Below are 72,089 nucleotides of genomic sequence, written 5' to 3' on the forward strand. Positions count from 1 at the left end.
GGAAATGTATAGGGCAGCCAGCCTTTTCCTTGTGTTCTGAGGTTTGGATACAAGGGAAGATGGAGCAAAAGGAAAGTGAACATTTTCCTTTTTCTGTTACAAAAGCCGAAGATGCTACTTTTATATTTGTTAAATAAGTGCATAGCAGGTTGAGGAATATGAAGTTGATGCAGATGAGGGAGGCAGAGGGGGACTGAGGGGCTTCAGGGTCTACTACTAGTAGAAATAGCTTCAGACTCAGGGTTCAGAAGAACAGGAACTATTTGTTCATGCAGATGGGTAGGACAGGGAAAGAATAAGACAATCTTGGTTCTGCTCACACTCTCTACAGCTCAGGAAGCTTAATTCTGCCTTTCATAAAGAAAGAGCTATCCTGCAAACTCTTGCACGTGATAGCTGTAGTAATTCACCCTTAGCTTTAGTTGTTATATTACTTCAAAAGTGAAGGAAACTACAGACTTTTCAGGAGTGTAAATGCAATACTCCCAATTCAAATAGTCACAAATACACAGGACTATTTAAAAACATACATGATATATACTTGTGGATAGTGAATGTCAACATTTACATGTATCTGAATTTGTAGTCTTCCAGGTATGCTTCAGTTGCACTTTCAAATTAATGGCACAATAATAATGATAACATTTGCTTTAATAAAATCTTAAAACCTAGCACCTTCTTGTGGGACTAAAGGCTGAGGTTTTGGGAAACATGAAACACCCCCCTCCCCCTCAGAACAACTATTGTAGGATTCCTAAGAAACACGAGATATCTGGTAACTCCCAGTTCAGAAGGACTAGGTCTGTGTTTTCATTTGTACCTTGCACAGACAAGAGCCCTATATCAAAGTCAAAACAAAGTCTGTAGTAATGTTGATGGACAATAACTAAATCTATCAGTTTAAAAACCCTTTAAAGACTGTATGCAGCAGCCAGGGCTGTATGCCAGTGCACCAGTGCTTCTCAGAAACAAGAACTGAACAATGTTAGCTTGGCCTTACTCATCACTTACCCACTTACAGAGGGTAACAGGATTGTTTCAGAAACAGTCAGGACTGTGAACTGTAACAAATCCACCTGCATATTCAGAAACTCTCCTTTGAATGCAGGGAACAAGAACACTCCTCTTTCAGAGGAAAATACACCTTTTTATGTAGAGAGGTGTTATATCTTTTTGTATATCTCATTTGTTTCTCTGAAAGGAGTAATTATATTTGAATCAAAATGCTTGCAATTTGAATGAATGTTCCAAAATACGAGGCTTCATTGGTTTGTTAAATCTAAATAATACAAAGTGACACTAAACAGTCAAAGTAATTTGTCTGACTGCTGTCACCAAGCATTGCTACTGAAGATAGATGATAAAACTCACTGAGTTTTTCTGTTTCCTAGGTAAACAGCTGAAGGAAATAAGTCTGTATTTCTCTATTCTTGCCCTAGGGCATTTTGATTAATATTGACATCATCAAGCCCTGTGCCAGTGGACCAAAAGAAGAATAACATATTCTGGTGACTAATCCAATACTGACAGCAGCAGGCAGCCTGAATTCAACATAGAAAAATATTTTTAGTGGATTTCTCCTGAGCCTAGGATTGAAGCCAGCACTTGGCAAGAGTCATCAGTCACCAGACAATCAGCTGTAACACTGAAAGCTTTTGAAGATATGAAACAATATATTCTTACTCTTTAACATCTCACTTTGCAAACCAGTTTTAAAGATAGCTCAGTTTTTTAATTCAACTTCTTTGGACAAACCAATTAGAAATATCTGCCAGTCTGCAGTGTTGAGCACATGAAGTCGTATGAACAAACCCAAGCAGCACCTGCTGTGGTACACTTACAGAATCAAAAGTGTATGACTTTCACTAGAATTTAGCATGTACCATTTCCTTCCCTTTCCCTTCCCCTTCCTCTTTTTTGCCACTTCTCGTCTTTCTAGTTAGGCTGGAGGTGTTGTTTCACAACAGCAGATACTGATGGGCAAGGCAGATAGTCACCCTTGCAACTGAAAATTATGTTAGTGGGAAACAACAAGTTTCCAGTCTGTGCTGGTGGGACTCTGCTTTTGCATGGAATAGAGGAGTTGGGTGTAGCCAGTTGCTTTAAGGACAGGACGTGGTCTGGCTTACACAGTGGAGGAAGATAGACCAGCATCCCACACTATCTTCTACAACTGCTGCATGTCAGGCCTGCAGTCATTCTGATGAAAGTGGGAGTTTCATGTCATGTTCTTCGTCTTCGTGCATGTAGGCAGGTAGAGAAGATAGGAAAAGGGCTAAGCTTTGGCTTTTTCAAAGTATCATTTCAAATGGAAATGACCTGGATTGAGGAGAGAATAACTTGTTATGAGGAGAGTTGTCACATGTGCTTTCCTTCCTGAAGCAAAAAGAAAAGCCATGAGGACAGTGAAATGTCAGAGATTACACTTCCCCAGGCTGATCCTGGATCTTGTAAGTTCTGCCCCTGGGGAGAGGAGTGAGGCTCACTCCACTCACCTTAAATATCAGCCATAAAGGGTGGAGGAAAGGAGCTGGCTGAACGCTGTAGAAGGCTTTTGGGTGACATGCCTGAAAGGGAATAATACTATAGTTCCCTTCAGTACAATCCCACAGCTTGCTGTAGTAGGGGTCTCTAGATGAAAAAAAAATAGAAGATTATACTCATTGGTAAACAGGAATGAATCTAGATATGAGCTTCCTAGCCACATGTACTATTCCTGAGGTAGGAGAAAAAAATAAACTGTTTAAAAGAATTTAATTTCATAACATGCTTACACAGTCATTCATACAGCATGCACTTTTAAAACATTACTTACAGATTTTTCAATTAGATTTCTGAAACCTATGCTTGATATCATTTTACTTGAGTATGCAGCCTGCATTTGTCTGCATAATATGACTTAAATATCCAAATTCAATTAGAATTCAATGTAAATATTTAAATCAAATTATTACTAGCAGGCAAGCACACGGATAAATATTACCAGACAACAATGTCAGTCAAAATTACATATAATTCACTGCACTTGGAAGACAATCAGAGTTTATATGAGCTTGTGAGTTCTTTATGCAATAAAATGGATACCACAATTACCTTGTTTTACTGCACTGTAGGCAGGTTATCACAATCAGCTAGCTAAGAACCTATGTGGCACCTTCGATGGGTAGCATCAGCCAGCTCTTCTCTCATTTGAAAGAATTAGAAACCAGGCTCTACTGCTATTCAGATAAATGGTTCTGTCTGCCTGACTGACATTTGTTTTTCTGCTAGAGATATTTATGTAAAGTCACTCTAAAATCAGGCCAAGGGAATTAATGGGAGTGAGCTGAAACATTGTGTAGTTTGACAATACATTTTGTTTTATTTTTCTTATCTGTCCTGGGTTTCTTCCTTCTGTCTCACCCAACGGCTGCTTCTCTGAAATCCTGAATGGTGATTGAATTTATGGTTATGCTGATTTCATTAAAGAGTGTGCCATAGCTAGAGCATGTGAACCAGTTTTTGCTGCCAATGAAAATGTGAGACAAATACGATCCCTGGTGTAATTGCAGCGGATTATCATTTTGAATACATAAGTGATTTCATGGAGCTTGGGAAGAAGAGGAGGGAATATTTTTTCTGGTGCTTTCCACTGTGTTATGCTTGTGTGATGGGTTCAGTTCCCAACCTTTAACCATAGAGGATTGATTTTATCAGGTTTAGGAATAAAGAACTGCCCAGAAGTTTAGGAATAAAGAACAGACATGCATTTCTTAGAACATCTACATCCACCTTTTAGCCAGCAGCCACAACTCCAAACCAAGGTTTTGCTACAACTTTCTCCTATGAAACTCTTCTTCTGATTGTAAGCACAGAAAAATCTAAGCTGCCAATTCCCTGTGCTAGTGAGCTGTGTGGAGGTGATGCTCTCCAGCCAGGTGCTTCCCATGCCCATCTCACCAGTTAGAAGGTCTAAAATTATTTGTCTAAATCTCAGAACATTTAAGTCAGAAGCACAATCCACAAAGGAAAATCAGTGAGGAATTTTTTGATTCTGGATACCGTCCAGGTTTGGGGGGTTGTCTGCTGTGCTGGTCGGGGCTCTGGCCTTAAGGACCTGGACAAGGGTACTTTCCTGTTTGTCTGTAATTTGTTAATGATGAGGAAGGTGGTGGATGACTATCTAAGATGGTTAGCCAGCTCCTTTCATACTGACGTTGTATCAGAGGGATTTTAGTAGGATGTTTCCTTAACAGAAACTATTTCATGATTTTTAATTCAGGGATGTCCAAAACTCATAGTTACAACTTGTTTTTAACAAGCTGCTTTTAACAAACATATCCTAAAGAACAAGGCTAAAGGGCAGAGAAGCTTATTAGGCAGGTTTCTTTGTGGACTTAATGGACACAGAGCTCAGAAATTAACAGCTCAAGTGTCAAGAATCCCCAAATGTAAATTCTAAGTTAAATAAAATCTGAGTTTAAGTGAGCCATACTTCAGTTTTACTGGTTTAATCTATATTTAAGTAAAAAAACATTATAATATTTTAATATTTTTAGGTTGTTTTTTTTTTACTATTACAAAATGAATATTCAATTAGTTAAACACAATCAGCTTTGCATAAAACATGTCTACCCAATCCCACTATTGCAAAGACTACAAATAATTTGGTTTTTGATATTTAGTATGTAAAGTCTCAGATCTTGAATTGATTCTTGAATCTCAGTGAGTGCTTCATAACAGCCAAACTTACAGAAAGTCTTCTTCAGTCACTCTGAAGAAAATTTTGATCCTCAAAGGCTCTATGCTTGAAACTCTGTTACAGTTGGGAAGACAACAAACTTGTCAGTCTCACTTATCCTTTGGAGCAAAGCAATTTTCTTCACCACTTTCCTCGAGAATCAGCATTAGAGCATAAAGAATTTATTTTGAAAAGCTACGAAAAAAATTAAAATGGGAAACTGTGGCTGGTCATCTTAACTGGAAATGCACTACTCCACGGGATGTATGACACTGACACAAAGAGAACTGCTGTTTTCTGAAAAGGTGGAATGTGAAGCCTGAGGACACAAAGGATATATGCTGGAGAAGGCAAAAAAGCACCTGAGTGGGAGGGAGTATACTCACCGCTTCAGCAGAAGAGGTTAGGCTGTGATTACTGCATTTTGAAATTCCAAAGGGGAGAGTAATAGAGCAATCTAAGCATGGTGAGCATGTTAAGCAAAATCAGTGCATGGGCAGATCAGAGCACTTGCACTGCTCCCAAAATACCACCTTCAGAATGTGATAAGTGATAAAGATGTCTGTCTTTATACTGCTGTAGACTCAAAGCTTTTTAAATAATCTGTTTTGTATGACTATAACCAGCATTGTTATCAACTGACCTGTGTACAAGCAGCACAGAGAATGGAGTTCATGTAGGACCTTTTGTTCCAAAAACACATGTGTCTGTCATTTGAGTTAAACAGCAGATTCTGTTATCTACAACAGTAGCAGCAGGAGGGCTTTTATTCAACTTTCAGAATGACATAGTAGGCAATATTGTGAGAAAATAATATTTTTGTTTCCTTATCTGAATGAATGTGTTTCAGCAGGATAAGATGGCACTATATATATATCTATATCTATCTATACATTTCAAAATTTGCTTTCTGCCTCCATATGCATAACAAATTTTCCTTTGGGGCACTCTCATATATTCCACACAAGGAGAAATCTGTCTAGAGGAATGGTAGTTTTGTGGCCTGGAGATCTGGATTCAGTTCTAATCCCTGATTTTCTCTGCATCACTTTAACGTTCTGGTAATAGTGTGCATTGGCTAAGCAGAGTGCTCTTCTCTGTGTGTAAGAGTATTTAATAATTTGTAAGATTATATCACGTTTATTTTTCACTGGGCTAAAGGGTAGAACAGTGTGATGTTTTACAGGAGCCATTCTTCTCTCCTGAAGTCAATAGGATATAACTGGAAAAGGACGCAACAGCCACCACAAGTTTCCCCAAACCATAAGGTCGCCTGAAAATACACGGAGTCTGGAAACAACATATCATGGCGCATCAGGAACCCTTTCACTTGCAGGAGCAGGTGCAGGAGAGAGGTAGGGTCAATGCCTCCCACCGTGCAGCATGACCTGAGCCCTGCACTGGGGCCAAGCTGGGGACATGGCACTACAGAAGGGGGAGACATCCATATCACCATCATGACTACTCTTCCTATGCAGCCTGTGTTGGGCAGCTGAGAAGCCACCACATTGCCCTGGAGAATGCCCATTTCTTGCTTTTCGATTGGATCAGAACTAACAGAAAAGTTAAATCTCTCAGAGCTTTGTTTGCCCTCCTTTCTTCTCCCTGACAAATCTATTCCTTGTTTCCCTTCTGGTTCTTGCACCATTTTAAGCTGCACATTCTCTGGCTCCTTTGTGGGCTAGTAAATTTGATTATTGTAAGGAATGCAGAATCATTCAGGAATGATTGAAGTAGAAGAATTAGGACTTTAAGAGGAAAGCATATTGCACAGACTGCAATGAAATCTTAGAGAAGGTGGTATTGCTTCTATGTAAATTAGTTACTTTTCCAAAATGAACTACACTACTCATAATCACCAGGAGCCATCACTCTAACGAAAATAAGTATTTTATATATTTAAGAGGAAATATTAAGATTAGAAATAATAGCAAACTGGAATGACATTACCCTTGCTAGATAAAGACAAGCAGTTTTTCAAAGAAAATTGAATCTTTCAATCACAGATGCAAACCAAGTCCATGAATTGAAGCAGAGAACAGAATTGCATTTAATATCTTAGCAGAAATTTGACTTAGGATAGATTAATGTTTAGCCAGCAGAGATCAGAAACAGGATTGGAATCTCAATACTACATATCTAATTTCACTTCAGGAGAATTACAAAAGCCTGCCAAGGGGCAACTGTTTGTATGTTGAATTGGATACTATTTTTCTCCAGACAATATTCTCCGGTGCTGCAGATACTACAGTGGTGTTTTTTCCCAGTTTTTATCAGATGGAACTAAGCAGCTGGTAGAATGAAAAAAGATCACATCCAGATAAAACTGAACACTTGCAGCTTAGGTTTCCTCTTTAAACATCACTGTCACACTAAGTGCCTTCAAAGTACCTGACATGCTTGAGCCTGTCTACCCAGGATTATCATTGTTTCATAATGTGCTGTCATTAGCACCAATTCAACTTAAACATAAATTAAGTCCTGTCCTGGTTTTTGTTTGTTTGTTTGTTTGTTTTTTTAAGGTAGTAAAGTTCTTGTCTATTCGATCTGAATGATTAGGCAACCAGGAACAAGGAAGTTGGAAATGAGGCTTATGTCTCTTAAGTGAAATACTTCAATAATCTTAAATACTTTAATAATTTTAAATTGGATAATTAACCCATTATTTAAAATACGGTCTAATGACTTTGAAGATTATAGTAAACAATATCATAGCAGGAAATGGCAGATAATGTGAAAAGCATTACACAAAGTACTAGTTAATAATGGAGCTGCTTGATTAAATAGTTTTCCTTCAAAGATATTCTGTTTTCAACCCTGCAAAGCTAGTGGCAAAAAGGTCCTACACCTCTTCATGGTGTAGAATTTTAAAGTTACAGATTCATGAGAAGAAAACATTTTGTAATGATACTTGAATACAGGCTTAGCGCTTAACCTGGGGCCAAAAAGGTAAAGCAGGCTGCTCTTCCCACTCATGGAAATGAAAACGCACTGAGTTTTCCGCTTCAGAATTGATCTTAAAGCATCAAGTCAATGGAAATGTGCTGCAGGTGCACAAAGAATTCTGGCATGGAAAAGGCAGAGAATGAATAGGAAAAGATGATCTCTGCAATTATAACCCATTGATGTCTATTTACTTTTGAAGAGTTTGCTTTTGGAAGAAAGACAAAAAAAAAAAAAAGATTAATTTTAATCACTTTATTTCTTGTTCAAAATACATATGAAACAATTAGAATAAAATTATTTCAAATGAGTTATTTTCTTTTTCTTGTCTTTTTAAATATAAAATTATCACAAACTGTACACTTCATAACATCTTTTGAGGTTTCATTGTTACATTTTTTTTCAGAACTGACAAAGAGATTCACAATTTCTAGAGAATACATTGTAAAAATACTGAAATGTGTTACAGCTCTCAAAGGCTAGTGCAAAAAACCCATTTACTATCAGTAGTACAATTTTATGCTGTCAAGTTTCACAAATGGCCATTTAGCGCATACAAAAAGCCAGTAACACAAGTTCAAAAAGTTCTGTTTTCTTGCCTCTATAACGCAGAAGCCAAGGATATTGACTTGAACAATGGCTAGGTATCAAATCACAGACTTAATTTAAAAAGTCACATCATGAACACTGAATAAAGGGTACTAAAACAGTCAAGTATTTAATATTAGATCTTGGTCAGCCAACACCACATAGCAAGAAGAGACAAAATCTTAGAACTCTGCAGTTCTTTGTAAGCTACATAGACTTGGCAACATTTCTGATCTAATCATAAAGATTATTTTAAAGGTAGGGAGTTCTGTTAGAGTTTGGGCCAGTTAGGGCCTAATCCAGAACCCCACATTGCCACAGCAAAGATGCTTATTCTCACAGGCATTGTATTGGGTGCTTTATTTTAATACTTCAAAATACTAAGTATTTAAATTTTGAGTGGGGTTTTTTCAGTTGTCAATGTTTCCTGTGGCCAGGAACTCCAATTTAACTTCCTACCTTTTGAAGCATACACTCTGGAGAATGTCTTCCCCAGAAACAAGCATATACTAGAAAAATGTAATGTTCTGTGCTGAAGATGTGGCTAATTTCTGTTTTCTACTTCCCTCGCTTCAGTTCTCAAGGGGAGCGCACTGAAGCCAGTCGGCTTGAATGCAGTGCAGACTACAAGCTCATGAGAAGAAAGGAGAAGCTTTCTGGGATCCCCCTTGCAGTGGCTAGAGGAACATCTGGCTGGCACGCAGAAGAGCCAGTGCTGCAGTCCTGATGCCTAAGGTGATGAGGACCGGGCAGAGCAGGACACTGAATAAATGCAATTTGGCTTTGCTCGCTTTCATCCTAACTAGCACATCTATGCTAGTGTGGAGGGTGCTGAGATGTGTTTTTAGCATAGACAAGCTGTGAGACTCCCCACATCACTCCTCTCCTAGCCAGCAAAGCACCTGAACAGCTGCTCTGCTCACAGTGCGTGCCCAAGCCATTGTAACTTCAGAGGGACTCAATTAGCAGGTAATATTTAAAAAATATTTCACAACTTCTGCTGAACAAAGGCCTTTGTGATCTCCACCAGAAAGGAGAGAAGCACAAGTCAGAAGTGCGTCTCCAAATCAGGACGCCAACAGTGCCTTGTAGGCAACTGTAGGTTGTAACTTGTAGGGTAGAGAACTAGCCATATCCCGTCCTTAGACATGTGCATTTAAGTCCAGTGTATCCTACTGAGACTACTCACCTAAATAAAGAAGAATAGAAAGAATTTAGACTCACACTTGGAAGAAAAAGAAACAAGAAACAACACAAAATATATATCTATAATTCTTCATTTTCTTGAGAAATAGTTTTCTATTTATTTAACAAAAGTAAATTTTGTCCAATATTTTTCTGTAGAAATATAGAGTGAAAAGAAATGCTTTGTATCTGATGTGCAACAGGACTATCTAAACGTTACATATTAAAGGTTTAGTCTCTACAGACACCTTCTGAGCTTCAATAGCAAGATGGCACCATGTGGAAAACTGTAGGCCACTATTAAAAAGGAAAAATCCAGTAAAAATACATCTGACCTCCAGGCCTGACTACAGAGACCAGATATTTTTATTTACCAAATCAGGCAGCTGAGGCTCATATTTCTTACCAGTATTAGTAAAATCAACATTTGCAATAATAGTTCACACCCTAGAGATGCACTGAAGACTTTTAATAGAGTCTGAATTGTCAGCAAGCCACAAACATCCATGGTGGATATAAGAGAATTCATTCTGCTTGCCTTGAGACTACTTACTGGGTTCATTACATAAGATGCTACAATACATCATCACATGGAACCTGATGCAAAGCCAACTGAAATCAACAGCAGTGCTCCTGCTTGATTTCAGTGGTGGGCTGGTCAAGTACGTAATGCTTTATTTATTATTAAATGACATATTAAAAAGACCTACAGAATAATTTTGCTGGATATATTTAATGGTCTATTGCCATGATATTAACAAAAAATCATTTTAATTAACACAAGAACTATTGCCATATAAAGTAGCAGATGATAGACCTAAAAGAAAGCTCCTTTCGAAATCATGTTATAATTCTTGTATATTGGAAATAAAGTAATGAATAGGTTTTGGTAAGCTTTTCCAGCAACACAAAATATATAAATGTGATTTGTTAAAATTACACCTTAAAAGGCTGAATTGATTCATTTTTTTCTGCCATATTATGTCAATAAATATTAAAGCTACATTAGATACATTTACCATTTTGTGTTTTTTTCTTGAGATAGCCCCAAAAAGGCAGGAGAAATATTCTATTAAAAAAAAAAAAAAAGGAAAAACAAATCAGAGGAAAAGGAAAATGTCTTTTTGTCAGCATCTTTATATTTTACTGACACAGATATTTTTGCTAAAAGGTTTTTTAATTTTTTTTTTGCATCAATATTAATTTCAGTGCATGAGTACATTGGTACTTTAGTACCATTTTTGCCCTGCTAGAGATTAAATTATAAAGTTTTGTCTTTAGAAAAAGTTTATTTTTGATAACAGTACAGAAAGCAAGGCAAAAAATTCTAAAAGATGCCTTGGAATAATTTGAATTAAATCTCTTTTCTCAGCACAGATTGCTCATTATCAAGCCCTCTTTAGGTAGGACTGCTCTTTGACTTCATAGGTTGCCCTTTCCTGGAGGGCATGCAGAATCAGACCCAAGATTTTAGAGGTTAATCCTCAGAGTTTCTCTGAAACCTGGCTATGACCTACAATTGTCTGTCTGCTACCGGCAAGTAGCTAAAGTGCAGTAGTGCCAGGCTCACTTTCAGAATGATACAGAAAAGGTCTAGCTGTGCAGATTCAGTTGCTGGCTAAGATAAAGCTTTTTCATTAGTGATTTTGATTCTCTGGCCCAAAGTTACCTTGGTGGCCTAAGAACTGAAAAGGTTGTAGGTTTAAATAAATGAATCAAGTTCTTGTGCTATGAGGATAATTAAGATCATTAAACACTTTTACTACATAAAGCTTGAAAGGAACAAATATAAGAGTGTAAAGTGCTCTTTGGAGAGTCTATGAAACCTCCTTTTTCTTTTTCTGTGCTAGCCAAATCTCCATTTACATAAAGAAGAAAGACACACCTATCCACACATACCCATTTGCCAAAAATAATTACAGCTGGCAATTCTGTCTTGTTCAGCTATTTAGTCATTTCCCTCATAACTATTATTACACAATTAGGCCTCAGAAAACTGTGGTGAGGGAAGTAATGGTCCTCTATTGATCACTCTGGTTTTCAGTAAGAGGCAGCCACTCCCAGGCTGAAACAACCAAGGTACACCCAGTACTGTGTGACAATCTAGGACAAAAGAATAAGAATTCATTATTCAGCTGAACCTCCATGAATAGGAAGAACAGGAGGAGAGTTCCGGGACCTATTCATACACAAAGACCTGTGGGATATTAAGTGAGAAACACACTATAATTATGACTTCAGTTTTGTGAGTCATCGGAGAATTAGCACCTGCAACAGCCCAATGACTCGTCCACCATTGTGTGACATTAGTTCAAGCTTGACTTGAAAACAAACCCAGTACCTTGTGTATCACAGCAGCATTTTCGGAGGTGTTTCGTATTGGTAATTCAAGTACTGATTGTCAGAAGCTTTGAAAATGTGAAGAGGTGACATTATATAAAAAAGGTTTTCCACCTGTTGGAGATTGTCCAGCCTATGCCAGGTGTGAATAAATAGGAGGCCATTACAGCATCTAGAGAGGAATGTGTTGGAGTACATGCTGGCAATGTGCCTTTTTTGCCTCAATTGTGCTGCAAGACTGGAGGGTGAGGATGTGCCATGAGCACTATCAATGCTCTTCACACTGTGAATTCTCTGCGATCAGGATCTGTGGGGTGAAGGGCTGTTTTTATTTTAAGAGCAGACCCAAGTTCTACAACATGGCTCCCACTAACCTTGTGAGTTTTCAAACGTCTGTACAAGACATGAGGTAGGGGAGTTACTTCAAGAATGTCTTTTTTTTTGGAAGTGTTTGCTACACATACATTTTTGACTACTGAAAATACTCTCAATTTACTCCCTTTTCATATTTTCCATTTTTCTTTTTAACAGTTTTTTCTAGAGAGCTCTTTACATGCTCAATAGGCTTTTTCTCTCTTCTCTCATGTTCATGGCTTAGATGCCACAGAAGATTTAAAATATCTTGCTGTTCAGCCCTCTTAACTTCTGTTGCAATTATCAATCTCAACTCATAGTATATTGGAAAAAATCCAACTACAATCTTTATCCCTCTCCTCTTGCAGACTGTATTTATAGAAACGTTTCTACTTCACAGAAACCGCTAACAGGCCACAACCTCTCCTCTTTCTCCTAAATTAACCTAGAAGCCATCCCAAAAAACAGACTCTTTTCTGGTGATGTAATCTTAAGTGTCTAAAATGCCTGTCTGTTATGATGACAAGCATTTGTTAGAACATCTCCGATATTGGGACTCCCACTAGGCAAGTAGGAATTCTGTACCTGCAGAAAAATATGGTTTTATAATAGGAAGTTTCTTTTCCTTTTAACCCGAAGAGGTCTCAAGATATGAGGTCTTAAGTCTACACCATTATTCTACACAGGAAAACACCTTTAGGCGTGTTCTAGACCTTTATTAATTTTTACTGAAAGTTTTGATTTCCCTCCTTTTTTTTTTTTTTTTCCTCCCTCATAGGTAGATGCACAGATAGATTTGCTTTACTTCAAGGGTTTGGATTTCTAAGCTATGAAAAGATCCCAAACTATTTAAAAAACCAATCTCTCCAAAACATTTCTATGCTTGCATTTTGAGGGAGAGGAAAACTTTATACAGTATAGGTTGCTGTCATGAGAACATGTTGCTGGCACTGTTTCTATGCCCTGTATAATAAATGAGTGGCAAAGCTCTCTGTGAGCTCTGAAGTTGTCACAAAATACCTGTACCATCATCCTTTCCTCAGTTTGTCTTCAATTCTCTTTTCATGTCAGGCTTCCTGACTTCACCTATCCAGGGGGGAGGCAGCATTTCACAATTCTCCTATGATTATGCTGGGCTCCAGGACACTGTCTGTGCCTGTAGTAACTGTGCTAACTCAGACAGCCTGAATGGATTTGAAACTTTTCTTTCAGGGAGTCTGGGTATACGTCATTAAAAACAGAATACTATTTAAACATGTAAATGTAAATATTTCAAATAAATGGATTTGAAAATAATAGTGTATATGCCTATCTGTCCTGCCTCAAGTTTTCCCAATCCATTAATGGGAGAGTAACCCAGACTAATTTCTCTGTAACAGCTTACATCCCATCCTGCTCAGACATAAATCCTGTCTGTTCTGAAACAGATCCCTTGATCTTTCCTATGCTTTTTTTCCTATGCCTGCTTGGGTTTTCAGCATTTTAGATGGGATGTATTTTTCAGATTGGCTGTAGTATTGGTAAAATCTCCCAGGCCACCAGGATGGACATCTCACTTTCTTCTAAGAGGCACTCCTTTGTCAAACATTTTCTGCTTGTTGTTCTTTTTCTGCTAAAGCCTACTTATTGAACTCACCTAATTCAAGACCAATAGCCAAGTCAACATATTATAGCCATAAATTATTACAGAGCAGCTCCACTTTCATCACAGCAGCTGTATGACTTCCTGCAGATCCAACTTTGAGCACACTATCTTGAATTATGTATCAGAGAATGTCTTTCCCACTGGAGAGAGCTTTGGTACTCTGATAACCTCTATAACCTGTATTTATATTTATTAGTTATATTTTGACAATGTTGACACTGAGGATTTTCAATAGTGCTAACATGGCTCACCAACATGGGCTTAGCAATATAGAGTACCGTACAAAATGTCCTCCCTTGGATCAGTAAGGCACTAACATTTGTCCTTAGTATCAACAAAGTCCTCATGATGGTACAGTGCAAAGCCTTAATTGATTTTTCCTGTTCTGCAAATTTAACATGACTTGTGCCCTTCCAGAGGATTGAGTCCCATGTAACATAAGAGTCATGGTCTATACATGGGTAGAAAAATTGTAAATAGCAATACCAGAGGCATTCTTCTCTCCAAGCCAGTAAAGAAAAGGTTTCCCAGCAACAGCAACGTTGTAGAGGTACTATCACATAAAACATAAAATCACAGCCCTGAGCACTTGCGATCATCAAGCATCCCCTAGCACTCAGCACAAGATTGAAGGTGTTGTTAGTTCCATTTTCCTTGCCAGATTCCCCAGTGATATTTAAATCCCACCTGCAGCTTCATTTTCTCTTAGAGTTCCAGCTCTTGGTTTCAAGTGCGCTGCTAAAAAACTGCCAGTTTCCAGCTGGGGCTAAGGAAAAGGGGAAATGTGCAGGAGATATTTCTTCATTTGGATGAGTAAACAAAAGACACTCTTTGAAATTAAGGTATTATTTGCCTTGGAAATGGAAAATGGCTGTGATCAGGACCTCAGTTAACTCCTATGCCTAATGCTGACTCTTCTTCAGGGACGTCCCTCTTTCTTTCTGCCTTACAGCATAGAAAGAAAGGACAAGTGATATGAATATTGTGATAATCAGTTTTGAGAGAGGCTTTCCATTTCAGAGTGTTTGCAGTTGCACTGAATAGCTGTGCATCTATTGCCACATTTTCCTGTGTCTTTCTTAGATCTGCGGTCTGCTCTGTGCCATGATTTAGCTATTTTCTGACACCAGAGAACTCAGTTTAGATTGGCAAGCCTCAGAAGCTAAGTGAAAGTGAATCTTGAGCAAAGGGTTAAACTGAGTCTCAGCTGTGATGTGAATGAGAGAAAATTTTCCATCAAAACATTCATTAATGCTCCTGTCATATTTGCTATATTTTATCCATATTTCGGATGGTCTAACAGATATTACATGACCTTTGTCCAAAAATCACTTCACTATCTAATTAACATATAAGTCATAGTTTAAGACGTACAGAATTTTCAAGCATACTCATTTGTAGAAATAAAATCATTTGAACTTCTCAGGTCAAGGAACTGTTACTCAGTAAAGATTTGTCCAGTATTTATCACAAACTGAAACATATTTCTGATTAGGCATGGGTGTTCTGTTGTAATAGAAGTACTAAACAATAACAATTATACATTTTGCAAGTGCAAATACTTGTATGTGCAAATCTAGGTTTCTGCATGCTCTAATAAGGTGGTTTCAAATTTTGCAGGCACATTTACGGGTCTCAAAAATTTGACATTTCAGGAGAACAACTCTATTACTGAGTTCTAAAACAGTTACTCACCCTTCTTTTAAATGCTTACACAGTTTAAAAATATAGTCAAATGATTTCAGATGTATACAGCTTGTTAAATTAATGCAGTGTAATAAAAAGTTGGTACATATAAAAGTTTACAAGATACAAGCAGTTAATTGATTAAAAAGATATAGCAAAATAATCTTGGAACTAGACTATCAAGTATTTGTTGTGCATCATCATGTTAAAACCTTTCAAAAGGATTACATTGAAGCCAATTTAAAAAACTGAGAAATAGGAGAAACGGATGGATCAAATAAGTCTTTCTTGGAAACTTTTTTAAAGTTTTTAAAATATTGCTCCAAAAATGCATCCATAGAAAGAAATTAGGAAGTAATAGCTTTTTCCCTTGGAAAAAAATCAACCCAATGAAAACATTTCATGTTTGCTCAAAATTTTCTTCAAAAATATTGAATGCGGTTGTGATTCTTTAAGATAAATGTACAGCTTTGATATTCAAATATAAGAAGTCAAAACAATTCCATATATTGAAGAAGAAATTTTTCAGGGGAATTTCTGTCCTGATACTCTAAGTTTTGTTTTGTGTTATTTGTTCTGGTCACTTTCTCTGTCCCTGACCAATATACATATCCCTAAGATATGTATATTGCTCTTTTAGTGCTTGCTAGAAGTAAAAAAACCCAGACAGGATAAATGATTTCTGAATGCCTGATGATCATAAAGGACTAAAGAGAAAGGAAGTTACTTCCTTGACAGTTCTTTGTAGAACGAAAATGAGCAATGTAGCTATCCTACACCTTAGGGGTCAAGACCTCACAGGTTCCATATTACTACTTTTTTAAGGCCAGGAGTCAGCTTTCAGCACTGCAGACAAAAGGAAGGGTCATGTCTCTACCGTTCGAACACAAGCCAAATATAGACAAAAGATGGTGGGGAAAGAGATGGTTACTTGCTGGGGGAGTGAGGGGAAAGGCTATATCGGCAGAAGCATACAATACAGTGATCTGAACTTGAGATCATGGAGTACAACACATGACTTACATTAATGAGCATATGCTCACCTATGCTACTGTCTGTAGCGCCACTAGAATCCTAAGTTTAGCTGTGGTTTAGGGTCCTACTTAACATTTTGCATAGACCTAATAACAATTTTATGGTTACTTAGAGCAAATCTAATCATCCCTGAAAACTTATTTAATGTGGGGAAGGGAAACAATTGCTTGAAAACAATATTTGCCCAAAAGACTAGAATGGCTCATTAGACACATTTGTATGTGGGCTTTTTCACTTTACAGTGCATTATTGAAAATAAATACAAAAATTTAACAGCTCCCCTGGAACCACTTAATCCATCATGTACTTTCTCTGTACAGTTCCATGGTTTACTGTTGCGAAAGCACAAAAAGGCTCTGCAGTGCAAAATACAATTCTTATTAAGTACTGTTACTGTTTCCATAAAAATTTCATAAAAATAACTTAAGCTTTTAGGAATGTTTTTCAAACTGTTGTAAAATTACTACAATATATTTTACACCAAACATTTGCCACATTTGATTCTGCTCAAATTAGGCTAATATTTGTGATACAGCAGAAATGTACATAGGCCACAAAAAATGGGAGTACGGAGTTTACAACTTCTCCAAATTAAAGTATTTTACATTTCTTAATAGAGATACAAAAAGCGACATATTCATTGACTAAAACTGTGCTAAGCTTTTGCTCGGTCCTTCTGTGAGTACACTCGGAGAGTAACTTGTGAACCATGCTCTAAAGCCAATGGGTTGGTTATACTATATACCCTGAATGTGAGACAGCTAAGAAATCAGTGGAAAAAAAAAATCTTTTGCATTAATTCTATTCTTCACTGATAAGGGACTAGAAATAGTTAATTAGGGGATTATTTTTCAAGTTACATGCCTGATAATTTGGCAGCCTCATTTTTCCTAGATGCAAAGCACCCATAAAGCAAGTTTAGACACAGAAGTCATTCACTGTTGTTATTAACAATACCAAAAATAACACAACAAGAGGGCACAAACTGAGTTATTATTCCTTTGGTGTTTGACCACAATTTAAATTTAAGAAAATGAATCTTGAAATACCTTACTACTTATGAAGAAACATACAGGATACTCATAGAGAACAATGAAATAGTTAAAAAGAAGTTGCTCATTGCTGAACACCTATGCTACATTTGATCATGAAATTGTTAACTTTTTGGATATCAGGTGCAAAAAAGTGCAAAGAATATTTAGTTAACTGTTACAGTACCACATTACAAAAAGTATTTTCTAGGCCACAAAGGCCACTGCTGATATAATTTATATTAAGATAAATGTATACACAAAATAGTTTTTCAGTCTCCACATATATATATATATATCTCCATTTCTGTATCAACCTTGCAAATCATGATGAAAATTACCTAGGCCACAGAATCTCAAGATGATAACAATGATAGGCAGATAAAAACCCCTCAGACGAGAGCTTGTTCTCCTATTCAAAAAATTACTCACCCAGAGCAAATGGAGGAATGAAATTCTGCAAGGCTGATCTGTATTTATGGGGATGAAAGTACAATCTTGGGCAGGGAGGATCAGTGTTCAGCATTACCAGTCCTCTCTGGGAAAAACTATTTCTGTCTAGAGGCCATGAATAGCAACCTGGAACAGACATTCAAAAACTTGGGGTGGAGCCTTTTTTTTTTTTTTTTCCTTTTAATTTGTAAAGAATGTCTGAAGAATTTATTTTTTATTTACTTATTTGCTTCCTGTTTTTGTAGGCAGAGATGGCAATGTATAAACCTGCCTTTTTTTTTTTTTTTTTTTTTTTTTTTGCGTTAGAAACACCTCCAATGTTAAGACCAACCTTCCTAACTTTCCTGGAGCAGTAAGACACTTCAAGGCATATTTGACTGCCTTAGAGATTAGTTAGCAGAATGGAGGGACTGGATCTTCATAAACATATTCTGCGTCAACGAGGCCAAATCAACCAAGCCAAAACGGTTCTTTAGAAGTCTGTCTAAACTGGCTTTTCCCTTTACCACCAGATTAGTTCCCACAAATTCTTCCATTATCATAAACCAATCTTCTATTGGCATTTTTCTTGTGTATGACACTTTTCTTCTGTAAAAACACTGTTTTGGAAAATATTATCTTTCTCAGTTTTCTTTATACATTACAAAGATACAAAAAGAGCCACCGCCTCAACTTTTCTCTAGTTGCAGTTCAGCTTGCAAAATCTCAGTCCCAATCATGCAGTCTTTGCCATGCTCTTCACAGAAAGAAAAGAAAAAAAAAAACCCAGAAAAAAAATTAAAAAATAAAATAATTATCCAATTGAGGTAAACTGCAGCATTAGAAAGAGCTGAATAGACAAAATAATATGCAGTTCTTTTCCAATTTTTAAAGCAGCTCACTTCAGCCAATACTTTTTTGCATTTGCTGTCACTGTGTATCCTAATAAATGAGTTTACTACCTTATAAAATTGTAACATTTCAACTTCTCTCTCTGTATATTGACACAAAACATATCTCAAATTCATATTTAGCATATAATTCTAGAGGCATATGACCGGAGACCAGAAACTATTCCACATGAGCTATGCACTTAGTCAAAATAACTTTGAAGAAATCTAATACTGTCACATTAAATCAAGAATCAGAAAAATGTTGTGCGTAACTGCAGTTTTTGGTCAACTTTTTGAACAGCTAAAATACATTAAATCAATTCTTTTACTTCAAAGCATTCTCCCATCTACAGTTTGACCTGCGTAAAGACCAATTAAGGACTGCATGATGCCAGCAGAAAATGGGCTGCTTCGAAGGGGCTGGATGCACCTCCACAGAAGACCTACATTTGTGTGGAGTTGCATCGACTTCTACACAACTCATTGCAGACATATTAGCTTTCCGCAGCGACACCCATACATGTGCTGTTCAGTGTCATGCAGCTGGGTCTTCATCAGCCAGTGGATAACCAAAGCAAAACAGCTGCTGAGTAGAGCCACAGGCCTTGGCACATGTGCCTGGTTGTTTTGTTGGACAGGCTAATGAGTTCCGTGGGGGCAGCCGGTGTCTTGATTGCTGGAAGATTATAACTGCATAGATCCAGTTGTGACACCCGTTCCATAAAGGCCGAACTAAAACCCAGTGAAGCCAGTAGGGTCCTTCTCATCGGCTTCAGTGGGCTTTTGATCAGCCCTTCCTCCCTGCCCAAGGAATGAACTGATTTTCCAAGCATTCAAAACATGACAACAGTTGTCTTTTCATGCAACATTCAATTTGAAGTGTTATCTTGAGAAATCATACAGGATTTAGTGCAATTTAGAAGAAATTTACTACATGAGCTATGTATGACTATTTTCTCTCCCTCGAAAGAATTAGGCATTACAAGCTGCAGTGGTTTTGAATTGCTCAAGGGATTTTTTTTTCTGATTTCTTTATCTATGCAAAGACATAGGTCATATCAAAACATTGCTTGGATATGACACTGGATATAGGCCAGAGAAAACAAGTGAATGAATTTGTATGAGAAAGGGTTATATTTGGTTCAAGTCAACTTCATTCATATGTTAAGAAATTATTATAAACCGTAATATAAGACTTAGAATAGGAAAAAAGTATTTTAATAAATAAATATGGATACAGTTCATCTGCGGAAGCCAAACCTTCTGTTGATGTAGAGGTGAGCTACAAGGGAGCTTTGGACACTGAACACGATGAATCCACTCTTGTTCCCTAGGGTGTAAGTGGTGGTTTTGGTGATGAACAAGATCCCTGGCTATCAAAACTGGTTGCTCGGCCAGGTAACTGCAAGAAAAGTGTTAGTTTTACAAATGTCATCATATCGGGCTGTGTATCACACTCATTTCAGAGGATGAGAGACTCCCTCAAAGAGGAACCCAAATCATATCTAGACTCTTTCTGGATCAAAGTCTCCTGCAGAACTAATAATGGAAAGCAAATTCCTAAAGTGACCTCCTAAAAATGCCTCTGATTTTGTTTCAGAGGAGTGGGTTTATTTCACCAGCCAGGGGTGGTACCTCTGTCTGCAGACTTACATAATCCAGAGGGAGCCACAAACCTCTAAAAAGAGGCTTCTTTGCTGCATTGACTCAGTTTCCTTGCCCTCACACCCTTCTTTAGGTGTTTTACTAAAGCCTTGCTGTTGGGCTTTTTCTACCTGTCACTGAACATGCTGTGCAGCCATGTGCTACACAGTGAGGAAACCCAAAATGGCCCATGGTGCCTCAGAGAGCAACTCATTTTTTCTATAGAGATTGCTTTTGGGAAGGGCTAAACAGTGTGCCTTCTGTGTCCCCAAACGGGGCCTGCTGCTTCTTGAGGCTTCAATATGAATCTTTCCAAATCCAAAGCTGTGAGCATTTTGCATACAGAAAACCAGTAAAGTGAGGCCCCAGCACATTGAAGAGGGAGTCCAAGCCCAGGGACTTGTAGATACAGTCACCCACGCATTTGAGTAAGTTTCCAATAAGTGCCTGTTTGAGTAACTCTGGAGCCAGCTGCTGGTATGTTGCCTCAATTTAGCCTAATTAGCAGGACAGTTTCAGACTAATGTTTTAGCAACATAATTCTTCGTGATAAAGATTTTTGAATAGGAATTACTGCTTTTGAAATACTTGCAAATGATCTCTTCTAAGTGGATATAAGCTACTTGTCATAACCTCTGGAAATTTTAAATGTCTTAATTTAATTTTACAATGCCATCAGTGCATCATGGAAACTTTTGAAATGGCACATTTAAGTAATAAATAAACCCATGAAAGTGGATTTAGGTTGTGCTAAGGATCTTATAGCTGGTCCACAGATGCTGCACTGATTTTCATGATTCTCAGAAGTGCACAAGTGTGAGAGAGACAAAATCATTCAATATCCTGAGAAGGAGAAAATTTTGCTACTTCTTACCTCTAGTAGTGGATGCCAGTGAGTTATTGGTTTACGTGGGTAAGCCAACATTTCATTCCAATGATCTCTTCCAAGCCCTTCAGCATCAATTCCTGTCCGACATACCCCAATGACCTCATTGTGCCCTACTCTGAGAATTGCAGAAAGGCAGATTTTTTTAAAATAAAAATGGTTTTAATAACATCTGGTGTATAAATCTGTTTATTAGTTTAGCGCAGCACAGAATACATGCCCAAAGTTTTCATATTATTTATTACAGATATTAGTTTTAGTGGTAGTATAGTAATATTAAGTTCTGTAGTGGTATCATCAAAAACCTCCAGCTACTTCCAGAGTGCTTCTAGCAGCTATAAAAATAGCAACAAAGATTTAAACCTTGCCACAAAAAGGTTACAACCCAAAAGACGCAAGGACAGAAAAGGGCCATAATATACCAAATGATCTAGAACGACAGCATACTTAAATTTTGTGAGAGAGGAAGGTGAAGTAAAATGGCGGAGAATACATTTCCTACTGCAAAGCCTTCAGATGTCATTTCACACTGTATTTCCCAATTTGACTGTTGTGGACATTGGGACTGCAGTCAAAAATGTGCAAGGCAAGATGCACAGCCGTAATAGGCTATACCTTACTACTTCATACTCCTGGCAGTGCCATAGACTTGTTGAGGGACTCCAGAAAGTAATTTACTCTACCTTGCATATATGTACCTTAGAATAATGTTTCCTAACTTCCTCTTAGGAAACACTTTGAAAGGAGCAGCTGAAGAGTACTGAAAGTATGCAAGTGGCTGTGCTCTTCTCCTAATGGCACCACAGTGCCCATTTCACATCTGACTGAAAAAGTCTTTGTGACAGAAGCTGGAGGATGATCAGAAATCTGATGGCAAGGAAAACTATCCGAAGGTTCATGTTACTAAATTGGACTTTCACTGTTTATTTGCCCTGCAATCTCAAGAGCTCATTACTAATAGCAATTGAATGAAGCAGACTTGGCTCAGGCATGGTTCTGTCAGTCACTGTCTAGTTTAACCTGCAGTCCTTGAAGCCACTCTAAGCAGGAGTCTCTTCCTGTCAGTTCTCAATGAGGACATAGATAATTGAGGCTCAGATGTCTTATCAGCGAGGGCTGAACCCAAAGGTTACAAAGTTTCTTTATGGAGTCAATCGAAGAATTAATCATGACTTAATTCAATGAGGTAATTATCATTTAATTCTTTTGTAGTCATCCAAATTTTCTTTGATTTTGAATATCTGCCATTTAAATAGAAATTAGAGGTGTGATGGCCTTTTTTAAACTGGGAGACATACCTGATTTATCAAGCTTTTACATAGTCCGGCCAGCAGACGGGGACAGAAATTTATGTCAAGGCTAGTGGCCTGTAAGAAGATTGAGCCATGTTTCTTCCTCATCACAGTTATTTATAACATACATAAAATGGCCTGAGCTCTAAAAGGTGTGGAAACCTTAAACCTTCTCAGAAAAAGACCCAAAGGCTTCATCTTCTGTGACACTGAACCTACTTGAAAGTTCAAGGAGGTAGAAAGTAGCTGCTTGCAATGATCAGGTAACTTCTCACTGAAGATGAATGGTCAGAAAGCAAACTGTGCTTACCGATCATAATCCATCACTGCAATGGAGAGGCTGACCTGGTCCACATTCTCTGGAGGGATATCAAAGATGATGGCCTCGTTATAAACGGGATTGAGGGTGTTCTTCTTTGTGGTTGTTTTCCGCTTTTTCAGTCTTCGACCCTCACACATCAGTGACACTTTGACGTATGGATCTGAGTAACGGATAATCAGTTGTGCGCACTTGGACTCAAAGTAATTCAAATGTGTAGCATAAAAGCAATATTCTTTTGTAGGAATGTCATATTGATAAGACAAAAAATTATGAAGATTTTAGTGTCTCTGGCAAACACTTCTTTCAATATGCTGTCAATGCAAAGGAAAGGTATAGGCATTCTGAACAGACATACTGTCTGCCAGACCAAAGACAGACAGTAGATCTGAACAGGGCCTATACCCATTCTCCTGCTACTTCCATTTCACAACCATGTTAAACACACAAAACCCAAGGAATTCCTATTTGTCCTCTTCCTGAATAGACTTTGCCTTAAGTAAAAAAGAAATAGATTCACCTGATGCGCCAGTTATATCCATTGCTTTGAGATTCCTACATTTGATGACCGTTAATGTCATTCTCCCAGCAGTAGGCAAATAACAAAGAGAAAACATGATCTCACCCAAATCTATGCTTTCCTGAAAAAGAAAAGCAATTATTAGAAATCTGACCATACAGCCAACAATTCAGTTCAGATCATGTAAAAATCTAGAATTTCTTTTTTAACATGGGAAGGATTTCTTTTGCAGCCTCACATGTTTTTGAAGAAGTCACAAACAATTTTCAGAAATTATTTCTATAAAATACAGGAGTATCAACAGGATAATGTTTTAGTGACAGGACTTAGAATTACTTAGAAATTAAAACAAAAGCAGAGTCAAAATTCTGGTTTCCAGATATGTTTGTGTGGATGTCACACAAATTAAAAGGTGCTGAATGTAGAATGTCAAGTTCTAGTCTTGAAAAGACACAGACTCCATCATCCCCAACAGAAAGAAAGCTGATGGGATATTTAGATCACAAACCTTTACATACTGTTTAGCCACTGGAATTTATGTAGGAGATTTATTTCTGCACACAGGTATGTGTATGAAAAGTTTATCCTGTATAAGTGTTTCGAACAGATGAATGTGCTTGTAAGAGTTGTGAGCTTTATTGCTCTTACTGTGCTTTGAGGGGTCATTCTATTCTAAAAGAAAAACAAAATAAAGGAGTAGCACCTACAACTTTCCTGGCTCAACGGCAACTTTTTGGAAGATAATATACCAGGAAAGATTGATAAGGTCCATCCTCACAAAGAGATTGTTTCTATGTTGAGACAATGTGCTGTAAATTCATGCGATATGATGTTGCTATACAGTTCAGATTCTACAACACTTGAAAAGTGCAATCTAAAGACGAGATGTTCCATCAGTTCTTATTTTTTTTCTTTTCTCACAGGTATGCAATTATCGTAATACTAGAAAAGTTTATTTGTTGAGATGTTATGTTCTAAATTGTTCCTGTTCTCTTAAGATTTTAAATACACCTCAAAAAAAAAGTCCAAAGAAAAATGCATATTAAGAACAATTCAGGATTTTTAAACATGAACTTGTAAGGAGCATGTAAGGACGTCACTTCAGCAAGGCACCCACTCTCAAGCACGCTCATGTGACCTCAAAGGACTTTTTTGACTACTACTAAAAAGCTTATTTTTACTATCTTCCCTTCAATATTTTATCTGTCAAACCTACAGCTACCCCAAGAGTACAAATTTGTTTGAGAACTTCTGGATTTATAGTACAGCTCTTCTAGCATTGGAAGGCAAGCATGATATATTTTGAAATGATACAAACTAAAATAATGATTGCTGTGTAAATGACAAATATATTGCTTTATTTATGAGAGAGACTGGGGCTTCTTCTTCACATTTTTCAGCTGCTTATATGAACAGTTTTACTGACTTCCTTTGGGTTAATACTCTGTCTAAATTGAAATAGGTGCTTCAGATCTTTTTCAAGTAAAGACGGACTTAATGATATGCTCCAGGGTTGGGTTTTTTTCCCCCCTGCATTGTAGACTTTAGATTGAAGAATGCAGTTTCAGGATAGTTTTAAATTCTGTTTCACTGTTAATAGAATTGACTTTTGTGTAGGTTGGTCAAGTCACATGTTCAGTCATTTCGCTGGGACTCTCTTCTGAGAATTAATAGATTGATAAGCATGTGAACATGCACTGTGGGCAAATTTCATGCTTGTCAGGATTTCAGATTTCTCAGTATCTCAAAATTATTTAGTTCATTCAATCCACATAAGATAAATACAGCTATTTGACATCTCCTTCACCCAATCCCTTTGCCACATAGAGCACTGAATTTTATGCCACGGAATACATTAACAAACTCACTTTTCTATTTCAGAAAAATATAAATAAAACTAACAAATGATGTGTAATTCTTTTCACACACTTGTTAATGTGGCAAGTGCTCTTTGTTATAATTTACAGTTATTGTCATATCTGAAATCTGTTTTAGGCACAGCTTCTGTTACTAGCATTACTTTCTGAATTCAGAATCTGATTGTTGCTCCTCATATCCATATGTTTGAAAAGGAAATATAGTTTCCCCACATCCAGTGCTTCAAAGTTTAAGGTCTATGTTGAGAGAGGTGATGAAGATGGGCTGGATCATAAAACACACTGAGCAACTCATAAAAAAGACTAATTCTTCCTTCTTCAGAGAGATGACTTGTGTAGGTGAATACAGAAGAAATCATTTGCGCAAGATGGGATTACGAACCTGAGTATTCTACTAGTTCTTTTTGAAGAGAAATTGGATAGACACTCAAAGGTTTGGGTGTGCTCAAACGACAAACAAGAATACAGACAGGACTATTTACCATGACTTAAATACTTTTAAAAAAGCATTGCTCAAAATACTTGCAAAACTCCATATGGTGGTTACTCTACAGTACTTTTTAGAAAAGCAGACACAAGCATCAATGCTTAACATAATGGCAACCATTTGGGGCTTATGCTGAGTCCTTTTTCTTTCCTTTCTGAACACCATGTACTGAAGTTACACTGAAAAAGAGCTTGGAAAATCCCCTGCAATCAAAACCAGGTTGTTGTTTTTTTTTTGACCATGCAATGAATAAGCAAGATGCCTTAATGCAAAAAGAAATGTTTGGACAACAAATGAGTGGAATCTTTTCACTCCACACAGCAGACTGTCCAAAGGGCAGATGTACTGAAGTTACCAGAGCTCTGTAACCTGTGTACTGACTACTCAGGTTGAAGTGTTAAGGGATGCTCTCAGGATTGGGAAAAGGCTCTCTACCTCTCTACTGTTTCTGCAGGCATTTTCTGATACCTATTACCTATGCTTGGAAAAAACATGGCTTGTGCTGCCCTGAAATGTCTGGTTTTCTTATTGTGGAACAACACTCATGTTGCTCTATTCATTATTCTAATAGATAAATTCTGCAGTGGACTAGAACAGATATTATTTCAAATAAACACTCTTGTCTATATCAAAGACATCTTACACTCATTGTAAGATCAAAGGGCTAGAAATAGAATTAGCAGTTACTCTGCACTAGTCTGTGGACAGTATTTAGCTCACCTCCTGGTGGAGAGAACTGACTGTCATAGATTGCCACCACAGACTAGGAGTTCCCATGATCCTCAGATTGAGTTAAAATACAAATTCTTTTAGAGCTCTTTAAACTACTCCAATGATTCTATCTTTTTAACTTAATTTGGTACTGGTTGTGTCACCTGATTTTCGCTGACAGTTTTGTAGACAGTGTCTTATTTGTTAGTAGGGAATAGAAAATCTTTCTTCAAACTTGAGTGAACTGAGTATATTTTGTTAGGACCTCCACAAGTCATAGGGCAACCAGAAATTAAGATATTAAAACGCATCATTAAAATAAATATTCTTTGGAAATCAATCACACAGGTTGAAACCCAAGACTTACGAACTTTTAAATACTCTTTTGAAGGAATAAGATTAAAATTATGCATATATATATATGATAGCATCAGAGACTGGGCATTGAGTAAAATGCCTAGGATATCATCATTCCTTCCCACACACACAGTTTTTGCTAACCTGAGCACTAGAGGTTCATGAATTTGGAGCTGAAAACACAGGTTCCGACCTAGATAATGAACAAATTAAGGATCAGAATTTAAACTTCTCATGGCAGTCTTTGTCTCCCACATTGATTACCATGAGGTAATTTTTAAATTTTTAAATGCCCTGTATCCTTAACTATTATTGATTTTAATTGAGATTTAAAAATAGGATTTAAATTAATTCAGAATCCCAGTGCTCTAGGAAATTCATATTTTTCGCACTTTGTAATACACTAGATAATTAAGCTCACACAAGTTATCTGACAGGAACACTTCAGTACAAGCAAATCTGAGGAAGCCAAGACACAGAGCACCCTCAACAATCACATCTGCATTACAGTCCACCTCAACCAAAACAGAACTCAGAAGACACAAGCCTGGACCCAGTGGAGTGGTTGCCATTCATGCAAATTTTTATCTATGTTTCAGATTGTCTTACATGAATCATATATTCACCTAGAATTGCACATTACCTAGGTAACTCCCACGAAATTTTATCTCTTTCCTAGGCCTATTTTGAGGTTTTCTTCTTAGATTAAATTTAGATCTCAATTAACAGCTAGCCTTACAGATGCTTGTAATGATTCCCCCCCACTGACTTCCGATAACGGGTACAGAAAAACCAGCATCGAGTACAGCTGCACTAATGCAAAGGCAAGCATTTGTTAGTACTGCATCTCTCTTCATTTATTTCCCTTTTGTGTACACAAGCCATCATACAGAACTAAGGAACTGGAACTGTGGTAAGCACTATACCAGCTTCAGTTACTTTTATGGCTCCCGGTTTACCTCACTATCCAATCCATTTTCTGGTACAGCGATGCTAGAACCAAATAAAACAAAGAAAACACCAATCTTAAATGTGTACGTTAGCTATTCAGATGAACCTGGGTTTTTTTAGCTACAGAATACAGATTTTCCAAACAGTGTAATCCTTATCCTGCAGAAGCAATCGCACCTGAATGGATGTACTAACATTTTTTTTCCATTAGGTTACCAACAATCTGTCCACATTCCTGCTTTATGGGCTCTTGGAAATCAGTCTAGGGGTTGGCAAAATGAGATGAAAAAACATCCTTATTCTGTTATTTTTGTTATCATATCCAATGGACACCAGTTCTCTCATTTTCAAACTTACCCCTATGAAGTAGCAGCATTTCTACAGAGGCTGTGCTCCCTGCTCACAATATGGATAAACAGAGGAGGAATGCGAGGAGAAGTTTGAAGCCCTTGTAGGGGAGCATCAATTAGCCTGATTGATAGAACAATTGTTGCCGGAGGAAGCCCATACTCCAATTAATTTTCCCAGTTGTTTCCACCAAATTCAATAGAAAAGACAACTTTTAGCTAGGAACCTGCACAAATTCAGTGAGGAAGTTAAATAAAGATCCTTCCATGTTCAGGATAGTTTCTTCTCACATATCACCATCCATAATCCTGAACTGAACAGGAAGAATTATTTACTAACTATATTGATAGTGTAAGAACTTCTGTAGTCTCCCTCCTATACTCCAAGATCTTAACTGGTTTAATATGCTAGCAGGAGTGAAAAGCTTACAGAGAGCTGATACCTGAAATAAGGTGCCATTTTTGCATAATTTTTCATTCCCAAATGAACTCTAGGCTATTTTTTTATTGGTGTTTGTTTCTTCTTCTTTTCCCCTATTTTTTCAAGTTATGCAATTCAAACACAGTCTTAAAAGAGTAACTTGCTATGGATTCTTACAATGAGCTATATGAATGTACTGGAACTAAAAAATGTATACACTTTTATTGTTACTTGTGTGTCATTAATTTCCATGTCTAAAATAACAAGCATGTGTAATTAAAACTGCATTTGAAATGAAATTCCCTCAGAAGCTTCCTTGTTACTTCCATTATCATTCAGATATCATAATACACAATAAATAACAATTTTAATTCTTAATCTCAATTTTAATATCCAGAACTACTTTCCTATTAATTGTAATTTTAATGATGTTTTAAAGATTGCATGTGAGAATAGCATAGCAAAAATACCAAGAGTGGCATAAAATTATTTTGTACTTGATTCCTAAACAGGTGGTTAGCAAACCTTTTTGTCTCCATTTTCCTGCTGTATTTTGAGTAAACATCTGTACTAACTAATCATAATTTTCTAGATATCAAAGAAGTTATTCAGGCATTTGCATTCCTAGACTTTAGTCACACTGAAAACCGCTTTTCTGTATAGTATGCAAATTTAAAGAAAAATGCATTGGCAGAACTAGACCTTTGGATTACTTGAATACCACAGAAAGATAATTCCCCAAAAGACAGATTCGTCTCTCTCTCTTTTACTTGTTCTGTTTAGAAACATATTATATATATTTCTGCTTTCCAATAAAAACTACTGACCTCAAGCTTTAAGAATAAGGGATAAAATAAAACATAACGATAAATGTTGGGGGTTGGATGGAAAGAAAAGAAACCTGTCCCCTCAGGCAGTTAGCTAAGAATATATTAAGACATTTCTGGTTTTGAGGTATAGAACAAGAGCTAGAAGAATGATAGGCAAGAGCAGTACAGAAATCTTCCAGGCTATCTGTTTTCTCATCTATACGTTTAGAATTTGATGGTATTTATGCTATCACAGAAGCTGTCAGAAGTGACATGAAGCTTGAACTGCAGAGCTAATTCTACCACCTCTCAAGGGGATTTTACTTTGGAAAACTTGTCCCCACAGCTAATATTTATTTTTCCCTCCTGTTATTCTTTGCATATCAAATCCAGCTCATTTTCTTCCTCCCAGCACCACTTATTGATTGAGCTGCTGTCCTGGGAAATGAATCAATGAGATTTGCCTTTGTTCTTGCCTCTATGGAAGATAGTATTGAAGCAGTAGGGCCTGTTGCTCTGTAATGACTTCGTCTTCTGCTTGTGGAGGCCTAATGCTTTTTTTCGCCTGACATCCTGATTGCTCTGTGTAAGCGCAGCTGCTGATTGCCGTCCTGATTGCATAGAGAGGACTCCCTGAGCCAGCACACTGGGTCCAGCAGGCTGAATGCTCTCAATAGCACGCTGGGAAGCCTCCTGGGTGCTTCTTTTTTCACTCAGTCTGTACATAACCGTCTGTCTTCTGCATCAGGGGGGTAGTTTCATCTTGCCAGGCAGCAAGGAAGCCCACTCCTGCTTCAGAGCAGCTGAGAAGAGAGGTACTTTGGTGAACTAACCGTGGCATCTACTGGCACGTGAACGAATTTAAATGTATGTGCCTTCACATATAAAGACGCTCTTCCGAAGCAGCAATGCATTGACTGCGAAGAGACTATTCACAGTGAGAAACTCAGAGAGCACTTAGGGCACAGCAGGTCAGTCAAGCCGTGCACCACAGTACTGCCTGGATGCAGACATATTATTAACTTCCCTTGAGGAAACCATATTCCTCGTTCATCTAATATGTCTTACTTTTAAGGTAGACTGAAAGTAGCAGTTTGCTTCTATCAAAGCAGAATATTCAAATAATTTGTCATTTCAAATTAAAAGAAACATCCAGTAATAATAAGAACTCTTCCCTGCTTTCATTAACTGGACAGAAACTCACCCTTTCTCCATTGTCTTTTCTAATTATGACCTAGACCTAAAGCAGTCCCAAACCTAAATGAAAAACCTCAACACGTTTCCTGTAAAGACTGGCCCAGAGTATTCTCTCATCTACTCAGCAGCATGGTAATCATGTGAATCCTTTATGTCACTGGCCCTGAGTAGAAATGACAAATGCCAGTTGTTCTCGGCTTTAAAGGGGCTGTTCCCATTGTATAGATGATAAATATTTCTGTACTGACAAGCCTTTACCCTTTCACACCTTTAACATTGTGTTAGATATTTTATGTATATTGCCAGAAACACTAATGGTCTAAGTCCATTCTGATGAGGATGGCTAACTGTAGGGCATAGTCCACTACATTGCTGGTGATAAAACATTTCCTGATAGTGCTGCTCCTTGAACACTAAGAAATAGGACGATCCTTACAATGTGGCCTCAGATTTGACAATCATAAGACATATTTTTGTCAGCTCTATACCACTATTGCCTTACTCAGAGTAAGGTCTAGTGTTCCATTTTTTGTCTGTTTAAGAAATAGTGAACCACGGAGAAAACTGAGCAAAGATAATGTCTGCAATTGCTCCAGGTGAACTGCAGAGGTGGCTTTCTCTCTTGTTTGATCAGGATATCAGAAGAATCTCTTTCCATTACAGAGGCCAACAGCTAGCAGGATTATCTGTGTGACATGCCACTCTGGCAAGTATTTGAGATAAACGAACTGAAACAAATGCTGTCCTGCTTATTGGAAAAAAAAAAAAAAAAATGTACTTAAGCACTTCTGTCTTTTCCCGCAATGCTGTTCACCTATATTAGAAGTGCTTTAGAAACAGCGATCACACATCATGGGCATAACATGAAGTCTGTGTCCTTACAAAACCTTCTTTTATATCCCACTTCACAAATGAGAAAACTGCAGCACTGAAATGCCTGGTGTCGGAAAACTAAATAATAATCAAGTTCCATCTGTCTACATGAGATAATTCAAGAGGCTACAAATATATGACAGCTCCATGACTAACATTCCCAAGAGACTAACCACTGTGCTGGAAATGGCTTTCATCTAAATTCTGAGCCCTTTCTTTTTTTTTTTTCCCAATTGCATAGTTTCCTACAATTGGTTATACTAACAGAGTTCACAGACTGCTTTTGGAAAAAGAATGTTTCTGACAGTCACTTGCCAATTTTTTTAGGCAATGATGTTAGAGGCAGAAATTTCCAAAGCAATCAATCATTTTAAGAAGTATAATAAGAAGTTAATAAACTTTTACATCTAGAAAGTGTTAGATCACGAGAGGTGGTCTTTTTGCCTAAACAATTTTATGACACTGAATATTTGCACTTAAGTGCTTACAATAGATGACTTTTCTAAAGTATGTGTTATATTTTAATAGTAAGAAACCTCAGAAATGTATGCAACACTCAGAAGCACTTCGCAAAGAACTTAAGCTAGATACGTTGACTATCCATTTGATATTATTTGTTTGCTTCTGATGTTATGAATTATTTTCCTAAAGTGTATTAAGAATTACAGTATTTCAACATACTGAACAACCTTCACAGGTGGTCCGGTTTTTCTTTCCTCTTTTTTTTTTTTAATTAATCAAACAAACAGAAGTAAATGATGGATTATTTATTGAAAATTCAATCACCCATGTATAAGCAAAATTTGGGGATATTAATATCATCAGATATCTAGGATACTTCTTTTCCACAACTGATTTTACACCAAATTTACCTTGATAATTTAACATTAAGAAATTACAATGCTTCAGCATTTACCACAGGTATATACTACATATTATACAATAGCTGTAGGTTTTCAACGTAACTTATAACAGAGAAACAATGAAATGAATGAAAAATCAAAGGAACAAAATACAAACTACAGAAGATGAATAAATACCAACAGTTGAAAATCATAAGAATAATAATGAGCGGGGGGGGGGGGGGGGGAAGGAGGGGCAATCCTGCACTTCTATAAAATAGTTTCAAATTACTACTATGACAAAAAAAAAGTATTCAAACTGTAGATTCCCACAGAGTCACTCATTTTACAGCCAAAACGACTCACTACAACCATCCAGTCTGATTTTCCTGAGCCTGTGTATTTCTTGTACCAAATAAAAACTTCTTATGGATGTGCAAACAAATATTTTAAAAATTATGTTAACTACTGACAGAGAGTCTTTGCACAGAAGAGAATCTCCCAATCTCCTGTAGTAACTTCCTTCCTTAGTAAAATATTGCAGTTCAATTCCTTGGTAAATCTGTCTAGAAGTGTTAAACTCCGAGTCTGCAGAACCTTGTGTCATAAAAATAGGTCCTTTCCAAGCCAGTAATAGGAATGATTTTTCACCCTCAATCTACCTTCTAAAGAGAAAATTCTTGACTATGGAAGAGATGGGAAAGACTCAAAGCTGAGGAAAGGCTACTTCTGCTGTGGTTTTTAAGTTTTGGACCAATCCTTCGATCTATCACTTCTACCATCTATCATTTAGCAACAGCATGATCAAACCACTGAGTGCAGGAAGCATGTCTGAACAAAAGGCTGAAAAACTTCACAGAACACACAACAAAACAGAGCAGAGGTGAAAAAGGAAAAAGCATGAGAGAAATATTTGCAGAATGGCATCTTGGTTCCCATGCTCTACTGTGTAAGTAAGGACCTTCCCACTGAGACAGCCAGTGTTTTAGATTCTTTATGAACACCAGAGCATGCTTGCTTGGAGTACAGTTATTTTTCACTAATTGTATAACCAGCTGGATCTTTTTTTTTCAAGGCTTAATCCAAGTCCAATTGACTCTGGCAAGCATTAGCTAGTTATTTAATTGTTAGCTAGTGACTTTGGTAAACTTTAGATGTGGTGCTTAAGACTATAATTCCCCCTTGATTAACATCTTATGCACTGTTTATTCCTGTGCAGGATTGGCTCCCTCATCTTACAGCTTCTGAAATGGCAGAACTAGAAACTTTTATTACTAACCAATTTTAATCTACATGAAGCAGCTGAAGTAAAACAGAAGGCAGAACATTGCACATACAGTAACAGGACATCTTATAGGAGGGTTTCATTTTGCCAGGAAAAATCAATTTCTTTTTCTTATATAATTTTCTGAGAATAGTGTAAGGCTTGTGAAAGCTGATGTGGTCACCCAATACTAGAAGATATCTCAATTTTCTGTATTTCTTTTTAATGGTTTAAGGGGAGACAATTTATTCATACACACAGAATACTGTAAACTATACTGGCTGAAAGGCTGAAATCCAAAAACTTCATGCTTTCTCTTCAACTTCATATATAGTAAAACACCAGCAGAGTTAATTAAGCACTATGTCTGCATGTACTAACCCTTAGTGACAAAGAAACTTGAATTAGAATTCAGTGCCAAGGTTAGCAACTATTTTAATCCAGGTGTAGATATATTAGTATCTCTCCCAGCTGCATAATTTGGTATGGCATTTCAATCTGTTCAAAACCAGTGATGAACAGTCCAGAGATTCTGATTGGCTGAAACCATTCTAGTTATCAGCTAAAAATCTCACACACACCTGCTGCAAAGGACCAGTGAGCATTTAAATCATTACTAAAGTATTACAGACAATATCAAAGCTAGAAGAAATTTAAAAAATTGTTACCGGGCCATTATTCCAAGACCTTAAACACAGACTCAATTTTAAGCTTGAGACCACAGTTCTTAAATTTACCTGAAACCTGAATTTGATCAAACTAAGCATACACAGATACGGTTTTCTGGAGTTGTGCCGGAGGCTGTTCAGACCAGTTTGGTAGACCCAGCATTTAAAAGAAATAGCTGGTTTTGGAATTCACATTCAAAAACTGTATCAAATATCCTCTGCTCCCTAATATTTCTCCTTCCTTAGGAAACACATTGCTTATGCTCAAACCGGTGAGGAAATACCCATCCTCTTTATCCTCCTAGTCATGCAGTCCTAGACTTCCCTGTCTAGAAGGTATGAACAGCATGAAAACATTTGGGAAAAGAGGCATGGGAAGTCTGCAGCTCTATCGAAGAGATGGTGTGCAGCCTCTGTCACTGAAGCAGTGTCTAGTACTGCTCTGTCCTCTGTTCATCCCTGCTGTGGAAATCCAGCCCATACTCAAACAAAGGGATTATTCAAACTGTTTTGGATATCTCCACAGAACAATAGATGGGAAAACTTGTATATAAATAGCACAGTAGTTAAAAAACCCCACCAAACCAAAATAAAAAATACCTCCACCATCTAATTCCCCCACCCCCCTCGGCCAGGGAAGTTGAGTTTGGATTTCGAGGTTAATAAAGACAATGTTTGGAGACTGGTGGTTTTCCTGATGGTAGCCCATCACCTATCCTGTCATCCATGCACAGGCCTCCTTTTCTTGCTTGCAACAACACAGAATTTCTGTTTCCCAACTCTACTTGGTTCTGTCTCTTGAATTTTGCTAGTAACCAGCAGCAACACAGACCCATCTACTGGGGACCCCAAGCACAGGGCAGTCAGCAAAGAACATTGTAGACTTCAAGCATTTTTATCATCTCTCTCTTCCTTCACAAGACTCCCAGCCCATGAAAATCTTCTAACAAGAGCAGGATGGGCCCTGTTCCTTAATAGATGGTCATTCTGAAGGACAGGGTATTTTGGTAATGGGAAAATGTTAATTGGTCTTGTTAAGCAGTGACTTTTGTGATGTACTGTTTAATTAATAAACTTAATTTATATTTGCACAGTCAGCCATAAGGGTGACAGTATGTTCCCAGAAGACTTTTTAGTTAATTAAATTTTATAGCTTCCTAAAGCATCTTACTCTCTATGCTCAAAGGAAAATATTGACAGCCTTTTTTTTTTTTTTTTTTTTTCATTCCAGACTCTGCTGATAAACAGGATGCTCTACCACAAACTACAAAAGAGAAACGAAAATATCACGTTAATGCTTTTGGAACACATTACTTACTGTGGTGGCACAATGGATGTCTTTCCATACATTGGCTTCCCTGGAGAGATCTGAGACTTCAAAAAGGTTATCAAGAATAACTTCCCCAATCATGTCATGTCTAGAAAATCTGTCAAAATCATAAACACTGAAATGCAATTTCCTGTTGCTGAGTTGATCATAGGCTACAGGAAACTGAAAGGTTTCATCAAAGACAGGATTTAACGTCTTTCTGTGAACTCGTGTCTGAAACTTCTTTTTCCTATCTGGAAGCAGATAAATCTTAACGTAGGGGTCGGATGTTCCTGTGAAGTCTTTAGCAGGCAGATCTAGGGCTTTGACAATTGTGACAGCCAGAAGTTCATTCTCATAATCATACCGGAGAGTGAAGTTAAGTTTTCCACATGTTTTCACATCTTCTTGTTGCCCATCAGAATCCACAGACTTCTGTTTGTAGAGTTCCGGTTTTATTCTCCCAATGCTGGTTGTTGTCTCTCCCCTTTGCAAAATCGGATCTGTCCCCATGTTAAAATCAACACTGGACACTTGCATCTGCCTTGGCAAGTGCCTCCTGAAAGAATTGTGCCTGCACACATACACATACACACACACAAAAGGAGCCATGGTTACCTCTGGGAAAAGACCTGCCTATCACTAAGTAGAAAATAAAAGAAGAACAAATTAGTAAGGGTTCTTCTCTTTAAAATAATTTTAAAATAATCGCCCACAAATGTTTCGTAAGTCTTAAAACATCCTTGAAGGAAACGATCATTCAGAATTAACTTTGTGGCCTGAGAGACACCAAGTGTCCTGACAATACAGATATTTATAACTCTGTTTTCAGGCTATGCAGCTGAAACTGAATTAAGGTTCTTCCACAGAACCAGCTGACAGTTCCAGCATTTCTTGATCTCACTCTGCTAGGGCCTGAGTAAAGAATAGTCAGGCAGAAAAAAAAAAAAAATCACTTGCAGAATTGTTATTGGTACTTCCCACTTTTTGGAGGCATTCCTTGCTGGTTTTCCAATTAAATATTTACCATGCTTCACACTCATCACTGTGAAACGTGCTTGAAAAGGCCATGCAGAGCTACATCTGAAAGTTTTCACCATCGTGCTTTGCCATCCTACATTTTATATACAGCTGCTTGGTATTTGCTACACTGAGGTAGGGATTGCCTTCTCCAATCGTACTGGGAACATTTTGTTCTGGCTACAATACATTTCAAAGTTTTGGTCAACGTTTTTCTGTGATGGATTTTTTCCTTCTGTTCTCACATTCTGCTGTGTGGTGTATTAGAAAGCTGGTTCCTGTACTCCTAGCAAGAAATAGTATGTTTAAATCCTTTTAATTCTGAATACAGTGTTGCATTAAGTGTATGTATTTATGGGCTTATCTTGACTCATGAACATCAATAGAAATTTGTGCCTTTCCTACTAACAGTGAAACCAAACCCCTGGCATGCCATACAGCCTTACAGTAGTATAAAAACACTGGTCAAAAAGTTTCACGGAAAATCATCAGCAGATGCCATTATGACCACACTGTCCAGTTTATTTTTTGGACATTTTCACATTTCCTTGGTACTACACTACCCCAACAATCTGTAATGGAAAAGCTCCCTACCTCCTCCTGTGAGCATCCTTTGTTGCCATTTAAAAAACAATTTAATTGTCAGAATTTCTTTTGCTTTTTGCAATCAATTGCTTATTAATGCCAAATCCAGCCTTGCCTTATTGCTCGGTTTCCCTGTGGTGTTGTGTTCTGAAAACAAGAGGTGTCACAGCTGTGTGTTTCTTTCTTTAAACCAGAAATGCAAATTGTCCATTTGAAAGCAATCAGGACTCATTTCATAGATATTATTTGTATTTTTGCTGTAAGTGAAGTGGTTGCAGAAGATCTGAAGTACAAAACTACCGCAGTTCAGCTGAGCAGAGATACAAGACGGTAATCTGCAGCCATTAAATAATAAACAAGAACGTTTCCCCTTTTGGCTGTTTCAGTACTGCTAGGTGCAGGGAGCAGTCCTAGTGTAACACATGAATAGAGGAGGGAGAACGTCATAGTCTAGATATGAAGTAGCTCCAAAAAATCCAGGTGTTTTGATCTCACATTTAGATGAACAATATACCTCTCGTAACAGATTCTATTTTCTTTTTTACAGGCAGCCAAGTTGAAAGATTTTCTTTTCTCTTAAATATTAAACTCCCTGAATTCATAGTACACGATGTCCACATTGGAATGGAGTGACGAGTGGAAAGGCCATAACTAGTCAGAAAAGTACAATACTGTCCTCAGGGAGTTTCAGGGCTGTCCTTGTGCCTTTGTCCTCTGAGAAGTCCAGCCTCATGGGTGTGCTAAACACAGGGAAAGAACTGAACTCCAACCAAAATGTAGTGGCAATAAATGTTTGGGCATGTACCAATTTATGCACCAGCTTTCTAGTATCTTTGACTCATAATGAAGTCCAGGAAGACCTGTGTTACTGTTACTCCTATCTGTGCTAATGAAACCTGTGCAGGTAGGCCTTCCTGAGTGCTCCTCACACCTGCAGCTGTAGGACTGAGATGCCCAGATAATCACCTTCAAACCCTGCCATAGACAAGCAGTGGAGAAGACTGTCTATGCAGGGGAAATGGTGAAGCTGACTGTATAGTATTTCCAGTTTGACTGAGAATGGATACACAACAAATTCTCTTTTCCTCGACTTCTCTTGCATTTATGAAGATCTGGGTTAATACTTGTAAAAATAACATATAAAAATCCATTTCTATGATTTCTAAGGTACCAACTTTCTTTCATATTTTCAGACGTTATGCATATGAGATCCTCCAGTGAATGCAGTCACTGTTGCAAGATGTCACTAAGTAAAACAGTGCAGCTGTATGGCTGTTCCCCATGGGAACCAACAGTGCTTTTGCTCTAGTAAGCCAAAATCCTAATTACATAGTCCTAGTATCTGTTCTGAGTCACAGCATTTCACCAAGATAGCTAATTGGTCTGGTAATTATTAAGATGTTTCATTTTGTCATGGCAACATATTTATCTTCCTTTCTTCTGAAATAACAAAGGAATTAATGACTGTGATAATGAAGTACAAGGATGTTAGGCAACCAGGTTGTGAAAATGCTATGAAGCTACTAAAGTGTGCAAATCCAGGTACTTCAACCTCCACTGGCTCTTACACGTAGCGCTCCTGTAATAGACATGCCTTCCATAACTTAGAACAAAACCATTTTGAGTGACAGTAAATCTGTATGTAAATCTCTAATATGAAATTGTAGTTGCATGGGAACAATGATAGTATGAAGCTGATCTCTAACTCAGTAAGACTGCCATATGTATGACAAAAGAGGTTAGAATACTGATTTATGATATGACTTGCGATTTATGAAGGGTTGCTCTGGTCTAGATTTCCTCGATGACATTAGACCAATCTTTTGGACCAAATCCAGGAATGGACACGAGCACTTGCGGTATTTAGACTGAACAGAGGCTGCTGTCTCCTCCTTGTGATCACTAAAGTCAACAGACCTGCTTCTTTTTCTTTAACCTCAACATTTCCAAGCACCTCACGTTTGCCTTTGTACCTCTTGGGAACTGACTTACTCTTCGAAGAGCTGAATGACAAGCTCCTCTCCAACCTAATGCTAAAGAGCAAAAAGTCTGTCCTTTGAAAATACAGGTGAGCATCTGAAGAATGGAGTATCATAGAAGCAATAAACTGTATTACAGAATACTTTCACAAAGTACCAGGAAGAGTGGTTCTCAATAACACAGACCAAAAATGTTTGTAACAGCACTGATGCAGGACTACTTCTATCATAGTTTACTGGTTAATTTGGATCAAGGACTAAAGAACTGTTGGGTTTTTTTAACAAGCAGGTCTTTTCGTATTATCAGGAACTACAAAAATGATACAGTTCTAATTAAGCAGAAATGCATCATTTTCCTACACTAACATGTCTCTATTGTAAATGTACAGTATACAACAAGTGATCAGGCACGTTTTATTATTGCTCTGAATGGCTTCTTAAAATCCTCATACCTCAATTACAATGACTTAATTTAATTCCATTTCTTTTATTAAGATCTGATGGCCGCATGAACCTATCATAGAACTGGCTACAACCCTCTTATTTGCCCCAGCTCAGGTGAAATTAGCATAGAAGAGACAATCCAGACACCAAACATTTCTCTTAGACCTTTTGTCAATGAAATACATTTAGGAGATGGTGTATTTGGACTGCTCAAGACTCCTGAGTACAGCAAAGCAGTGCTGCATCAAAAATGGTGCAAGAGAAAGTTATGCTACCTCTGTGACTGCTAATGGCTCCCCTTTATTTAGAGTCCCCAGTGAAGGACACCAGAGTCAGGTTTTAGTTGTTTTGTGATCCAACATTCTGCAACACAATGGAGAAGTAATCCAGAAAGCTGGTCTAAATGTCCAGCCTTCATCTCATACATGATATTGTCGGCAGCAATAATTAATATGGGCTGTCAGAAGGTTAAGACTCCCTTAAGGCAGGTAGGGGGATACAAAAAATGCATTTCAAACACAGAAAGGACCATTTCTGGGTAATTTTTAAGACATATCTCATTCTAAACATGTTTTGGTGCAGAGGGTGCAGAGTTTTTCAGCAAAGTATAAAGGAAGGTGATGTCTCCAAACATGCTGCTATTAATTGGCTAAGGTGGGACAATCAGGGTTACTGATTACAGCAAAGGAACTGTCCCTTTAGGAGAGATTTAACCCTGATAATCTAGAGAGGATTGAAAAAACCAAACCTCTCTTACAAAGTTACCAACATATGCAGAAAGAGTAGGATTGATGGCAGGTTTTAATTTCGTAAAACTGTCCTTTGCTGCACAGATATTTTATACGCATTTAGATCCCAGTCCAAATCACTCTAGAGATCTGTGGGAATATTTTCACAGCCTGAAGTAGCTCTGGATCATGTCCTAGGAACTTCTTTCTTCCCCTATAGTACCACAGGGACTATTCAAGTCCATTTGCCAGCTAGTTATTTCTTCTGTCTGTTCAGGAAGTCAGACAGTCTGATTACCTACAGATTTACCTGTTGGTACACGATGGGTAAAACTCTTCCAATGAATATCCTATTAGGTAATAGCAAGTTGTGTAATATCCTTGTCATGCTAAACTGTATCAATTTTGGTCCCTCTGTGTTTGGTATAACAGTTACCATTTCAAAGTTGTCATCCCAGTATTTTCGAAATGTTCCTCAGAGTGGCTTGGATACTGTGCTCCCTCTCTTAGCAGATGGATAAAGTAGCTGGAGCCAGGCATAGCCAGGGCAATGGGGCTTAAAGTCAGCTGTACAGTCTCATAATTTAGGAGATGGTTTAGCTGCTAAAGTCAGTTAGACCTCCCCTGGCTGGAGAGTTCTCATTTTTGGAAGCCTCCTGTGGTTGCCTGTTGGCTGTTCCATGCTGATGGAATAGCTGGGAAAAACCACTGCAGCACTCACCACCACAACGAGCGCACGGAGCTGGCAAAACCTTGTCTTAGGGACTTATAGAAGGCCAGCAAAGTATGTGCCTACTAAATGTAAAGCATGTGTCTTCTTTAATCTTGTGCCTCCAACGATTATTGTGAACGTGAGGATTTTTTTTTTTTTTCCTTTGGTGTCGTGTGTTCATTTAGCAAATGGTTTATTGAGGGAAAGCTACTTCCTAGACAGTGTTTGTATTCTAACTTACGGCATTATGCAATACTTCAGGTGCCTCCTTTAGCTTTTATTTTCCCATTCTTTGCTTAAACAACATTCCCCCCCTCCCCTTTTTTTTTTTTTTTTTTTTTTTTCAAATGTAGAAACTGATCTTTGCAGTTCACTGTTTTCCATGCATTAAATTTGCTGGCAGTATGTGAAGAAAATCCCATTTGAAACTCCAGGTCACTGCACATGTCTTCACTACTTCTCAATATAAAGCAGTACCTAGGACAGAATAAAAGTTTGTGTCCTCCACTTTAATACAAAATAAATCCCTTCAGGAATACTACATGCTTGTCATTTATTTAAAGATCTGTACAGAATCTGTACTGCTTTAAGATCAGTCCATAAGAATCGACAGACTGGGATTTTAATTCCTTTATAAGTGGCAAACCATGTCTTAAAGAAATGTGCCATCAACAACAAATCTGTCATTTATTTAGTGGAGAGGGAAACTCTAATCTGCAAAAGCAGCTACTGTATCTATAAAAATATCTCTATGAAAAGCTAGACTTGCAGTACTTCAAAAAATAACACTGAAATAGATTTTCCTGTACAAAAAAGACTAAAATGGAAATGTTTAAAGTAGCAACATATATATTTACGAAGCAGTAGAAGACATATCTTCATATGTTAAAATAATGATGTAACTGAAGGTACACTGTATGTTTCAGAATATTCTGTTCAAAGGACACTGAGGCTTTGGCTTCACATGACTGCTGTTTCACACACAGCTGCTAAGAAGTCAGTGAATAATCCAGGATTCCAGAAATTTTCAGCAGTGTTCTGGCTCTAACTGTTCCCAGAAAACATGCCACAAACGTGAGTGCCCCTAACTTACCTTGATGACGATGTGGGCTCAGTGATCTGCCTCTGCATGCGTGCATGTCTGATCAGATGCTCTTTCAGCGCATTCTGGACCTCTGCCGGTATATCAGGTGAAGTGTGGCTAATTTTCAATGCAGCTTCAAGTACCTTTGTTGTGGGTTTCCCATTTTCTTTAACTTCTTTTTTCTCACTGGTCTCAAAAACCTCTGTAGGAGCACTGGAGTTGCTCTGAGGGACATTGCTGGCATTGGAAGCGACAGGTTTGCTTCTCCAGCAGGGCCAACACAACTTCCAAAAGACAAAAAGCGAGACTACCAGCAAGGCGAGCCCGCAGAAGCTGACGACTACTGCTAAGAGACTGACTGAGATGTCTGCAAGGAATTAGAAACAAAGATCATCATGACAGACAAACATGGAGAGAAAAAAAATTAAAAATTACACAGGTAAGGAGATCGAAGCATTTTGATCGTTATCTTGTGTCGCTCTGAAGTCCTTTTTAATGTTTTGTTCCTTTTTGATATCTAAGTCTGTACCTTTAAAATGTTATCATTCTCTAATACCTATATCACAGATACACCATTAATTGTTCAGGCCAGGGGCCAGTATCTGTACCACTAGCCACGCACTCAGTCAGACTTCTCAGGAAGTAAGGGACCATACAAATGGTCCCAAATACCCCTAGCCATCATTGTCAAAGGGTGTCTGCTCAGGAACACATCTTGCTGAAAATATTAAACCACAGTCAACACTTTCTATAAGGGCACATGAAGACAGACCAGTTCTAAACCGCCAGGCTGATACACACATTTCTCCAGGACTTGACAAACTTTTGACTCTGGGTGCTAACTGCTTCAGAAACATGTTAAAACCTAGCATTTAAGCGGCATAAATAGGCACAGGATATAGTCTGTCATAAATAAAAAATTTCTAGGGTTTAATCTTAAGCTCTGGACAAAGACTGTGTTAGACCAAGACAGCACATATACATTGGTATCTAAAATCCCACTCTGGAAATGCAGCTGGCTTTAGAGTACACTATACCACGCCCTGAGTTATATACAGAGACCACACTGTACACTTAGCTACTCCTGCTGCCCTGTATTTGACTTTTTCTGCCATAATTAGTTAGCATATCCAAGAGCATGGCCAAAGATAGGAGAACAGATTTCATACCAATGAAATTCTGTGAACAGACTTGTATTTTAGGAGATGGTGGATCACCAGAAATGCCAGTTGAGCCCTAATTAGGAGTTTTATCCTATGTGACATGTTTCAGTTTGATTTTTTCCAGTACCATGTAATATCATAAAATATAACTAAAAAAATCCCTTTCCTTTTGAAAAGAGCCTTTTGTATGGTTTAAAAGTATTCAATAAACCCTACTTAAATGTCCCTCAAGTAATGGCTGCTGCTGCTTGTTACAACAAGGTTTGACAGTTTAACAGCTAATATTTTGTATCCATAGCTCCAGGCTCCAGGCTACTAAACTGAACCAGTGGAAAAGTGCAACAAGAGTTTGAGCATATTTTTCCTACAGGATCACAGGAGGAAAAATAGTCCTCTAGGTATGTATTAGCTTCATGGAACAGTATGTACCTCACAGGTCCCCTTGAGAGATGAAGATTCTAGTCGAAAATTTGGGAACATTTTCTGTATTAATCCATAGTATCCAGATAGATCTCTCAGTAACAAACACCGAACTTAAAGCCCATTCCACATGAAAATGCGTGAGAATAGCAAAACGAAAGAGAAAATGTTTGTAGTATGGACATTTGAAAGATATGGTTCTGCTCAACTTTACTTTGTATATGTCCTGGTCAGTGTCCTGGGGAACTGGCAGAGGATGTTCTCGATTTAAAGAGTTTGGCACAAGCTGCTGCCCTGCCTTGATCAGAATTATACCTCCTTGACCATTTCCTGCTAGTACTGAGAAAGGTGTCTTCCTTTTCTGCCTGTAGTTAAATTTCAAAATGTAGCCCTTGGAATATGCATGTCAGCTTAATGAGAAATTCATACGGCAAATTCTGATTTAAGATGCTTCCATAAAATGAATGGATGCATAATTATATCTAACAATAATGTAATACAAGAAGCAAATTATATTTTTGCATACGATTTTTCTAGATAATTTATCCCCAGTAGGGATTATTAGTCTATTTAGTTTAATCTACTGTTTACCCTGATACCCTTCCCAAGCCCAGTAATTTTTACTTGGCTTATTCATGTTCTGCAGCAGACTGTCCTATCTTGACAACAACAGAAGACATTAACATACGCTGAGTTTACAGCTTGTTTCAATGGTTAATCACTTTGTCGCAAATTTGTATTTCTGATTGGTATTTCTATAGTTCTAATTTACAGTCATTGCTTCTTTCAGATCTTTGTATGAGCGATTAAAGGATATGAAATGCTTCGTAAGACATGCCCATACAAAACATAAATAAAATAAACTGCGCCAGGAAATAAACCCAGGACTTGAAATGCAATTGCCTATACCAGGAACGGTTTTAAACTGGGCCAGTTCATATCCTCCCAGCCAGTTCCTGGGCACGGATCAGGAAGTACAGTAGGCCAATGATCATTCTTAATAGGTGGTTTGGATGTGGCTCTTCTGTTTCAGCAGATGACAGACTTTAATATCATGGACAGAGGTTCTTACGTGCAAGTTGGCCTCAGTGGTGTCAGAGAAGAGTTTGTGGTGGGTTGACCCTGACTGGATGCCAGGTCCCCACCAAAGCTGCTCTATCACTCCCCCTCCACAGATGGACAGGTGAGAGAAAATATAATGAAAGGCTCATGGGTCAAGATAAGAACAGGATCACTCACCACTTACTGTCATGGGCAAAAGAGACTAAACTTGAGGAAAAATTAATTTAATTTATTACCAATCAAATCAGAGTAGGAAAATGAGAAATAAAAACAAATCTTAAAACACCTTTTCCCCACCCCTCCCTTCTTCCTAGGCTTAACTTTACTCCCGATTTTCTCTACCTCCTCCCCTGCAGCAGCACAAGGGGATGGGGAATAGGGGTTGTGGTCAGTTCATCACACGTTTTTGCTGCTCCTTCCTCCTCAGGGGGAGGACTCCTCACTCCCTGCTCCAGCATGGGATTCCTCCCATGGGAGATGGTCCTCCGTGAACTTTTTTCAATGTAAGCCCTTCTCACAAGCTGTAGTTCTTCATGAACTGCTCCAGCGTGGGTCCCTTCCACAGGGCACAGTCCTCCAGGAACAGATTGCTCCAGTGTGGTTCCCCCACGGGGTCACAAGTCCTGTCAGCAAACCTGCTGCAGTGTGGGATCCTCTCTCCACAGATCCACAGGTCCTGCCAGGAGCCTGCTCCAGCACAGCCTTCCCACAGGGTCACAGCCTCCTTCAGGCACATACACCTGCTCCAGTGTGGGGTCATCTATGGGCTGCAGGTGGATATCTGCTCCACTGTGGACTTCCACGGGCTGCAGGGGGACAGCCTGCCTCACCATGGTCTTCACCACAGGACGCAGCGGAATTGCTGCTCTGGTGCCTGGAGCACCTCCTTCTCTTCCTTCTTCATTGACCTTGGTGTCTGCAGAGTTGTTCCTCTCACATATTCTCACTTCTCCCTTCCAGCTGCTGTTGCACAGTAGTTTTTTCCCTTCTTAAACATGTTGTCCCAGAGGTGCTACCACCATCATTGATGACCAGCAGTGGGTCCGTCTTGCAGGTGGCTGGCATTGGCTCTGTTGGACATAGGGGAAACTTCTAGCAGCCTCTCTCAGAAGCCACCCCTGTAGCCCCGTAGTTACCAAAACCTTGCCACGCAAACCCAATACACACTCATAAGTTAATTTAATATATTAGTTTAGAGGTATGTCCCACTGAAGGAACTTTGTTGATAAATGGAACCAGCTGAATTTTCAATCAAGCCGCACAAAAATGTTTTTCCATTCTCAAGGCCTGACAAAAATTACAACTCTTTAAAATGTTGATGATCTATCAGAAATTAAAAAAAAAAGAAAACAAAAAGCAACTAAATTTTGGGTAATTTGAAATATTTCCAGCTCAGTTTAGAGAAGGTTGGCATAATTAAGTCACATTTCGAGAGGAAGGCTTTTAGAACGGAAAATTGTATTTTTTTTTCCATTTAGAAAATGTTGAAACAGGATGTTTTAACAACTTTGAAACTGCTGGAAACATTTCAAAACTAGAAATATGAAAATTGATCCCTCCCAGCAGAGTTTCAATTTGATGAATAGATACTATCAGCTGAAAAACATTCCATCTAAGCATTTCTAGCCAATTCTATTTTAAGTTTTTCACTGCAAGACATTTTTCAAGCTTTCAAACAACTTGGTGTCTCCTTTCAACACCTACTGCCGTACTTCAACCTCCTCTAAGCTTTTTCTCTTTATTTCCATGAAACTATTTAAAATTCTAAGTCACTCCTAAAATCTTTACAGAAAATGTATGTTTTATAGCCCTAAAATAATCACATGAAACATCTGAAGTCTCAAGAGCAGGGAAAAGGAGCTAATTCTACAAACAGTTGTGCAAATTACAGTCTCCATTTTTGCTAATTTACTAATAAATTTAACAACATCACATATTGTACATCATAATACAACAAATACTTAAACAGAAACATGAAATATTTTAATTGCCAGGAATATGACCAAAAATAGTCCATTAAAAAAAAAAGTATTTCATTACCTTTACTGCCATAATTGCTAAAAAGCAATCAGTATGGCATATAAATTGACATAAAAAGCATATTGCTTCATTTCATCACTTGTGACAGTCACTCAATTGAGCCATTACAAGAGATTTGCTGTTATGTGAAAATCACCTGTAGAAGAGCAGTCAAATGGAGCTTCCCAGACCCTCTGCATGTTCAACTGGATATGTCTCTTACATCACCTTTTTATAGGAAGTTTGGTTTAAGACTACAAAATGGTAAAGAGACAGTTATGCAGACTAGGAGTTTCTTCACATCTCTGCCAAGGAAGCCTGGTTGGGAAGCAAAATGGATACTGCAGGATGGATGTGTCATCAAACCAAGGCTGTGCTTCACATATGTAAGTATTATTTAAAGATGTAGAACTGGTGACAAATTCCAAGACTGCTTAAGTTTTTAGAGGCAGAAGGAGATATATTGTCCCTCTGCTGGGACAATTTTAATTGCCAATATTGTAAACAATATTCTCACTGATCTCTGGTACGAAGGAAGAGAAAAATCATCTTGAACCACAAGCAGTTATTTGACAACTGTTTTTCTGAACTGATAATTGCAGCTTGTCTTCAATGCTACACATTTGCACAGAACAGGACATCCTTCTGAATATTCATCTGACATGTAGCATTATGCTTTTGCCATTCTTGTTCTCATGCTGGGTAAACTCAGGAACGTGAAGAAAATTCTCTTTCTCAGCTCCTCTGCCCATCCACCCCTTCCCCGTTTCTGGTCAGTGGGAAATGTTCCAGCAACTTCAATGAAGTTATCATTTCACTCCTGGTGATATTCCTTTACTGACCTCTGTCCTTAACATCATCTTCATACTCTTGATAAAATTTCCTAACTGAAACAAAGTATCCTGTTTCCTCAAGGTTTTCTCTTTAAAACTACTCTTTCAAGATCTGGAATTTTGGACAATTTTATATTTCTCATTTGAGAAAGTCATCTCTGTTTGGGAAGTGCGTGAATTCTACTTACCTCAAAATCTCTCTGCGTTTTCTATAAATATCCTCAGAAACAATTTCCACCATAAAGGCTCCTTGCTAGCCAGTCTTTCATATTAGGCAAGTACTCAGAAACATTCCCATCTTTTTTCTGGATGCTAGGGAATGTTTTGAGCAACTGTTTCTGTACGATGGCTTCCAGCAATCTGTTGTTTGAAACTTGCCTCAGCAAAGATCTGCCCATGAATTCATTTGCAAACATGCACGTTGGCAGCCTTCCATTTCCGAACCAAATTAAGTTCATTTACATTTTAGTCAGCGCCCTGACAACATATGCCCCTTGATGCTTAACTCTGGAAAAACATACTCCAAACCCCATGATCTTGAATGGAGAGAGAGATCAGATAGTGCTGTGACACAGTTGCCCATGTCTATAAGGGGCAGGCACGTGTCTGATGTGGACCACACGAAAAAGAACATACTCTTGCCAGCAGAGGAACAGGGGGAATAAAAGGGGATTACATTTATTATTTTTGACCCACCTCTTGGTCTTCATTCTCTTAAATATTTAAAGTACAATGTCTCTGTAATTTTTTTTCAAACATTTTTCTTTAACTTTTGATTTGTTCTCTTGTTTATTAGCCAGAAGGAACTCCACCCTTTCCACAGTGACCACTCTAAAGGGAACTCCTGTGCCTGGAATACCAGGAGTCAGCTCAATCAGATAAATTAATATGTCTCTGATTTTCTAGGATTTGGAGGGAACCAGGAACTTTATCAATTATAAAAGGTCTGGGTCCAATAAATGTCCCTTATCCCCATGTATATGAACGAGTTGGTCCAACCCATCATTTCTGCTGTTCAATTCTCCTTGGGGGAATTTGAGGAATGTAAATAGCTGCTGGTGTTCGTTTTTACTTGGCATTAGCAGATCTTCCACAATTACCTCTGTCTCATCCAAATCCCTGCCAATGGGGATATAATGCTTTAGCATGTCTCAGAAAGTGGCAGGTGCAGAGTCTTGTATTTTGTCTCATAACCTGAACCTGTCAAAATACTCGACTTAAATTTCAAACGGTAAAAATAGCCTTTCACTTAAAATTCTATGTGTGATCTCCTCTCTTGTTCTCATGGAGAAACATACTTTGAAGATCTTCCTCAAATCTTTTGACTCTAGCCCTACTGTGAATGTGTTCCCTCCTAGGCTATTAATTCAGTTTGATGTCTGAATTTCTTCAAAACATCCATCACCATCTACTATCTGGTGTATCACTTCTTAATGCTAACAGAGCTCTATGGTAGCATGTTTCTTGACAGTAAGGGAATCAAATGAAGTCAGGTATCACCGTGATTTACTACATGATTACAGCACATAAAATCATGAATCTCTTGTCAAAATAATTTAATCTAAGTGATATTATTTATTAATGCATCTGATAATCTGTAACTGTCCAACCACAAACAGAACACCCTCTTTTGCCATTTCAAACTCCATGTATGGGACTTTAGATTACGTGATGTACAGCAGATACAGAGTACTTTCCAATAGATTATTAGCCTTCTCCTATCCCACATTACCTTCTGTTTTCCAGACACCAGAAGTAATTTGCCTCAATAGTTGTGTATTCATGAGCCTCAGTGCATGATTTGTGTGCTGTATGTAACTAGGGAAGATGGCTCTCACTTTTGCCTGACTGGGTCATCGTGTTTTGCCTGAAGTGTAGGAAGCAAAAGATGTTGCACTGAACATCTGCCTCTCTTCTCTAACACATCAAATGTAAATTATTTGTCTCCACTTCCAAGGCTTTTTCTGGCCTACCTACTTTCCTACTCATTAACTCTCACTTAATTTCGATAGGAGGTAACTCCCATCTCTGTTTCTCCCCTCCTTGCCTTCCACTAAATAAAAAAACAGCTTTGGGCTTGGTCCCATGCTGCTCTCACGCTTGTGAGGATGTCTCTGTGAGCATCTGCATGAAACCCTCATTACCCTCTTACAGACAAGAAAACAAAATGAAAACACATCATAAGCCCACTGAACTGCCATTAATCAGAAGCATGCCATAGCTGTAACAAGGTTCACACAGCTCAAATGCCATTTTTGAACTGTCATGTTTATTCCTATCCAGCATTATGTAAAAAACATCTCACACATATGATGAGACGCAGCAAAACACCGTTTAACTTCATCATTACAATTTCTCCTCCAGCTGTTATAAACAGTTCTGTACTTTTCATCTGTATTTCTTCACAAAACGCATATAAAAACTTGTTTTTACTGTGTATCGCGGCTGTCTGCACGTTGAACGCTTCTGCATTGTTGTGACTGCCTTCACACTTACTGTAAATAAATCTGGTCTCTGTGGTACATTTACCCCTCTGTTCTGCCTTTACTCTGCTGAATTATATGCATTTCTGGTTTTCACAGGTTGTTAACTCTGGTTTTGTAAAGCATATTTTTCAGTAACTCTGCACTTTTTTCACCCCAAACCATATTTCTCTCTGGTAATAACTTTGTTCTGACCAGGTGATGAGCTGTATCATAAATAATTTGATCGGTCTGTAAACTGTTCAAATGTTTATTATTTAATTTTATTGCATTTCTCTGTAACAGAATGTTCAACTGTTTCACACAACAGCTACTTCTTCATGAAGAAAAATGTTCCTTGCTTGTATGATAGTCCTACACTGATCACTGAAGTCTTCACACTCGTTCAAGCCATTTCTGGTCCCCTTCATACTTGCTTTGGCACAGTTGAGAAGAGCTTGCAAACACACTACTGGGCAAATCTGTTCCTCTCTCCCCACTAAGTGTATCTAGGCAGCATAAGTACACCTACAGCTTATACTCTGTGTGTGTGTGCAATCGCACGGGTCATCACATACATGTTTAAAGGAACCAGAACAGAAGCTGTCATCAGGTTGAGACCTGACAGCCAATGGGAGACTCATACCAGCTACAGCAGAAGGACCTAAGACACTGCTTTTCAGGGAAGAGTGAGACTATATTACAGAATGGTCATGCACTGGATGCTCCAGTGTCTTCTTACTCCCTATATACTTCTGTAATAAATTGTCAATCAGGGGTAGGGTTGCAAACTTGGTAGATAGAACTTTTACTGTAATAAAATAATCGTGAGTAGAACATTTAGACAAATAACAAGAGGTCCTGTAGAAGCTGTTGCTCTTTGCATGGTCGACTTAAAAAAATTCATTGTCTGACAAGCAAAAGAGTAAGAGTGAACATCACTCTCTAGAACTCTCTACCCACTCTAGATGGCTAAAATATGTCGTCCTGGCAGGGAAACAACTGGGTTCCCAGCTCTGTTATAAACATCAGTTCCCCGTGAGAACTGATACTGGGATAGTGAAGTCTGCAGGACCAGCAGGCCTAAAAAAAGGCAAAGACAGAAGAAAATGCCCAGCGTTTTCAGAAGACATGCAATAAATTTTAAACAAGTATCCCTAGAGCAGGATGCCAAAGCTCCTCTCGTTACACTCCATGCAATTGGCTTAACCTTCAGAAATGCTCCCAACTGAGACTTTGATGTGCTTGGTTCCTTTGAAAATAAGGAGGGATGCTTAAATGGCAAAAATTAGAGTCCTTTATTAATCAGATAACCTGGGTCAAAATATACATATAACCAAGCTGTATATACAATTTTGGACACTTGTAGAAAATAACTTACTTGAATTAGAGACAAATTTTGCCAGGTGCCATCCCACACATCCAGCTCCCATTTATTTTCCACCTGAACTCTTCCTATTAGGTGACAAACATCTTAATAATTTTGCCCAAATCTACTGGAAATAAAGGAGGTGTAAAATAAAAACAAAACAGTTGTACAGCCAATTCAGCATTTTGCCAAAAATGTTATATCCTTCAGAAGAAAGCTCACATAGCCATCTAACTATATAAAGGTACCATAAATGGAAACAGCTTCCTAATCTTTTCACTTGAGCATTCCCCTGAGATGAGAGAATTAATAGTCCTTGTAATTACCAGGGCAGAAAATGTAACAGCAGATGTCTATCTTCACTAATTATCTAAAGCTCTTAGAAATTTACAAAATTATTTATCTCACCAAGATTCTTTGCTCTAAGTTCCATAGATTAATTATCCATTACTCTAAATATGATTACCCTTTCTTGACCCAAGCAGTGAGCAGTAATTGAGAGTCCTAAGGTGGTGGTGGTGTCAGGGAGAGTAAAAACTATTGAATAATCAGCCATTTTTTTATCTAATCCTGTTTGTCCACAAAGAACGTCCAAACTCTTGTTTCTCTAAGAATAAGAAGAATCAAACACATGGAGGTTATTTTTTTGGTTGGCAGCAAACCTGAATAGCTCTCCTGTCTGCTTTGTTCCTTCATTTTGTTGTACTCTGCCTTCCCAAAGCCATACTCACATTTTTTGTTCTGACTGTGTCCCTGGCTCCCTCTTCTTTGTGTTTGATTCTGTTATCCTCGTTATGCTTCTTTCTCATACCTAGACACATACACTATCAAAAAAAAAAAAATCAGTACCCAGCCTCCCCACTTGCCAGTGAAACTTCTTGGGTCATGAAGTCAAAATTGTCTCATATGTTGCTTTAAGCCTGTGATTGGGTGATGCATCTTTTGTCTCAAGTAGCTGATTCCTCTGAGAAGCCTGGCTGCTCTTCACGGTCTAGCTGAACAGAAAGCAATCATCACACCCATCAACATAACCATATCACAGCAGTTCTAGTTGCCTTTTTCAACTTTTTTGACTTCCAGAGCATGTTTTTATTTTTGTATTAAACAGAAATGGTCTGCTTTCCATTTTACCATCTACTCTTCTACTTTCTGAAATGTTTCTTGCACTATTCTTTCCTTTCCAAAGAAGAGTCTCCTCATCTTTTAGCCTTTGTTTCTCCAATGAAATTTCATTAGTGATTTTAACCTATGCTATCTTTATAACACTTTTAGGTATCTTCTTTTTTAAGATGAGGAAAACTAAATTAATCCACCATTTAAAGAGAGAATATGCTATCCCTATATAGTCAACTATTACTACTTTTTCTTTTCTCTCCACTTTACACTGTCTCCTGGACTGTTTGCTTTTTTGGATTTTCGTTGAAAGTTTAGCTGGGATTCTATAACGTCACAACATATAATAATAAACCATTATTCTGTAATAACCCTCCCACAATCTTTTATCTTCTCCACATCTTCCAGAAGTCCTCCTCACAACTCAAGCATCTTCTTACTCTTATACAGTGGTTTCTTCACCACACACTTCAGTGCTTGTTGCAGGAGCTAATTCCCAACACACTGCTATAGCTGGAGCCCCCGGGAGCAAATAACCGGTTCCACGATGCATAGCACCCAGCATGGGCATACACCGGGAAAGTGCTTCCCACATCATCATTTAGGACATCTAGCAAAACTGATGGGCCGCTCCTCCTCTCTACCGTACAGCTACAGCTGCGTGACACCAGAAATGTGCAGAATTTACTCAGCCACACAGAAGGATATGGCTACATGATATGGACTCTCAAGCCAAATGCTACCACGCTATGTATGAGACACAGATACTTCAGAAAAGCACAAACATTTATGGCTTCATTCTCAGAACGATGGTGGAAAATACTTAATGTTTCTACTTTTAATGAACAGGAACTATGGGTGTTCAGCACTGGGGACAATATCAACATTATCCATAGAGATGATAAGGAACTCTACGTGCATTTGAAGAGCAGAAGAGATATGGCAAGATTTACCTTTCAATGACCACATTTCTCTCAGCATAGACACTGTATTTACAATCTTTGTCCATAAAATTCATGTGAGTGATATTTATGTCTATTGAAGTGTTTACATACTAAAATATTATCAACAATGTCAATTACCAACAATGACAGTGTGTCTGTTCCTCCTCTGGAGCCAGAAAGTACTCATATATGCTCACTGGCAGTGTTATTAATGTTTAATTTGTGTGCCAATAAAGTTGACATCCATCTCCTAATAATGGTTTAATTTTAAGGAAGAAAAAAAGTGAGATTTAGGAACTCAGTTGAGACGTAGGACTCAGTGGTTGAAGCTCCTGGTCTGATAATTACTGGGTTTTTTCTAATCCAAAAATTTCAAGGAAGGTAGTTAGGGTTTACAAACAAAACACCAAGAAGATCATTGACTTTGAAGAAATGCCTAAAAAGAAGCTCTTGTTACTGTACACAATGCAATATCAAGGCAGGTGTTGAAGATTCACATGTTCTAAACAGCAAACCTTGGTTTACCTCGTGGGACATTTTTGTATCCTTCGTACCCCACCTGTTTATACATCATCTTCGTTTTTATATCACACCTAATACTGACTCCCTGTGCAGTCTCCTCTAAAAACCATACAGAGAAACTAATCTTTTCAGACCAAATTTTTCCAAGCTCCATTGGGTAATTTTATTTGCATGCAACCTTCTACAATTCGGACCAAGCCAACTACCACAGTCCACGATCGGAAGACGCTCGGTAGCTGGCATTTACAAAGCACACCAAACCCACGATCCGTGCTGCTGGAAGCACGCCACGACCCCCGTGCCCGACCGAGCCCCCCCGGGCCGGGTCGGGTCAGGTCGGGATGGTCAGGGTCGCCCCCCGCCCGCCCGCCCCGGGACGCGCCCGCCTTCACCAGCTGGAAACTCAGCGCTCGCCTCAAGCACAAAACCCTAGGAGAACCGTGCGGGTCCCGGGGGCTGAAAGATGAATCGTTTCTCTTTCAGCCAACAGTGTTTCGTTCTGGGATACTACAAATCACCCGGAATTTGCAGCAAATTCCGTGGGCATTAGAAGAAAAGAAAAGAAAGAAGAAGTAACAGCTGCGGCGGTGGCTACCGCGCAGCTGGGGCACACGCTGAGGACCTGCTGCTTTTCATGACTTGGTGTTAATTTGTTTAATTTGCGCTGGTATTTGTTGGCCATAATTCAAGCTGTCCATTTGCATTTATGGACAGCCAGAACAGGTTACCAATCCCTTCTGGCAGAAATTAAGCACGGAACTCGGACTAATTTTTCAAGCCCCGTCCTAAAACCGAGTACCAGGGAAGGCAAGGAGCCCAGAGTACTGCACGGAATAACGCAAAAGCGCAGAGCCGGTTCCGAAAGGCTCTGACAATCCAAAAATCAGTGACCACAGATATCACCGTTAGGAGTCAAACTCTTGGTTTCGACCCCGACAATTTTCCTGGCTTCGGACTATTTCAGTTAACCCCAGTTCCTTCCCTCCCTTACCCCTCCCCAATTTTCCTGGACGAGTGCTGGACCAGCCCGGAGGGCTGCCCTGACTCTCCAGGTTCCCAGGGGCTGTCAGAAGGCTCTCCTCCCGCCCTCCGCGATTAACGGAGGGGATGTAAAATACCGCAAAACCCTCTCAGAAAGCGCCGGGGACTCTTGTCAAGTTTCGTCGCAGGGATACTCGGAACCGCGGTTTGGCGAGCTGTGCCCCGAGCCGTGCCAGTGCCTGCCCGCCCCCTGCCCGCCCCCCGCGGAGCCGCCCGGACGCGCCTCGCCCCCCCCCCCCCCCCCCCCCCCAACCTCTGCGCAACCAGTTGCCTCCAGCCCCGTGCTGGGGGCCGAATACAGCCGGCTGGGGACAAGAGAGAGGGCGACTGGGCGCAGATCACGCCCGGCGCGCCCCGGCGCACCGATATGCTGCCCACCCGTGACAAGAACATCAAACACAGCCGCCGCCCCCCCCCCCTCCCCGCACACGGACGGCCCCACAAACACATGCAACAGCTCCGGCTCCGAGCTTTGCATAAGGAGAAACTCGAACCGCGGGGAAAACCTTGCTGGAGCGGAGCTGCCGGGGGCAAACGAGCGAGCTGCTTGGGGAAAGGGGCCGTCTCCGGCGGCGCGGCTCCAGCCGACGGCGGGGCTCGCACGTCGGTGGCGATTTCTCTCCCCTCGGCGCCTTTCAAGTGCTTCCCGTCCCCACGCCGGCAACCCCGTTCGCTGCCCCACGTTTACCCCCGCCGCGCCCGGGCCGCCGGCCACCACCCCAGGCGGCGGCTCGGTGGTCCCAGCGCTTCCCTCGCTGCTTCCCGGGAGCCTCCGCGGGCTGCTTGAAGGAGACGATTTTAAAGCGGGCTGTGTGACTGCCCCCCCCCCCCCCCCCCTTCCGCCCCCTCGGCACGCAGGGAAGGCACACGAAAAAGTTGCGCTCTCCGGCCGCCCACGCCGGCGCTGTCCGCCCCGCGGCGGCGGCGGCAGCAGGACGGGCCCGGCGTCGGGGCGGCGGCCGGGACTGGGGCCGGTATCGGTACCTGTGCCGCCGATGCCCTGGCGGGCGGTCTCCAGGGGGAAGATGCCGGCGCACTTCTCCCGCTCCACCTGCCCGCCCAGGCACAGCTCCGAGATGATCTGCAGCGCTTTGTGGCAGAGGCTGCCCACGCCGTCCTCCGCCGGGAAACTCATCTTCTGCCCCGGCAGCCCGCCCGCTAGGCCATGGCCGGCGCGGGACGGCTCCGCGCCCCGACCCGCGCAGCCTCCCGCGGGGAGCGGAGCGGGGCGGAGCGGCGGCGGCGACGGGAGCGGAGCGGCGGGCGCGGCGCGAGTGAACTGAAGAAGTAGTGAGGGGGGAGGGGGGGGGGGAGAGGGAGAGACACATACACAAAAAAAAAAAAAAAAAAAAGGAAAAGTGAGGGGGGGAGGGAAAAAAAATAAAAAGAAGGGGAAAAAAATAAGCATCCACTTAGCAACGCCTTTTGTGCCTAGCGGGCTTCGGTAGGCGGCTCGGCCAATGGCAGCCCGGCGCGGGGGGGCGCAGGGGGCGGGGGGGGCTCCCCGCGTCCCCCGGGGAAACTTTTCCCTCCCCCGCCCCGCGGCCGGGCGAGGGGCGGCGCGGCCGGGCGGGCTCCCGGGGTACCGAGGCGGGCGGCGGCCTCGGTCAGGGGCTGCGCGGGGCCGAGCGGAGCGGGGACGGGGGGATGCGGGGGTTGCGCTGGCGCCGGCGGGTGGAGTCCCGCCGCCCTCCCCACGGCGGGACCGCCGAGCCCCGACGGCAGCGGTGCGCTTCGTGCGGAGCGGCTGGGTCGCTCATCGCGCCGGAAGGACGAAGCTCAGTTTATTCCCCACCGCTCCGGTCGTTTTTCCCGGAACGTTTTTTCTTAGGTGACCTGGGGAGTGTAATCTTCAGTACGGTCTACGAGCAGCGTCAGATAACTGCATTAACCAAACCACCAGCTCCACTACACTTTTCAGCAGCAGAGTTACGGAATAGTCGATTTCGGCCATTTCTTTAACTCGTAAAGAAGTTAGAGTAACCCTACAATTGCCCGATCTATTTCCTCAACAAGTTCTGTAAAGTTGGGGTTTTTTTTGTAGATAAAAAAGTTCCAGGTACTGCGTGTGCTTGAACATACTCCTGAAAATCAGTACAGCATATACTGCTAGTGGTTGTTTCAGTTATTGGCTGCATAGCCAGAGAGGACTTAAGCTGTTAATTTGTTCATATAGTTACCGAAATTCTGATAAATTTTTATATTTGTCAAGAAAAATGGTTCTACTTCAATGGCATATGTCCATCTTTCAATACTTAATTCTAATTAGGAATAGTTGAAAGCAAGTCTGCTAGCAGTTTACTTAACAGCACTGCCTGTAGTCTGCTGCTAGGGCGCCTTGGTTTCATAAGCATGAGAAGTTAACTTGTGTACTGCTGTGCTTTTTTTTTTTTTTCCTGCAGACTTCAAATTTTTTATTTGTTACCTGTAATAACTGTCTAACTGCAAAGTTTAACATCTGAAAAATTTATAACCATTGATCAGTAACTGTAAATTATGAAATATTATGAAATGTGTATTGCAGTTTTAATTCTGAAATTCTGTACTTTACATAGTATAGATACTTGTAAAAAACACAGGATGATACTTCTAAAAATTCGCCACTTGGCATTTTGAAGGCTCATGCATTTATGCATATGAATTCATATACATGTATTTTTCAAAACCTTAGGAAATTAATAGACTCTGTTGTAAACAAACTGTAACATCAACAGAAGTTCTGTTCCATAAAGCTTTTTCACAGATATAGCAGGAATTTCAGAAATATCAGATGCTACTAAAGAAATCATTCCCTGTTCAATCCATTTCCTGAAACTAGCATTGTCAAAACTCTGTGTTATTTCTTCAAAATGTTGTGATAAATCCTAGAATGTTTAGACTATGACTAGTCAGGGCCCCGAGCTGTGTAGTACTATTTAATACTCATTTAACCCTCCTAGGGACCTAATTCTGTGTAATTATCTTATGAAAATGGGCTTGCTAGCAACAAAAATGTATGTACGTATTTTCATTACAGTGAAGGGCACTGATGCCTACTTCCAAACTTCAAAATATGAACATATTTACTGTTAGTGTGACATTTACAGTCCTGTTCCCAAAATTCTGTCATGCACCACCAACTAATAATTAAGCAGTCTGTTTATCTTTGAGACATATTCAGAACTCTACCAGAAGCTAACAGGAGATATATATGCAGACTGATGAAAGAAGGGTCTTAAACAGAATGTTAATGAAAGTAAGGACTGCATTTAAAGGCTGAGACATAAGCTCTTCTATTTCTGAACCTTTCTACAGACTGCCTTTGTGCCCATGGATATATCATGCAGTCCATGAGTGAATTTTTTTTGTCTCTGAAGTTACTGGCAGTTTTGCTATCGGTTATAATAGAGTCAAAGTTTCACATACAAATGGCTTTGCCACCCATTTGCTTACCTATGTAGTGAGACTTTGCTACATTCTTATCTTGTTCACCTTTGCACACAAAAACTCCATTTCAGTGAAGATCATGTCACCTTATTATTATTACTATTGGTAGTATTGATAACTACATAGATACAGAAAAGCACAAACAGATATATTCTACATTAGTAATTAAAAAAAAATTTTTGAAGGCTGAGATTTTCAGGTAGATGTTTGGAGAGAAGTACCCAACTGGTACCTCTCCTAGATGTCTTAAGTACTTTTAAAATGATTTTAGGTATACAGAAAATACTAGCCACAGTAAGTAGTATCACTGTATCTTTATCAAATGCATCACCATCTAAATCTTGTTCTTCGGTAAGTATCATGAGTACAAACTTAAATTCATCAACAGAATGGTTTTTCTCAGCCTAAGTATTATGAGATGAGTTTCACTAGATGATGAATGATTCTACTGGTGAGATATGCTGATGATCTTGTCCTAAATCATATCAAGACGTATCTTTTGTTGTTGGGGTCAAGTTGTTGATGACGGAAATTCTTCACTTTTGTATTGAGAAGTTTAGTCCCAAATGTGAGTTCAGATTAGGAACATGGCATTTTTCTCTGATGTGTTCCTACAGTGGAAAACTACTTTTTCTGCATATGAAAAGACATAAAAGCTTGCTTTCTATCTTCAGCTCCCACTGCTTGGATTTTCAATAGCCTGGCAGTTTTTAAATGAATGTGCAGTTGCACGGTGTGCCCTTGTATCCACAAAGACCAGTTATTTTATTTTCCCTTTGGAAGTCCTCTCAGGCTGTCTCACCACATGTGATTTGTTAGGACACAATGGATTCGTGCCTCATGGGTTCCAGCTGCTGGGATCACACCAGACCTTATCCACTCTTGCTATGCTGACTGCTGGTCATTACCAAATTCATACTGGCTTGACTGCTTTCTGTTGGTTGGTATTGACTAAGGGAGAAAATTTAATTTTTTCACATTAATTGCATCCTCATATTGTCTGTGCAATATCCAACAAGTGGTTAGGGTACTACTCTTTGGACTGCAACAACACAGGATAAATGCCCAGTTTTGTAAGATGTATCCTTTAACAAACACCGCGTTAGGATTTTTGAAGTTTAGTCAATATGTGTAGCCTAAAGGCAGACAAGGTTCAGATGTCTTTCAAGAGTTAAGCTGCACTACTAAGTGTAAGGCCACAAATTATCTCTTGTAAGTGAGTGAAGGCCTAGTAATTTGCAAAGGAAGAATGGGCTGGTCTAGTGAGTATCGAGTCAAAAGTGCGCTCTCTGCTGCAGGTGATGATAAGCAGGTATAAGAATAGCCATAGTAATAGTATACTCCACTTTCTGAAATGCATTTTGGTCTGAAATTCACCTAGAGTGGCAGTGTACAATGCCAAAGATGTCTGCAACAGAAAGCAGCCTCCAACTGTGTTTGAAGCCATGCTTGCAAGTAATGGCTGGCTCTGAGGGTACTGCTGGGCAAGGCCAAATGGAGGCTTTGTAGATATACCCAGGGAGAACCATCATTTACTCTTGATTTGTGCAGTCTTCAACAGCTCCCTATTGTGCTTCTTGTACATCATGCCTGTTCACTTTTTTGCTTAAAGACTCATTTTTATGTCATAAAGACATATTTTTAATAAGGTGGCACCCAGGTCTCATCTGGAACCTTCAAGTATTTCTGTATCTTTTTACCTCAGCTGAGAGTTTGGCCATGGTCGCTTGATTTAGAATTAAATAAGGATCCCAAAAAAGCAGCAGGGCTGGGGGAAAAGAAACATTTTAGCATTCGGCTTTTAAGAAGCTATGAGTAGCAGAAGAAAGTGAAAATATGAGTTAGAAATACAGGTTTTTTTTGTGACAATGTGACAAATACAATTTTTTTCTGATAGCATCTCCTTAACTTTTAAGTCTTTTTTAAACATCAAAATAAGCCCTGAAACATTAAAGACTGCTTTATTCTAGCTGTATATTTTTAAACCTCTAATTTTGAGTAAAAAGTGCCTTTCACTCCTATGTAAAAAAAAAAAAAAAAAAAAAAGGCAAAAAAAAAAAAAAGCTGTCTGACAGGCATTATTACAGTTATACAGCAATCCAGGAGACAGTCAAAGCAGAACATTCCTAACCTGCAAATTAGAGAGGAAGGATGCCATGAGCTATGTAAAGGTGCCTGTAATAACAGACTGAAACATTATGTCAGCTGGATACGGGAATGCTGCTGTTCTTTGCATCCTAATCGAATGAAGATGAGATCATTTTGGTCAGAACTGGGCCTCCACTCATGAGGTGAAAGGCTAGCACAGGAATCTAACACATGAAATCGTGCCCTTCTTGTGACATGAAAAGGTAACTGCTTGACATCATTTTGTCATCAGAGCAAATATTGAAAAGGCTGGGAGAGAGCTTCCAGCTTTTTGAATATTCAGAACTGCCTCCTTGAAAGAGGACCAAGGCCTCGTGGCTACAGCAGTGAAGGGCCACAGTGTGCATTCCTGTTTTTGACAGTCTTCAGCCTGTCCCTGTGACTTTGAGAGGGACCCGAAACTTCTCTGAGTTACAAACTATAACATGAGGACAGTAACTCTTTCTGGTATCCTTTATTTTTCTTGCCTACATAAGGTTGGAACACTTATGAACAGGAACCCTGTCTTAGTTTTAGAAGTAACACAAAAAAGTTTAAATTTCCTTTTTTCTTCTCCATTTGCTTTTCTTATTTTTATGCTTTCATAGTACCTGGTACAAAGGAGCCCTCATCTGGATTACTCTTTCCAACTTCTAATTCACTATGAATAAAAAACATAGAGGGCCCCCCCCCACCATTTAGTCTGAACAGGTGCTTCCTCAGTTTTCAGAAATGCTGAGCAATGATTATTTTTTCCCACTTCATTTGGTGTAGTTGATACTTAAGAGCACAAATCTGAGTAAAGGGAGTCCTACAGCTGGAACATCTTCTGAGAGTCAGCAGCAAATAACGTTTGCAGTTTTCTGGAAATGTTTTTTAAAAGGCGTATTATTTAATATGTTCTAATTCTTTGAGCATAATTGGTTAGGGACAGAGGGCAAAGTAATTAGTATTCTATTTCATATCATGCTTTGCAAGTGATACACTGGACTGGGAAGATTTTGGTGTCTCAGAGTCCTGAATCCACTGTGAATTGCTGTTTGCTTTTCAGCTACTAGCTGGTAATTAAATAAAATACTTTTTTTTTTTTTCCTCCTCCCACTGCAAATTCATAAGCATGTGGTATGGGCTTTTCTGAGGCTATCTGAGCAGAAAGAATAGCGAAGCAATCGATCAGGAAGCCAGCAGATCTTGAGAGAGCTCATCTGGGGCGTCTGGGAGAATGGCTGTATGGTCTGGCACGCCATTTGCCCCCTATGAAGATTTTAAGGCCTATCTAACCAGTTATGTGCAAAGGAGCTGTGAGTGTTCGTTGATTAATGACCACAAAACAAACAAGTATGTTGCTGCCAGGGTGTGGGACGAGCCGGCAGCTCTCTGAGGGCCACAGAGGCAGGAGTGATGGTGGCTCCCTGTGGTGGGAGCAGCAGGGCAGGGCCTGGCAGCTGGGGCCTGTCCAACCCCCCATCCAGGAGCAGGGCAGCTGGGGGGCGCTGGGGGCAGCCACAGCCATGGGCATATGGCACCTCCCTGGGATCAGGGATGGGGTGAGGCTGGGCTAGGATGTGGGCCCAGCTTGGTGGGGCCCATGGCAGAGCAGGGCAGGGCTATGGGAAGGTGGAGACCAGCCCTGCTGCAGTGTCCCTGGGGCAGGGGCTGATGGCCCCGGGGGGCTTAAATGGAGTCCAGGGCCTTGGGCAGGGTGAGAGGAGCTCCAGAGCATGGGCAGGGATGGTCTGGCCTGACAGTGCCCTCAGGGCCCTGACTGTTGATACGTAAAAGGTCATAATTATTATTAGATGGAAGTAAAGGGTGCTTAAAACCTCATCTGGCGAATCATCACTCCTAAAAGGGTGAGACAGTGGTCGAAGAGGCGGTGCTCTGTGAGGAGGTGGCTCCAGGCTGGTGACAGACAGTGGAGCAAAGTAGCAGCGACTCCTGTTATGTGATGGCTAATTACATGTTGGAAGAGGTGAGAAGAGCGGTCTGGAGACAGTTTCCTCCTCTAATAGGTTTTTTTTTTTTTTTTTTTACCAGATAAAGTATTTTTGAGGCTAATAAGTCTTTTATATCCGCCATTTCTCAGTTGAAGGGCTTCCTTGTCTCCACTCTGTGACAGCTGGCTGTGTCACCTGCATCACACAGCCTCCCATTTTTATCATTTTTCACCTACTTTTTGAAACGGAAGAAAGACAAGATCACAGAGAGGCAACGTGTTTGAACATGTGTGTGATGTGGTGCCTTAAAAGAACATATTCTATTGAGTGGTAGCATGTTAACAATTTCTGTTGCCTTTTTTCTTCCTATTACCTTCCCTTCTTTCCCTTAGTTTCACTTACTGAGGAATGATGTTGAGACCGGCATTAGAGAGGTTTCTTCAGCTGAGGATAAGGAGTCATGCTGAAATAGTCTTGTGATTTGAGAAGTAGGTGGGTTTGAAGAATTCAGATTAATAAAATACTGATTTTTTTTTTTCTTCCTCAGCAGACTTTTCAAGATTTTCCTCAGAACCAGCTTCCTCTGAATATTCTGTCTCTGGTAATACAAGCCAACCATAAGCCTTGGTGAAATAAGGTATGTTTTGCTACTAGAACAGTTCAATGCAGCCAGATTTTAGTGATGAATTTGGGCTATTCATCTGCATCTAATGAATTTATGTCTCTGTGTACCTTCTAGTGAGATGGCTGTGAGCATGCTCCTTGTTGGTTTTCAAAAAACATTATCAACCTGAACTGAGCCACAAGTAGTTTGTTTGGTGATTATAGTTTTTCTTCTGGTTTTGTTTCTCTGTACTTGATCATTTCATGGTAGAGTGCCTCCTGTAAGAGCTCTGAATTTTTTCTTCCAAAATATTTCATTAAAAAGCCTAATAAATTGGGGATTTTGTGGCCCATTATGTTGTATCCCCCTCTCACAGAAACACTGATTGATTAATGTATTATTAGGTCCTAATGGAGCAGTACAAAACTCTGTGAAATAATTTGTGGTACTGCAAATACAGCAAAAACATTTGTTTTGAAGGACTGTACTCTTTTGCTACAATACATTAAGACATCTCTTGTCTAAGCTAATTAGAATAAAATAGGTCAACTATTTATGAAATGAACACCTGTTCATCTATGCTATCAATAGCCATTGAACAAAATTATTACATCTATATCAATCATTTAGTTTCACATAATAGAAACAAATAATTACTACTCAGCATTGTCAAAAGAGTAAAGCTTCACACTTTTAAAAGACACTAGCTCTGCCTCAACATTCATTCATGATAAATGAGCCTCATTTTAGCATTTGTTGAGTGGCAGAAGACCTTTATCCTGTGACATTGTTCTATTCCACTGTCATTATTTTTTAATTATCTCTGTCATCAGTAGTTTGGATTTTGGTATATGTTACTGGCCAAATTCAGCTCTGACTTAAGTGGGTACAATGCCATTTACTCACAACAGAAATTACGTCCATTTGTGTCAGGACTGAGATTAATTCTCAGCTGTTAACCAGTGGCTCATGATTCACTTTTCTTGTTAACAGCAGATGCTTGAAAATGAACTCAGAAAACTAGTTTTTACAATGAGAAGATGCCATTCAATACACATGTGTGGATCAGTCTTGGCCTGATGTCTTCCTCCTTTCCTTGCTACCTGCCTTTATTGTGCTGTGGAAAAAGGAGAGCTGCCCTAACAGGGTGTCTGGCGTATCCTACAAGCCAGGTTTGCTATTTGCACAGTGAGATATGTTCTTTGAAGGTCTGATGGTGGCAGCAGGAATGCACTACTCCTTGGCCATCCTCAACTGAAGCGGTCCCCTTAGGTAATTGAAAACTAATCAGATTGTCCCTGCTGCGCTCAAGTCTTTTGTACTTTAACAACAGCTGTATAATACTTTGGCTAGACTGTGGGACCATAGTAATGTGCCCAATCATAAAGTGATACATCATGCTGATTCTTAGAGAGCCTGTTTCCCACCTAGGTCGCAGTAAATAAACTCTGTTAGGCTTAGAAGGATGTTTTATACTCTCTAATAATTTGTAATCAATTTTTTTTCAGTGAGAGAAAGGAAATAATCTCTGGTAATTCTAATTGATACAACTTCAATTTTGCATAATCAGTCATTTCAGGGATTTATTTCTTCCTAGCCCTTAATCACTAATCTCCCTTTAGTTTACAATCAGGGGAATAAGCCAGAAGCAATGCTCAAAGACAACATGTTAGCACCATGCAGAGACCTGTTTATGGGGTCTTTCACTAGCAAGCAGAGTGCAGTTGCCACTGACTGAAGAATTTGGTAGGGAGGGGAACTGGCAGTGTGGATGGATTCCCAGAAGGGATGGGACGGGAGCACATAGAGCCATGGCATCAGTTTTTTCTCTAACACTGAACTGACAAAATGAGCAAATTTGGTGCGCTGGAAGAAGTGTGCTGCACCTCTTTGAAGAGTTGTGTTTTCACTTTCACTTGGCCTGAAGGTAAGTCAGATCTCTTGGTGGACTCCTTCTTATACAACAGTTGTGGTTTTGCAAATGGCATAAATAAATGCCAGGAATGCTGATTCCCTCCACCCCACCCCAAACTCTCTTTATCCATCTTGCATTAATTATCATGTCACAAAGTACAGTATTTACAAATTTCTTGATCTAGTGTATGAGCATTGAGGAAACTGACAGCAGCAGAACCTGCCTAGAGATCACAGGTATTAGTAATTGTGACAACTATATCAGGGCTATTTTATTTTAAGTACACTATAAATTTTTTTCCCATGTTTATGCAAAAACCAGATTTTTTTCAGCTTTCTTGAATATGCTGTCACATTGGTCCACAACACCGATAGAAGTCCTGTTATGTATGCACAGATGGATGTTCATGGATCAGGATATAGGACAGTAGACCCATAGTAACAACTCAAGCATTGAAACCAACATATTTCAAATGTGGCTGAATCATGAATATTCTTACAAGGTTTCATATCAGGATTTCTAACTTATCATTCAATCATTGCATATATATATGAACAGTATTTAAACAAATAAGTTCTGATGAGGCATAAAGTTAAAGGGGTGGGAGCAGAGCTAAATATTCTTATTATTACATCTGAGTCTCTAAAATATGTGGTTTACTCACTTTCACAGGCAGCTTCTTTAGATATCTGGTCTCTGTGCCCTTATAGGAAGGTGTCATAATGTGTATTTAATTCACGAAATACCTACCTGAGAAGGAACATGACAGAATTGTAGAGGATGCTTTACCATTTCAGAGGCCCTTAAGAAAATCTATACCTGCAAGATGGCACTCCTACATTTTTCCGGAATTAGTTGTCAAAGTACTTTTTCTCTTAAAAACGTGAGCTTTTCCCAAATGATTTTCAATGCACACACTCAAAGGCAATAAATATCATGATAAAATAATATAATGATGATTTGAATCAGTCATATGTTAACTAACTGAGAATGAAACCCTGGAGTACTCTAATTACAGAATCATCCCATTCACTGTAAAATTCAGAAATTGAGTCAGAGTTTTAGGGTAGCATCACTGCCAAATAACTGAACGTTGAGTGTTTAGTGTTCCTTTCTTAACAGGAATGATGCCCTAAGGGAGAAAACTCAGAAGATGAATTTTAAAAATTCAGGTTTTAAAGCAAAAGCAGAAAAAAATTCAAAGCAAGCTTTTTCATAAACTTAAAATCTTTTACATGAACTCTGAGTCTGGCACTGTAGACATCAATTTCTCCTCCCAGTAAAGATAAAATTATGGCCAAACTCTTCTCCATATCTAGTCATAATTTGATTTAATGGAAAGAAGCCTTCAAAAAATCCACTTGTAAGTGTATTTGTAAGACTGCTACTATATTCAGGTTCTGGTAAGGTTTTGAGGTTTTGCCCTGTTTTAGAGCAGCCTAAAAGCTTTTTTTAAAATACATTAACAGATTGTGACTCCATTGTGCCAGTTTATCAGCTAAAGATCAGCTAGAAATCACAGCTCATGAGTGCTTAAGACCTAGACCTATAAAACAAGACTGTAGAATTTATGGGTAGGGTTCATCTTACCTCCATTTAGATATCTACACTGTAGGTGCACATATCTCAACTGTCATCCATTTATAGCTTATGAACAGAAGTAGGTACTGCACCGTGGTTAATCTGAGCACTCTTACTTGTTTACATTAATATGAGATAAATTTGTCCCTTACCATACCTACTCTTCCCCATTGGCTGTGAAGGGATGACCGTCTTGATCAGGCACATAAGTGCCAGAGCAGGACAACAAGTCCAATGCTGTGATTTAGAATTTCAGTCTTCTAAGATAATGGCACCCATAGAGAGCATTCAGATGTTGCAGTATACCATGAAACTATAGAACCAAGAGGTCCTGTGGAAAGCGATTCCCCTTTCATTAGCTTTCCAGTTCCTCAAACAGTATGATCTCATGGGAGTGCTTGGATTTGTTTCCTGATGAACATCCTTTGTGATGGAAGCCACAGGCCAAGATAGACCTGAAGTCCTCTTGCACAACCTCCTCCTTCAGCTTTGCACAACCTCCTCCTTCAGCTACTCATCTTCTGGGAAGCCAAATCCCTTCCACTGACCTCCTGCACACAGTGTCTGCTTTGGCAGACTGCCATAGGAGGGCAGAAGAATAGCTGCTTGGTGGTAGGGCTGCAAATGGGGTGGGAATTGGACCGTTTTGTGAGGGAGGACTAAATTTATGTTTTCCTTGCCTAACTTCCCCTCCTCTGGAGCAGCCATGCCTTAGTTCTGGAGGGCGTGGCTGGGATTTAAAAGAATATGCAGAGGCTCCATTGTGGGTCATAAGACTGTTGTAGCAGCTAGATTATTAAGCGTTGATATGGTATTTGCACATTGCCCATCCTCACCAGAAAACAGACACTCTCCTAAGTTGATTGAGTGATCTAATGTGAGAGAAAGCATTCTCTGATAGAGCTATCACACAGGAGTAGGGTTTGGTCTCTTACAAAACATGGTTGAGAACACATACTTTCCAAAGCTCCCTGGCAATGACTAGCTGTCTATGCAATGAACTTGATTCATACAGGTCTCGTGAGCCTAACAGTCAGCAAGTAATGGATTTCCTGCATATGCATAGGCCCACGTGGGCAGTACATGTTAAAATCAGCAGCTCCAAGATGTGCAGAGAGCCCACTGTTTATATAAATGGCTTTGCAATTACAGCCTTTGCTCACTAAGGGAAGCTACCTTCTTTGGGAGTCTGTTCTTTTCCTTGAACCCACACGTTCTAGGTGTCGCATGGCAGTGTGTTAGAGCAATTAAGAAGAACCAGAAATTCCTTAGTCTGCTAAACTGCCTGAATGACAGCAGTTTGGACTGAAGATGAGAATCTGACCCACAAAGCATATCCACGGATCCAGGTGGTATTGCTGTGTGGTTATGTGGAATTACTTATAATGAGCATATACGTGTCCTCTAAGTAGTGGTAAATCTGTTCAAAGAATGAACTGGAATAGGCTGGACTGGAACAGCCTTAATAAAAGAATAAAATAAATGCCTGCATCTGCACACTTGTAAATGCACTTGTATGTATGTTATACATGTTGCATATGAAGAACAAACCTAAATAGTAATTAACTTTGTAGCAATTTTTCCACATCATAAATCATAGAACCATGGAATGGTTTCAGTTGGAAGGACCCTGAAGATCATCTAGTTCCCACCCTGCTGCCATGGGCAGGGACACCTTCCACCAGACCAGGTTGCTCCAAGCCCCATCCAACCTGGCCTTGAACACTGCCAGGGAGGGGGCAGCCACAGCTTCTCTGGGCAACCTGTGCCAGTGTGTCACCACCTTCACAGTGAAGAACTTCTTCCTAATATCTAATCTAAATCTACCCCCTTTCAGTTTGCAACCGTTACCCCTCATCCCATCACTACTCTCCCTGATCAAGAGTCCCTCCCCACCTTCCCTGCAGGCCCCTTCTAATTACTGGAAGGCTGCTATAAGGTCTCCCCGGAGCCTTCTCTTCTGCAGGCTGAACAACCCCAACTCTCTCACAGAGGAGGTGCTCCAGCCCCATGATCATCTTCATGGCTCTCCTCTGGACCCACTCAAGCAGGTCCATGTCTCTCTTATGCTGGGGGCCCCAGAGCTGGATGCAACACTGCAGGTGGGGTCTCACCAGAGCAGAGGGAGAGAGGTAACATTGTGTAATTTATAAATAGTAAGGTAAGCTGAGCTCATTAGAGAGAACAGTAAGACTGGGAGCTAGTGAACTAATCATTTTGTCTTGGTATTTTTTGTGGAAGTCATGGTGAAACTCATGAACTGAAAATTGTTTTCATGGAAAAATCAGCGTGCAGACGTAATGGAGACTGGCATCTAAGGAACTTATTATAAAACATTTAGAAAAACTTGCAGTATGCAATATTTATGTGATATTTGGTGAACAATTCTAATGAAAATAAAGTGTGAAATAGAAGACAGATTGGCATGCATATGAGTTGTAGTCAGTCAGCTACTTGAGTGGTGAGAATTACCAACCAGAAAAGGTTCTTCAGGGGAGCTAAGGAAAAATATTTGAAGAAATAGAATCAAAGAAAAGGTAGGTAACCTGGGGAAATAAAAGATAAATGAATGCATAAAGTTATGCATTCTGACTAGTAAAAAACCCCAAAACACTAGAGTAACTAGATCAGCAAACTTTGCTTAAAAAGTAATTATAAGACAGGAACTAAGGTAGAAAAGCAGGCTAGAACAGGAGGCTGAGACTGACACCAATATGTTGTTCAAGACCAAGTGCTCAAGGCCAGGTTGGATGGGGCTTTGAGCAACCTGGTCTAGTGGAAAGTGTCCCTGCCCATGGCAGGGGGGTGGAACTAGATGGTCTTTAAGGTCCCTTCCAACCCAAACCATTCTATGATTCTGTATTAGTGAACAGTGTATTGAGTAGAGGGAGAATTAGTGAAGTTGGCTGATAAAGATCAGAGGCACTTCGTTTTGATTCAAGAGCTGGTCTGGTGACATGCCTTATGTATGATGGAGAGACTTTGGGGTTACATTCTATTGGCAGGGCATCTCTAGCTCATTCATTTTGGTTGGCAGTGCCAGATAGCTTTCACTCTTACCCACACTTAGTAAACGATATGCTGAAGAAGCATCATAATTTGTTGCTTTATCAATCATCCCAACCAAAAATCTGTATGTCCTTCTGTGAGCAATGTTAGACCATACCAGAGATGAGTTGGTTCCTCTGAAACACAGACTGGGAATGCACATCTATGCTATTCCACTTAAATGGTGTGTATGCCTACAGTTTTTGAGCAATTTTTTAAAAATACTGAGTAAAATACTGTACACAATAATGCATTCAACACTTTAAAAAGTACAATAATGCAGCCCTTTAAAGTAAGAATTTTGTTTAATCCTAGTTGCATAGAACCATGATGGTTCATAGCTGATGGGAAGCTTGTTGAACAGTAAGAATTCAATTAACATTCAAGATTAACACCTCATTTAAACTGTTGTAAGTAGATATATATGCATATTTTTTATATACATATAGCATACATATAGGCATCTGTAACTGGTTTCTCTCCGTGTCCAAATTTCAACCACTTGCTGCTTTTGCTACTTCTAATTTATTATTGTCCTATAGTAGCAAAACAGTCCTGAAGTTGTCTAAGTGATTAATACCATACAATACCTACTTAGGACCAATCCAAAGCCACCTGAACTAATGAGAAATTTCGTATAAACTTCTAGGTGTTTTAGAGCAAGCTCTCAAACAAAGATGTCTTACCCAACAAATGCATTTGGTTTCTGCTGTTATATAATCCTAGATCATAAAAAAAATATTTTCAGAAAATCAGAAGCAGAAGGAGCAAGCACACCATTTCTTAATATATGTATGTACGTATATGCATAATGCACTTATCTTTGAAATACTAAAATTTGCTCTAAAGCCTTTCATGTATCAATACATATATCTTTTAATAATGTACAACTATCTAATGTGTTTTGTAGGCATTATATCTTTGGGTACTAAATAATTAATCACTTCATCTTACTTTTCAGTAGAGGGCACTCAGAACAAATCATAGATCAAAACAATGTATAAAAGACACTAAACATAATGCAAGATATTAATTAAAAAAACTCCTGTGTCTTAAACGAGACTACTATATATTTACATGTTTCATATGATAAGCAACTATGAAAAGATAAAACTTTTCAAAACTTGAGCTGTCTCTGTGCACATTCGTACGTGTTTCACAGCTTGATGTAAGCAAGCTATTAAACTTTGAGAAAAAGTGGTTTGTTCATTTTTGTGGATTAACTAGCCAGGGTCTAATAAAAAATTTAACAACTTTTTAATGAACTAAGCTTGTCCTCTCTTTCCAGACGTAATGAATAGTGTGTATAGGTCTTGGCAATAGACATTATTCCCTTTTTTGGTACAGATAATTTAAAATATGCAAAGTAGAAAACATTCAGGCTTTGTTTCTAGCAAAAAATGATCTGTTAATAAAGAGAACAGGTTCCTGATTCCTCACTGTTTTCGTCTAGCTTTTATAACAGTATAACTCTAATGAATGCAGCTATTGCGCCATTATAAAAAGAGTGATGCAGCGTGGATCTGGATAAGCAATTTGATTGTATTACATTTCATGAAGAAATACTGCAGATTCAAACGAGCTTTTATAAAAATGCTAGTATTTTAAATAACATTCAAGAAAAGAATGAACCTTTGTCACTTAGAAGACATTTCCGAGGGGATGTGAAATTTAACAAATTTAAGGAAGGAAAACTTCTGATGCTATTCATGTGGTTGTTATAGAAGAGCTCCATTTTGTTCTATAAATAGAAAAGAGAAGCTATATTTCTTTCTCGTGTTTTTTTTTGTTTGTTTGTTTGTTTAAATCATACAAATATTTAAACTTAAAACATGTATCTGTAAGTCGATAAAATGAACGCTTTGTGAATTAGTATTTACTAACTGGAGCCCAGAACCTTTGTACACATGAAAGTATTCCACGAACATATGGTTTAGTCAGTTTTTGTCCAGGAAAGGCTTCCATGCTTACATGGAGGTTAATGTCTATCATCTGTTATGTCTGGATTAAATCTAGAAAATAGGAGTTGTGTGTCTGTCTATCTACATAGAAAGAAACATCACTCACAGACTTTTAATTATTTCTTCAAATGATATTTTTATACCTTTTAATACATTTTCTATACTTGTGAAATGCTTAAACAGCTACTGTGTATCTACAGAACAGGTACATCAAGACACTAAATTTTCTTATACTTTTCCCAAAGCGTGATTCAAATTTGATCTGCTGGAGGAGAAGGAAATTGCATCTGCATGCTAATTCTTTACTGGGCATAACTTCTTGAAAAATGACTGTGCTATGTTGAATCGTTCCCACGCTGTTTTC

At 39.2% G+C, this 72,089-nt stretch overlaps 1 protein-coding gene across 1 annotated transcript; it reads right to left on the reverse strand.

Annotated features, from left to right (window-relative positions):
• Positions 1 to 20,182: 20,182 nt before the first annotated feature.
• On the reverse strand, positions 20,183 to 56,261 carry SYT10 (synaptotagmin 10). The gene is made up of 7 exons (XM_086467711.1): positions 56,111 to 56,261; positions 42,188 to 42,545; positions 35,636 to 36,200; positions 23,514 to 23,634; positions 22,985 to 23,156; positions 21,371 to 21,500; positions 20,183 to 20,254 (listed from the first exon to the last, which is right to left on the reverse strand). Exons 1-7 carry the CDS (start codon positions 56,259 to 56,261, stop codon positions 20,183 to 20,185), a joined length of 1,569 nt encoding a protein of 522 aa, XP_086323837.1.
• Between the last annotated feature and the right edge of the window lie 15,828 nt (positions 56,262 to 72,089).

This window comes from Leptosomus discolor, chromosome 1 (assembly GCF_034619465.1).
Source record: "Leptosomus discolor isolate bLepDis1 chromosome 1, bLepDis1.hap2, whole genome shotgun sequence".
NCBI lineage: Eukaryota > Metazoa > Chordata > Aves > Leptosomiformes > Leptosomidae > Leptosomus > Leptosomus discolor.

What these genes read in the sequence shown, in the direction of transcription:
- SYT10 (XM_086467711.1), bottom strand. Translation starts at nt 56,261, where the DNA reads ATGAGTTTCCCGGCGGAGGACGGCGTGGGCAGCCTCTGCCACAAAGCG. An exon ending in CCAGGGCATCGGCGGCACAG is followed by an intron (nt 42,546 to 56,110) that starts GTACCGATACCG and finishes AATTCCTTGCAG; the next exon opens with ACATCTCAGTCAGTCTCTTA. An exon ending in ACTGGCATCCACTACTAGAG is followed by an intron (nt 20,255 to 21,370) that starts GTAAGAAGTAGC and finishes CTTTTCTTGCAG; the next exon opens with TTACCTGGCCGAGCAACCAG.